The sequence below is a fragment of the Phyllostomus discolor genome, chromosome 8 (genome assembly GCF_004126475.2).
Source record: "Phyllostomus discolor isolate MPI-MPIP mPhyDis1 chromosome 8, mPhyDis1.pri.v3, whole genome shotgun sequence".
Taxonomy (NCBI): Eukaryota; Metazoa; Chordata; class Mammalia; order Chiroptera; family Phyllostomidae; genus Phyllostomus; species Phyllostomus discolor.
Genome location: NC_040910.2, coordinates 2,967,749 through 3,028,696, shown reverse-complemented (window position 1 = coordinate 3,028,696; position 60,948 = coordinate 2,967,749). Strand labels below are relative to the sequence as shown.

The 60,948-nt window shown below is 56.3% G+C and overlaps 2 protein-coding genes and 1 non-coding gene across 3 annotated transcripts; 2 read left to right on the top strand and 1 right to left on the bottom strand.

The window, feature by feature from the left end:
• Positions 1-2,416: 2,416 nt before the first annotated feature.
• On the bottom strand, positions 2,417-6,559 carry BBS12 (Bardet-Biedl syndrome 12). The gene has a single exon (XM_028519095.2). It carries the CDS (start codon positions 5,960-5,962, stop codon positions 3,818-3,820), a length of 2,145 nt encoding a protein of 714 aa, XP_028374896.1. The 5' UTR covers positions 5,963-6,559; the 3' UTR covers positions 2,417-3,817.
• Positions 6,560-10,314: 3,755 nt separating this feature from the next.
• On the top strand, positions 10,315-13,741 carry LOC114504025 (centrin-4-like). Its single transcript, XM_028521659.2, has 5 exons — positions 10,315-10,399; positions 11,610-11,756; positions 12,140-12,268; positions 12,872-13,009; positions 13,208-13,741. The coding sequence occupies exons 1-5, from the start codon at positions 10,397-10,399 to the stop codon at positions 13,295-13,297; spliced, it is 507 nt and encodes a 168-aa protein (XP_028377460.1). The 5' UTR covers positions 10,315-10,396; the 3' UTR covers positions 13,298-13,741.
• A 16,668-nt stretch (positions 13,742-30,409) lies between these two features.
• On the top strand, positions 30,410-30,520 carry LOC114504361. Its single transcript, XR_003685141.1, has one exon. It is a non-coding gene; the product is annotated as a U6 spliceosomal RNA (small nuclear RNA).
• The last annotated feature ends 30,428 nt before the right edge of the window (positions 30,521-60,948 follow it).

Here is a 60,948-nt window from a genome sequence, read left to right as displayed (position 1 = left end):
AGCGCAAGAGTGGAAGCCTGCCACCTACAGGTCAAAGGGAAGAAATCCTTCAGGTTTCCCAGAGTCAAGTTCCGCCCCCGCCTTCTGTGGGAGAGGGGCTCTCCGGAGTCTGGGGGGACGGTACACAGGGACGCAGCCTTCGCCACCCTCACCGTCAGAGCCACGAGTTTCTGCCACATTCCTTCCCCAGCAGGGCCCGGAGCCGCGGCAGCAGGCAGGAATGACAAGGCCGACCGGCATGAGAACCTCGTTAGAGAGGCACGCGAGTGTCTCTCGGCCACCGGGACGTCCCTCCCGTAGGCATTTCCTCTCCCCCGCGGAGAAGCAGCTGAGAGGGCAACGACAGCCCTTGCTGGAGCGGACGCTGGGACGAGCGGGCGACCTTTCGGAAGGAGCTCTTTTCGAGTTCGTGCTGTCCGCTCAGACACAGTCCAGACGGACTGAGTGTTTACATGGGAAGGACGATAAGACCATAAAGTAACGAGACGTCTGTGCCAGCAACTGCAGCGTAATCCTGGGTCGGGAAGCCCTTTCTCAACGTAACACCGAAGGACGGAGACACAGAAATTCCAATGCTAAAGAACATAGAGCAGTATTACTGCCCTTCCTTCCTCACTAATAAGGGAAGGTTTACGAAGAGCAGATTGCATTTTCGCCCAAACTTCAAACAAGCTTCCTAATGTCCAGTGTGGACAATGGCCGTGGAAATGACACTTTCATTTGCAGAAACTTTGGAAGAAGAATCTGGCAGAAATATCTAAGGAAAGCTAAAATGTCCACCCACCTGTTGACTCAATATCCGTGGAAAATGCACCCAAGGGACACAGTGACGAGCAAGAGGAAGACGCAGCCACAGGCGCACTGGCTGCAGCCGGCCGGGGACAGCGCCCGCCCTGGCACGGAACTCGGCGTCTGCCGGGAGACGGGTGCAGTGAACCGCAGCGGGTCCTGCTGCTGGAAGGACGTGACGGCGCTGAGGACGTGCTACTGAGCCCTACTTACGACGCTGGGGCAACGTCTTCACGCACTGCCTGACGGAAGCAGGCTACGGGGCAGCGTGGTCAGTGTGGTCCCCATCACGGACTGCGGAGAACACCTCTGCGTCCACACACACACAGAAGCGTGCCGGGACGCAGTGAGAGATGCGCGTGCGTTTGTGTGCGTGTGCAAAAGCCCCAGGATGGAGGTGTGAACGGGGCGAGAGGAAGAGGCATCCACAGTTAAAGAGAAAAAGGCGTGGCCCTGGCTGGCGTAGCTCAGTGGATTGAGTGCGGGCTGCGAACCAAAGTGTATCTTGTATCTGTTCGTTTCTTGTATCTGTTTTGATCTCTCTGTCTGTGGAACTTTTTAAAAATATGTAGTGTTCAACAAACAAATACTCAGAAAATGTATTGCATCCAAGGGTACTGATGTTAGGAGAGTGTGTGTGTGAAAGAGAGACTTTTATTTTTGCTCCTTTATTATTGTTGCTGGGCATCAAGGGGATATAATAAGAATTGGAATGTCCTGGCTGGTGTAGCTCAGTGGATTGAGCTCGGGCTGCAAACCAAAGTGTTGCAGGTTCGATTCCCAGTCAGGGTACATGCCTGGGTTGCAGGCCATGACCCCCAGCAACCACACATTGATGTTTCTCTCTATCTCCCTCCCTTCCCTCTCTAAAAATAAATAAATAAAATCTTTTGAAAAAAGAGAGAGCGAAAAAAAGGCGAAAAGACTGGGGCCTGGCCGGTTGGAGACACAGAAAGCGTTCAGGAAGGAGAAGGTGCCAGAACATGAAATAAGGTCGGTCGGCGACAGAATCAGATGCAAAGTGAGGGCTTGTCCAGCCCGGTCCGGGGGCCGGGGAGGGAGACCCCCACAGACGCTCCAGGCCAAGGCCCACTGCTCCCCGGATGGGGACCTCCTTGTCCCGGGAGTCGGCCCAGGAGGGGCAGAGCCTCTCATCCAGACAGACACCTTCACTGTCTGAAGGGGCCACAGAGACATACTGCTGAGGCCACGGGTGAGAGCTCATTTTAAGGTGACAGAGACAGTGGGTATTTTAGAATGGCTCGCTGAAAGGCATTTCACAATGTTTGCGGGCATGTCACTCAAGTATAATGTTACTTTGTTTAAAGTCTCAGCGTCACCACCCCCCACCCTATTTCAAAGCCAATAATTACTCGTGTGGGTTTGGGGGGCAGTCCCCGGCTCTGTTTAGTTGGGGGGGTGGGGGCTGGGGTCAGAGTGGCCCAGGGTCTCTCAGGGCTGCATGCCTGGTGGCCACGGAATGGAGGCTGTGTCCCCACAGACACCCGTGAGGACAACGGAGGGTCAGTTGCGTCAGGGGAGTTCACACACACAGACCGAACGCACCGAGTTGCTGCCTGAACCGAGACGCTGACTTTGCGTCTGCCCTCGTGACACAACCACTAGAGGAAACAGGTACTCTCGTGAGCCAAGCCACGGTTCACGGTAAATCTGCATCACACCGGCACTCCTAGTTTCAAAGTGTGAGATTTTACTGGATAATACATGCAAATACCAACTTCACAAAAAATAAACCCTACCACACAAAGTGAGGTGGCTGGCTATCCACAGTAATGTCAGTGGCACACATGACCTGGGCAGTATTTTAACAAAAACTAAGTATTAAAAGCATGCAGGAGAGTAAAAGTGTCCACATCTACTCAAGTAATGGACCGTATTTTATTTTTAAACACTGTTCAACACTCAGTGTTATCACTGTAACTCTGAACACAGACGGTATTCATAACTGGGATGAGGATCTGGGGAAGGTGGTCACGTGATCGCATTTAGGGCAAACATTAAACCGAAATCCTGGTCTTTCACCCCAGCACGAGGATGACTGAGTCACACCCCCCCACACGTTTGAGTCCCCTCAGGGTTCGCCCCGCACGACACCAGAGGCTGCAGCTGCTCAGTGGCACTACCTGTGTGATGCGATCAAGTCCACGTACAGGTGCTCCCAATCAGGTTTCACAACAAGCCCCGAGGCAGGGGCCGGGGCGGGGCCTGCGGGGGCCACAGGCTGAGCGTGGGGAAGAGGGCGTGGGAGGAAGCTCTCTCCACCCCCTGGTGGCGCTGCTGTCCTGGAACTTTCTGGCAATGACACCCAAGATCAGGTGGTCAGTCACAACGCCCGTCATGGGTCCTAGTGCATACCTGGTCTCAGACTACATTCTGGATAATAAAGAGGCCTAGGGGTCCTTGGAACTTTCAGCCGGCTAAGTTCACGACCGTGGGGGACGTGGCAGAGGCCAGCGCTGCGCACTGGCTTCGTCGTGCTGTCCGGGGCGGGCGGCAGCCTTCGTTAATGCGGCGCGAGACCGAGGGCGTGCACCTGGTATGGACCGAACACCCGGGCTGTCCGCCTAGTCCGAGCCGCCCTCCAGCAGCGTACTCCCAGACACCAGGTTTGGCCGCGACCGCATCAGGGCAGGCCCGAGAGTGCACCGTTGGGTGAGGCTGCCGGGCTGGCCCTGGGCACACGGCTCACCTCCTGGGTGAGCAGGAGGACCTGCCCCATCTCCATGGGGGTCTGTGTCCCAGGCTCCTGCTACGCCGCACAACCTGACGGCGAAGTAACACTCCGCCCGGACAGCGCACAGGCTGGGCCCTGCGCACTGTAAATGCGGGGACGTGCCCACGCCCAGGTCCTCCCCTGTGACGCGACCTCGTACAGTCAATGACAGACACCAATTATTTTCTTCTCGGGGACAGCTGGTACGTCAGGCACGATGACTGGGCCACTAGGAAACCTGTGATCAGCAGGACACATCACGAAGATCACTTCCCAAAGGCTCAGACAATGGCGCTACAGAAACAGAAAGCCCTCAGACTCCTGCGGCCGCACCTGCGTGTGGCCACGCCCAGTGACGATCTCGCTGTCCGTCTGCAGCACCAGCAGCACGAGGTCCAGGGCGCGGCGCCACGCCTCCACTTTCGGCGTAACGGTGTCGTACACCCTCGGGCCCCCGTCCGGGTGACTGGAGTGGCCTGGGCTCAAAATCCCCCCACTCAGTCTGCTGTACTCGTTCAAGACGTAAGACGACGGGGAGCCGGAGTCCGCGGCGCTCTGCACGTGGCGCTGAATGAAGGTCTCGGCTTCAAATGCCGACGAGCGACCGGCAGCGTTCCGCGCGAGAGTCGAGAGGTACTGGCGCCACCCGCTCGCCAGGCCGCGAAGCACGGTCGGTCTGAGCAGCGCGGGGCACGCGGCCGGCCTCGGGGCAGCGGCGATCGGCAGCCCTCCGGAACGCACGCGGTCTCCTTCGGTCGCAGGCTGCTCCGCGAGAACCTGGAGGTGGCCGAGACACAGAAACTCCAAGGCGCCGCCTCCGAGGAAGACCGTCTGCTCCTGCAGGGCGTGGTGCAGACGGCGGGCGCAGGCCCAGAACCCGTCTTCCTTGGCTTGCAGCTGCGCAGCCGCCGGGCTGGCGAGCACCGCGGTGACCAAATTCACCCCTTCTGCTTGCAGCACGATCGCCCTGCTGCCGGCCCCGTCGCCAGCACCCCCGGCGGGGCCGCTCCAGAAGGCCACGCAGACCCCACTGCCCACGGCGTCCTCGTTCACCTGCGTGACGTAGGCCACCTGCGCGGCCCCAGAAGCCTCGGCGAAGGCCTGCAGCACCGTGCCGTCCACCCACCCTATCAGCAGCCGCTTACTGCGGGCGCACCTCGCGACGAGCCGCTCCGACACGCTTCCCCGCGCCAGGACCAGGTGCACGCGGAACTGCGCTAACACCTGCAGCACGCGATCCGCCCACAGCTCCTCCGCGCCGTCCTGGCGGAGCGTCTCCGTGCTCTCTGACACCGTTTGGGCACGGGCAGGCTTGTTAAACCCCAGGTGGCGATAGTTCTCCGTGAGGTCCCCCTCGATGAGAACCACCCGCAGGGGCCGGTTCTGCACGTCCTCGGGCACCGGGGTCCCAGCTGCCGACACAGCAGTGACAAAGCCCGCGCAGACGCAGGAAGCAGCTTCCGGTAAACCTGGTAAACAGCAAGTGAAGACTCTAGAAACGTCAAACGTGAGCGGCACCGCCCCGCCGCCCTGGCGCACGCTCGCCTGCCGGCGCTGCAGCCGCAGGGCCGCTTCCGCCAACGTCATGCTGCTGGCGTCTCCGTGGCTCAGACCCGCCGCCAGCTCGGCCAGATCCTTGCAGGTGTGGGCGCGGGGAGTCACCGCGCGTTGCTCTAGACCGCCACCTGGTCTGCCCGTCGTCCCGGGAGCGCCCCCGGCCCGACAGCAGTGCCTGCTGTGGGTCAGCGCGGGCTTTCTGCAGCCGGGGGCTGCGCGCAGGCTGGTTCTCGGAGTGGGAGCGGTTTGTGCCGGGTCGTTATCTGTTCCAGCCGCAGCCTGAGGTCTGAAAAGTGCAGCCGATTTACCGGGTGTCCCAGAAAAACTGGAAGTGGCCGACGCCTGAGGGGCAGTGCCGTGGAGGCCACGCTCCTTCGGCATCAAACCGGCCCCCAAAGGGGACTGTGGGAAGGGGCCCACGCCGACACCCACTGGCCCGGGTCCGGCGGGCATCTGTGTGCTGTCTGTCTGGTCACAGACTGTGTGGAGAGGGACCTGGAGGGCGACCACCTCCTCCAGGCAGGTGGCCAGGCCCTCTGACATCCCCGACACGATGGCCGGCACGGGCACCCCCAGGTGAAGGCACTCCGCGGCCGCGCTGCTCCAGGCCCCGGCGAGAGACAGGAGGGTGCCGGCCCCGGTCCCGTAGGCGTCAGTCTGCGCGCGCACGGCCTCCCTGAGGAGCTGGCCCACCGCGCTGCTCAGATCCAGCCTTTCCAGCAGCCTGGCCGCGGAGCTGACTAACACACTCTCGGGGCCCTCTCCGTCCACCACAAACTTGGGCGACCTCACCGGGCCCAGGAGACTGCTCCCGGCGTGTGCAAAGGAGGCCAGCTGCTGCAGCCCCACGTGCCACCTCCTGCTTACGCCCCGGCGAGCCATCGCCCGCAAACGCAGTGGACACCTGGGACGTTACCCAGGGCGGCTCACGGTTGGGAACGCCGACCAGGAGCAGGGAGGCACACCCCTGCCTCTGCGGGGTTTCTGGATCCTGCAGCTTCCCTTACGCGCGGCCGTGCAGTGGTGGAGGGGCACGTGCCGGCGGGCGAACCCTTCATTCCACGGGGCGGGGGGCTGCTGCGTGATCAGGCAAGCCACAGGCATGGTCTCCAGGAGGCAGCGAGGCCGGAAACGAGTCTTGGAGAGCCATCTGAAAGAGCCGGCATGTTGGAGGAGGCGGCAGGAGAGGCACATACGTGTGAACACTCCCGGGCGCTGGCATCAGACAAGCAATCGGACTTTGGGGGGGTACAGGGCGTGGGAACCGCAGGAGCTAGAGCTCAGGAGGAGGGCAGGGCTTGCGCCGCAGGGCAGTAGGTCCCTGGCGACCCGGCCGCGGCACCCGGCACGTGGGAGGGCTTTCAGGGAGAGGTTAAGAAACAGCTGGACTCAGTGGGTGGGCACGCACCCCGAATCCAGAAGCCCGGGTCTGAGCTCAGCTCTACGGCACAGCCTCTGGCGAGCCTCCTAGCTACTCTGCTGGAGACAGATACCTGGGCCCTCACGGCCTGCACTGCCCAATGTCGTCAGGAGAAGGAATGAGTGCCAGGCTTAGAACAGTGCCTGGTGCAGGGCGTGTGCATCCCAAGCACTCGCTGCGCTGCTGCCGCTGCCCCCTGCATTGGGGCCCATCGGCACTCGGCCAGGGCCAGCGGCGGCAGGGCCAGCAGTGTGGGGGCCAGCAGTGCCGGGACTGAAAAGGTGGCTGTGGCCGTGAAGAACACCCCTAGTCACTGGATGAGAAGGGCACAGGGGGATGGAGGGGAGAGGATGGATTTGGTCAGCAATTAGAGTATCAGAAGGAAAAACAGCAATATTTAAAGGAAGTTCAAGAGCAATTCGACTTTTCCCACATAATTTTCAGAATTCACATCTAAAACTAACAGGAAGAAGTTACAAGAGAAAGACTTTAGCCCAATAAAAAGAACTTTTCAAACAAAGTGTCACTTAGTTGGGAAGCTGTCTCGTGGGTCTGAGCTCTCAGTGAACGCACTAGAGCTAAAACGGCAGATAATCCGAACTTCTCCCTCTAACACACTGTAATTCTCCAAGTAACACTTTCATCACCATCTCCTGAATCCACACTACAGAGGAGCACACGACTCCCCGGGTTTCCCTGCCTTCCAGTGGCACCTCGACTCACCCCAGAAGCTGAGGAGCAAGGGCTGAGGCTCCAGACACACCCGCAACCAGCAGGAGGTGGGAACCCAGCCCCTCCCCGCAAGCAGCTTCCTACGACTGTTGGGGACCGAGGAGAAAAACCAGTACACTCCAGGAAAACATGTAACAGACCCTTTGAACCCACGTTCACATTCTCTTTTGTGGAATAAAAATCACTCCTGATACACGCAGGCATAACCCTAGGCAGCATCCGAGTAGGAAAACAACCCACCAAGCCTTGCAGCTGCCCCCCCAATCGCCCCACCCCCCACCGCCTCTGCGGTCCTCCCCCTCACCCTGCGATGCTGATTCTTGGCTAACCCGGTTTCGCTCCCAGTCATCAGTTACTGCCGTCACCCTCAAAGCCCTGGTCCCTCTTGTAGGTCATCTTACTCACCTTGCAGAGCCAGTGACCTTGAAGAAATCCAGCTCGACTCCAAGCAGACCTGGGAGCAGCTGGAAATAAACACAAAAACACCACGCTGAGTGGGGTCAAATGGTCTCAGTAATTAGCAACATTCTTTCCTTTGTTATCGGTAAAAGGTAACCACCTAAAGCAAACCTGTGCATAGTAAATGAGGACCATCCTCGATGTAATGTGCCCAGAAAAGCAACAGAAGCCTGTCCAGGCAGGGGTTGGGGCCCTCTCTCACCCAGAGAGCAGCCGTGCTGTCCTTTTCTCCACGGGACTTCTGTAGTCCGTGTGCATTTGTTCATTGCAGTCACAGCTGCAGCCGCAGCCACAACACATGGACCCCGTGGGCCGGGGTCCGCATCAGGGTCCAGACACCACTCCCTTTCCAGGCCCAGTGACACTCCGCAGTGTGTGCGCATTGTTCTGTCGACCCATCCATCCCTCCGAGGGCCTTCCGGTTATTGCTTCCACTTGTGTATTAGTGCAACGTGAGCCTTTGAGTGCCAGTGTTTCAGTAGACAATTCCGCTCAATCCCTTGGCTACGCACCAGGAGCGATCTCAGGGTAGGTGCAGGGGGAACTTTCCGAGGCACTGCCCCGCTGTGTCCCGTGGCAGCTGCATCGAGGTCTTCATTCCTTCCCAGGGCGCCAGGGAAGGATCCTGACTCTTCTAGCTCCTGGTCGCTCCCAGAGTGTCGGGCTTCGGGCGGCACAGCTCCGATCTCTGCCTCTCATCCTTGCGGCCTCCTTGAAAGGATGATAGTCACTGGGTTTGGGGCACCCGAATCTGATGTGACCTCAGTTTATGTAATTATGTCTACAAAGACCCTGCTTCCAAAGAAAACCACTTCCTGAGATTCTGAATGGACAGAAATTTGGGGGGGTGGCACCACTCAACCTTGTGTTTACCAGAACTTACCTTCTTTTGTTTGTTTCACTTTAGACATCCTAATGGGTTTAAAGTGATATTTCACTGTGGTTTCGGCTCACATTTCCCTCATGACTAACGCTTTTAAACATCTTTTCTGGTGATTTTTGGCCACTTGTGTATTTCTCTGGAGGAATATCACGGGGATGTGCCTGGTTTCTTCAGGTGTCAGAGTCTGTTTGCGGTTTCCTCTCTGCACTATGTTTCACCTCCAAGGTGTGAGTGGGGAAGTCATACAGAATTGAGAGCAAAAGGAAAGCGCCACAGGCTACTAAAACTTAGTTGGTATTTATCTATGTGAAAAAAGGTTTCCTAACGGAGACAATGAACTATTTTAACTAATAATCTACAAGCAAAAACTGATATCAAATATTCACAAGATCTATTTCAGCATTTGAAGAATCCATCCCAAGTTTCAGTAACTTTCTTAAAAAAGTCTCAGCATTCCTAAATTTAGAAGAGCTCCTAAATTATTACTTTGAAGAGACTGCAAACTTGCTATAATTAACATAAAATAAAAACTCAAACGAGAATCCCCCTCTTCTGAGAAGCTGAGTGGACAAAGGCAAAGTCGGTGAAGGGGGTGGTGAAATGGATCCTCTCAGAGATGAAGAGCACGGCCAGGCCAGCGACGTTTCCCGGCATTGACCCGACGCAGTCTGATGGAGTTCTGCCACGCGCCAGCGCCAGCAGAGTTTTCCGCGGACAGCAGCTTTACTGCCAGCCTTTATGCTGGCAAAAGGTATATACACTAAAAGGTATACGGACATCGGAATCTCGGCCGTTGATCAGTCAGTCGGATTATTAGGCACCTGTGCCCCACTCGAGACTATGGATCTAGACTGTGGATCTAGGCAGGATGTGGTTGGACTGCTGGCCAAATCCTGGGGTTCTGCCAATGGGATGGGTGGGGGTGGGGGTGAGCGTGTGTGTGTGTGTGTGTGTGTGTGTGCAGACGCACTCGTGGGTGGGGCCGAAGTCCTCCTCCGCAGATACACGCAGCAACACGCACACCCTCTGTCCCAGGCAGGGAGGCTTCCAGGGCACCTGAGGCCCACAGTGCCCCCGAGGCCCACAGTACCCCCGCACCACGCCCCCGCACCGCACCAAACCCCCGCGAACCAGGGAGGAGGCAAGCGATCAACAACCCGGCCGCAGGCACCGCGGAGGCCGAGGACGGTCCAGCGGCGCGTCCCCTCCTCCTCTGCCCAACGCGCCGGCGGTGAGCCAAAGCTGGACCATGTGCCCCGGGCCCGGTGGGCCCTCCATTCTCGCCCTTTCCCGGGTCGGATGGTCAGAAAAACAAGGGCTCCCTCCGACCCCACCAAAGACCGAGCAGCCGCTGGAAGCACCTCGTTACTAACCTCGCTCTGTTCTCCAGCCCCTCGGCGGGCTCCACAGCCCGCTTCCCACCGTCAGACAGGGTCTGGGGTCACAGGGACACCCTGGCGCGCGACCGTAATCGCCCCTCGTCCCTGCACACAATTTGCGCAAGTGCGAAAGGGGACGCGCAGGCCGGTGGCTGGCCCTGGTTGCTAGGAAACCAGACCGAAAGTTCCGCTGAATGGTAGTTGGCAAGGCAAGGAGTCATGCTATTGGTCAATAGTGAAGAGTGGGCCGGCCTTAGAGCCTTCTTTTCTGACCACTGGGTAAAGTGACTGTCAATCAGTAGTGGCAAACCTGAGTGGGAGGGGCTGCCTGAGGTCGGCAACGGCGGCCTTAGCAACGGCTTGGGAGCTGAGCAGGTTACTTAGTGCCCGGCTGCGTGGCGGGCGAGGAGGCCGGTGGGCGCCGGTGGGCGCCGGTGGGCGACATGGTGAGTGCGCGGCTGTAACCTCCGGCTGGGGCTGAGGCTTAGGTTCCTCCCCGGAGCAAGGAAGGAATGTTGTTCAGATCGTGCCACGTATTACTCGCCTCCTTTTTACAGTCCTCAAGGGTCATTAGTCACCCCTCCTCCTGTTGCCGAATCAGCGCACGGTGCGCCACGCTAGGGACACAGGAGCGGTGCTCCAGCTCGTTTCCCTTCCTCAGCCCGGCCCGCCGCTCGCACCTCCAGCCTAGGATAGGTTCCCCGTTGGGAACGGAAACCACGCTTCGGCCGGAAAGGGGTTCAACACAAAGACTAAGAGGCTGACACCGCTGGAGGGCCTGAGCCCCTAGGAGGAGCCGACGAGATCTGCACTGCCGGGAAGCTAGGGATCCTGAAGGTTGCTCCACGGTGTGCCGGCCGCCCGGGGACCGAGACCCGGCCGCGGCCGCCGCCACGCCCGTTAGCGCGCGTGACGCTGGCTACCTGGGGCGCGGGAGGCGGAGTCCGGCTGCAGCCTCTGCCGCCGCTGCTTCTCACCCCGAAGCTGGGGACGACGCTGTGCCCAAATGAGGCTGCAGAAGAGGCCCCGGAGCCACTCGGGCCTCGCCTGCCCGTGGAAAATGGCGAAGAGCAGGAGGATGACCCCACCTTCCCTGGGCACGAGAACTGGCCCCACCAGTATTCTTACTCAGGCCCCTGGGAAGAGTTTTTCGCCTATGACATAGGAACGTAGGGCAAGAAGGTGGGAAAGGGTATCATGTTCCCATCAAGCATATCCCACAAAATAAGTTTTATGATGAGACATTTTGGCAAAACGGAAGTGAAGGTGTCCACAATACCACTTTTCAGATTCACCCAGTACGGCCGACTGCGCTCCGACACCCCTTCCAGCATGCCTGCCTTTGCCTCTTCTCCTCTAATGGCACTGACTAGAAGGAAAAACCTAACTGGTAAAAAAAAAAAAAAAAAAAAAAAAGCGCACACACACAAAACCACCACCACAAAAACAGGCTTCCCGTCAAGATATTAACAACCAAAGCCAAACTGTTAGCAGGGAAAGGGGGCATACTGTTGGGGTTCCCTAGATAGTAGAAGAGGGTGTTGGACAACGATTCTCACATACAGTCAGTTCACATCAGTTTCTTCAATTATTCTGGTTCTGGTAACTTTCCTGGTTACATAGCTTGCCTTTCACCCACGCGTGTATTTACTACAGGCATTCAACAACCGCGCAAGTTCAGACCCACGGAAGAAAAGAGCGGCAAAGATTGAACTGACTGAAACTCAGAAACAAGACATTAAAGAGGCCTTTGATCTATTCGATATCGACGGGTCTGGAACCATAGATGTAAAAGAGCTGAAGGTGCAGAAATTACTTCTAATTCTGAGATGTTTTCAAAATCGTAGCATTTATTCGTGGCAATCTCTGAAGTCTTTACCGGTAGCCCTCTGGGAGCTGGGTATCAGGCCCCTTCTGTGCAGACAGCCGCCTCACACTCACCAAACGACATGTTGTTGAGCATTTGATTCTCGTTGTAGAAATGAACTAACTGTCCAAAGCTCAGGGGTGACAGTGATGCATCCCACGGCACAGTAGGGTCAGAAGGTCTGCTGACCCGACTTTCTGGGTTTATAACTTGTCCATGGTAAAAAGGCAGAGAGGGGGGGGGATTAGTAACTCATAGGTAATTTAAAAGCTAGGAATGAGATTGTGGCATCTCATAATTTATATGCTTCCTATTTCAGATTGCAATGCATGCCTTGGGATTTCAACCAAAGAAAGAAGAAGTTAGAAAACTAATAGCTGAAATCGACAAAGAAAGAACTGGCAGCATTAATTTTGAAGATTTTTTTGCCATAATGAGTGTGAAAATGGTATAGTAGGGATTGTGTGTTTCAAGAAATACGAGTAATAGCCTTTGACATTTTTTTGGTCAGAGCAGCCAAAGGTTTCATAGAGGAATTTAGACACGCTGGGTTAGACGGGACCCGCAACATCAAAGATGGTTTTGGGGTAGCGATGAAGGGCGTCCAGCGGGCAGAAGAGGCTCTGTGTTAGGAAACGGGCTGTACGGGTAGAGCGGGGGGTGGGGCCGGCAATTTGAAGCCTGGAATTCCACAGACACTCACTGAGTGCCTGTTTTCGCCAGGCACTCTTCTGGGAAACTGAGTGAGACAACGTCCTTATTCCCGCGGAGCTCACGTTTTTGCAGTGGCGCTCACCTGCTGGGGTCAATAAGAAACACACCCTCCTCACCACCTGCGCCTCTCCGGCCTCAGCGGCCCCGGGTGCGAGTGCACAGGTGCGAGTGCGCCGAGCCGCGTGTGAGCGCACTGGCGCGGCTGTAAAGGCGGAGCAGTGAGCGAGTCAGAGCTCAGCTGCCCGGGGTAGCGCTGCCCCACCCCTCACAGGCCTGCAAGTGCAGCCTCACAGCATAAATGAAGGTCAGTAACACTCCGTCGTTTCTGTTTTCAAAGAGTGAAAAAGATGAGAAGGAAGAACTGCTGAAGTCTTTCAAATTATTCGATGACGATGACACTGGGGGCATAACATTAAACAACATCAAGAGGGTGGCTCAGGAGCTCGGGGAAAACTTAACAGATGACGAACTTCAGGTAAAATTCACTTATTTGTACAACTATAATTTACACGTATCGTTATATACAATCATTTGTATAAGTTACAGTTATAGCCTCAATTGTACTCATAAGCACATTTAAAATAAAATTGTTTCATGAAGTATATACTTGAATATTCATTTATATCCTTATTCATTTTTAATAGATTTTACATATTTCCATTTTGTCCTACAGGAAATGCTGGATGCAGCTGACCGTGATGGGGATGGGGAAATAAACGAGGAAGAGTTCTTGAGAATGATGCAGAAGACCAGTCTTTGTTAATACTGTTGTTTGTGTTCCTTCTGGAAGTTGGCGGGCGTGTATTTGTTGTGCAGTTTCACAATATCTGAATATTCACGGTCAGTGTTCGGTTTCTGGGCCCGAGTGGGTCTCTGGACGTCTAAGCCGCGTGAGAAGTCACGTGCCTCTGCCACTGTGTCGTCACGTCTATGACCACGAGACTCGCTGGAACCACCCCCTCGGACCAGGAGCGCACCCACGCGCAGAATCAGTTCCAGCTGCTGCTTTTAGGGCCCAGCTGCAGAGGCTTGTGGTCCTTCCTGGGTTTCGTGGAACGGGCCCCACGTGCAGAGGAATGTGGCAAACCAGCGCCACTCTCCGTTATTTTCTCCTTCCCTACGGTCAGCTCTTTAAAAACTGAGGGACGTCTGCTTTTTCAGCACGTATTCAGATATGTAAGGCACTAAATAAAACTTTACGGCAACTGCGTTACTTGCTCTCTCCTTCCTCTGCAGCAGTTCCAAGAGCACTCGTGTCCCCGGGCTCCCTGCGAGTTGGCGCTCATGCATTTAGTGTTGGTGTCCCAGGGAGGGGTTCCGCCTGTTATCTCAGCGAGCATTTTACAGCTGGGAAGCTGGGAGCATGAGCTCCCACTACAAAAGAGGGAACAAAAGTTCAGAGAACTTCGGTTTACAAGTTGCTCAGTTACCCATCGATACTAAATCAAACATGGACTCTGAACTTTGTGCGTCTCGATATGCTGCCTCCCTATGGATAGAAACTCCTGGGATGAGTGTATTTTCTAACTCGTCGAGTCCCCTGACCCCTGTAACTTCGCCGTCTCTGTCTTCTGTGACGCAGCCGGTCTGTCGGGAAAGGCAGGCGCCTACACGCAGGCGTTGACCCAGCCCAGGCCGCTTCCCGAGGAGAGCGCCTTCCCAGCTCGTGCTGGAGCGCTGCTGAGAGCCACAGTCCCCGCTGCGGACTCAGCACGCACCCTCTTGTTCTGCTGCAGGGAGCGTGTCCTGTGGCACCCGGCCAGGGCCTCTCCCCTCAGACAGAGGACGGACGGGGTCTGCTGTCCAGCAGGAGGCGGCTCCGGGAGGGACCTGCGGCCCCCACAGCCCACACTCGCTGCAGAGGCCGGTCCCCCACTGCCCTCCCCCGGGAGGGCAAAGCTCTGTCCCCTCCAGTCCCTGACTGTGCTGTGTCTCCTTGGCAGTTCTGACACGGCAGGGGCAGAAGTGCTGTGACTGCTGGTCCCGAAAGTAGGTGGCAGATGCCACTTGTGGGGCACACACTCTTCCTAAACCTGAGTAACGGTCTTTGCAGCGAGAGAGGCTTGTGGGAAACGTTAACTTTAATCGCCCCACCTGAAGAACCAAAGCTGATCAGAAGGTGGGCAGAGGACAAAAGCACTGCTCCCAAGGCGGCCTGCAGGTGGCCGACAGATGAATGAGAAGATGCTCCACAGCACTGTTATCTCGGAGATGCACGTCGGAACCCCGAGGGGGCAGCGCCCCCCACCCGTCAGAAGAGCTGCTGCCGCTGAGACGAGACCAACAAGCGCTGGAGCGACTCTGGACTGTGGGGGAGGAGGGCGGGAGGGCTCACTCCTAGGGCGCGACACTGTGTGTCTCCACTGGGAGCCGCGGGGTGTCCTGCCCTCCCCCACCCCCTACACCTGGAACTCGCGTGCACCCGCGGCAGCACGGACGCGGCCACGTAAGGCAGCTTGGTCAGCGCCTTGTTCTCCCCGGGGGCCGTTTCTGCCGGGTCTCTCGGAGCCTCGCCCAGGACGCCTGTCACTCAGGAGTCAGCCGGTGGTGGGGGGTGGGGGGGAGCAGGAGACTCATGGGATGTGTTTCACTTCATTCGAATCCCTGCTCTCGATCAAGTTTCCTCTCCAGTCCCAGACCCTCGGGCCGCCCTCCCGTTCCAACCTGCTCCTAGCGAGAGGCTGTATTTGGTTTGGAACCCAGGAGGCTGCATTTCAATCTTTCCCTCGCATTAGCTCATTTTATCCCCAGGGTTCCGGTGAAATCGCCACGTCCAGTAACGGGTGCTGCCCCCGTACACGCAGCGGGAGAGCCCTGCCGCGGCCGAGAGCGGCGTCAGCACAGGCCGGTAGCCCGGCAGATCGGAGACGGCCGTGGTGTTTTATGTACGGGCGTCGTCCCCCGCATCGCTGCCCCCTGCGTTCTTGCTGATGGCTCCTTTTAACACAAAAGTGTCGAGTGTAATTTAAATATGCGTTAAATGAATGACCTAGAGAAGTACAAGTCTTAGTAACCTGAGGAATGTTACCCGCTCAAACCAGGGAGTTGGTCCCGCACGATGGAGCGTGGAGACCTCACCACTAGAGGGCGCTGAGGTCTTACCAGTGTGGTGAGGGAGGGTGTGCTTTGATTTCAGCTCATTTTGAGCAACATAAATTAGTGGGAGGATTTTGTAAAAGGTCCAAGTTACAGATGTAATTTATCAGGCACATAACTTGAGAAAAGTTACAGAAATTCAACTAGTCTGGAACCCACTTCCTTGGCAACTAATTACCTGTGTGAATAAAAAGTCAAAAATGTCATTTATCAATAAAACCAATGTAAAATATTGGAAATGTAGGGGAGCCCTAGACTTATCAGCAGGAAGATGCGTGACTTGAAGCCTGAAAAAACCCATTTTTCCCTCCAATCTAGTTTTGAGGATGTTTGGCATTTCCCTCTTATTTTAGAAGGTTTCATATAACAATGACGGGCGGGACTCACTTGCTGCCGACACTGGCTGCCTCCGGAAGAGGCGGGTGTGAGCCGGGGGCGCACGAAGAGGTTTGCTCTCCTGCACCGTAGCTACACGTGGTTTGAGTTGTTACGAACACACCTTTCATAACTTACATAAGAAGAGGTAAAACATTCAATTCAACTGCTTTTAAAAATGTGGTGCAGAAGCTACCGTAAAAACAGGCCAGAAACAGCCCTGGCCGGTGGCTCGGTTGGGTGGAGTGTCATCCCGCTCGCCAAAAGGTTGCGGGTTGGTCCCCCGTCGGGGCATGTGCCTGGGTTGTAGGTTCAGCCCTTGGTTGGGCGCATGCATGAGGCAACCGATTCTTCCCCTCCCATCGATGTTTCTCTCCCTCTCTCTCCCCCTTCCCCTCTCTCTCAACACCAGTGACCATGTCCTTGAATGAGAATTTGTACAAAATTAGAAATTAAGTCCAAGTTCATGCGATACGCCTAAATCCTTATAAATGAGGTGCCCACGTGGTACCAACAAGCCTCCCCCAGGACAACATCGAGCAGAAGGAAGGGCGGTGTTCATCCTGTGCACTGTGGCACCTCTCGTGTTGTATGATGCATGGCGACATAGGCTCCGAGTCTTCAGAAATGAAACTTAATTGGTTTTAGCCCCAAATGTACCAGTTTCGTTGAGAATGGAACACTTTTGGTTCACACTTCTCAAATGACATCTATAGACTCTGTTTGGTGGAAAGTGACACATTCAAAGGGATTAACGATATATAAACAAAGAAGCATCACGGTAAAAAAAATTATGTTCTGGAAGAAGGTGCTTTTAAACGAATTTTAAACTCATGAAAAAATACATAGCTACACTGTACTACATTATTTCTGTTTTTTTATTAGAAGTATAGAAGTCTTTTTTACTTCTCTTGGGAACGTACTGTAGATTAATCAAACATCAGATCATAGAAAAGATCAGAGCTAAAACAGCCTGCACATGTGAGAAGGGACCCCGTGCTGTCCCTCACTGAGCCCCCTGACTGCGCGTCCGGAGCAGCGCCCGACAGCCGAGGGGCCAGAGTGGAGACGGCCCGCCCACCAATCCAGAGGGGCCATCACGGAGGCATCTGGCCAGAGGGCTCAGAGCCCACGGCCGGTGCGTCAAAAGAAGGGAGTATTTTAAGGACCAATCTTATCAAGACAGGATTTGAAATGAATTTTGACCAATCATATGAGCAGGAAGCTGAAGCTTTTTTTTTTGCTGCGGGGGCAGGGGACAAATAGAAATAAGTGTTCTGGTGGTGTGAGCAACCGAAGAGCATACTCTGGGGCGCGCTCCAGAGGGCCTGCAGACCCAGGCGGCCGGAGAAGACCGCACCTGCACGGGAGCAGCCCGTCTTCTCACCTGCAGTGTGTGGGCGCACACCACCTCGCCTCAGCTGTGTGTCTCTGGCACCTGTGCGCCGTGGAATGCGGCTTAAGCTGTCTGTTGTTGTCACTGCTCAAGAGAAGTTCAGTCCTCCTCCTCCAAGTTTTACTGATCTATGTTTCATGAGACGTATGTTGAAAATTTCCACTGAGCGTCTGGAGCGAGTTGCCACTACCTAATTAACGCAGCAAAATTCCTTGCCCCGACCACGCAAAACTGATGGAGCGCACGCGTGAAGCATGCCCGCGAGTGAGGCATGCCCACACATGAGGCACTCCCGCGCGTGTCTGGGCGCATCAGGTGTCTCAGCAATGACACTCGATGTCCTTGGACCCTCCCTGCACCCACTGTCCCCATACTACGTACTGGAACCCTCTCTCCCTCACTTTTCAAAAACCCAAGTGTTTGGATTAACTTGGACACTGAGTACAAAACTGGACGACTTCTCCTGCTGCACATCTACATCGAATGGTACTACAAAATCTGTCTTACGAAGAACAGCAATGCCTAATCAACATCTGTCACACAGCATTAATTTACAGTCAGTAAAACCTCCATTTTAAAGCTTCTGCCACCTTTTCAAGTATTTCAAAAAACGTGCCGATCAGTAGTCTTGTTTTCTTATATCTTCTTTCCCGAAAGTGGAAAATCTGGATTCTCCTAAGTAGGGCCGACGCCGGTGAGTAAGTAAAACGGGCAACACGGCACCCGTGGAGACGACCCGGGGGACAGGAAGGGCCCGATGGGTGTGGACATGCTCTGCGGCCGGTGCACGAGACCTGGGTCACTTCCGGCTTGGACGACGACGTTGGAGACTCTGTCTCCGCAGCACGCAATGAACAGACATCAGAGCACGCTGTGGGAAGAGACAGAAAACTAGTTTCGAACCCTCCAGTCGCTGTCTAACTGGACGGGACCCGCGGGCTGGCTCCCCCGGCCTTCGGCGGGCTCTCTGTCACGGCACCCACAGCACCGCCTGTGCCTGCGCAGCCCTGTCGTGCCCACCACTGGACTCCCAGGCGACACGAAAAACCTCTGTCTGGGCACGACTCGAAGCCCACAGAAAACAAGGCAGCAAGCACCGTGCATTTGCCAGCCGGACCCAGAGGGTGCACACGGCTTCCTGGAGTCAGCACAGATCCCATTTCTCGTTAAGAAATAAACCACTTACAGACACAGCAAAAGCTCCCCTCTGGCCCCGCTACCGTTTTCTCCTCTCTTCTCGGGAGCCGTTGGGGCGCACCATTTCCAGGCACTCGTCTGTGCTTTCACACAGCCGGGCGCACCCCTCGGGTCACGGCCCGCTGTTCCAGGGCCTTCACAGTCTCCGTGATCGCACCCACACCTGTCCTTCCTCAGCCTGGCGTTCTCGCTCCGCACCACAATTCTGAGGCTTTGTTTTATTTTATTTTAATCATTGTTCAAGTACAGTTTTCTCCCTTTTACTCCCAATCCCGCCCACCCCCCAACCCTCCCCACTTCCCTCCCATTACCACCCTCCCCCTAGTTTTTGTCCAGGTGTCCTTTAAGTTTGTTCCCGTGAACCCTTCCCACTGTCCCCTGGGATGGGGTGAAATTCCCTCTTCTCTCCCCTCTGGTCACTGTCAGCCTGTCCTCTGTTTCAGTGTCTTTGGTTATATTTTGCTTGTTTGTTTGTTTTGTTGATTAGGCTCCACTTATACATGAGATCATGTGGTATTTGTCTTTCACCGCCTGGCTTGTTTCACTTAGCATCATGCTCTCCAGCTCCATCCATGCTGTTGCAAAGGGTAGGAGCTCCTTCTTCCTTTCTGCTGCATAGAATTCCATTGTGTGAATGTACCATAGATTTTTGATCCATTCCTTTACTGATGGGCACCTAGGTTGCTTTTTACATTAGCGTGCTAGTGCTGCTTCATTTCAACGGTGCTAGAGAATCCTGGTGTGCGAACAGTTTGTTTCTCTGCAGGAGAAGTCAGCCTGTCCTCGCGTGTTCGCTGTCAGGCGCGGCGGCGCGGTAACAGACACCCGATGCCCCCACGGACGCCTGGGTAAGAGCCTTCCTGGACAGCCACCGTCTCAGCCAGTTGTCGAGACCAAGGGCCAGGGCGGGCTGGTGTCCAGTCTGTCGTCTCCCAGTTCCGGAAGCCAGAGGCCTGAGTGCAGAGGGCCGGCCTCGGCAGGCTCCGGAGCTCCCTCTCCCCAGTTTGCAGACTGTCATCTACCAGCTGGGTCCACGTGGCCGGGAGAGCTCCTCTTCTCTTCTCACCCTGTCACTCAGGGCCTGACCCGTGTGACCTCACTTAACCCTGATCACCTGCTACAGACCGCATCTGCCCATGCAGTCATGGGGGGACTAGGGCTTTTACACATGCATCGGGGCGGGGGGCACCATCCAGCCGGTCCGTAGCAGTCACCTGCTAGTACAATTTCTGAGCTACACGCAGTCTGCATCTTCAGCTTTTTCAGGTTCCTTCCCAACTGATCTCCAAATGGGTTGTAATAACTTACACGCCCACCAGCAAGCACACAGACACTAGAGAGGATGTTTTTAACTAGAAGAATGGAAGGTAGAGGCTGTAACCCTTTCGAATTGCCACTTGGGAGCATGGCAATTTGAATACCGGGAGCAAATACCGTGGTGAAAGGCCGGGAGCGTCTCTCCCACACGGCCGTCTGAACCCTGGCTGCTGCCCGTCGGCTCTTCCGTCTGCAGCCACGTGGGAAAAGCCCTGACCGGCTCCGTCCAGCGGCGCTTCCTCACGGGCCCTCGGTGTGGACCAGAGCCACCCAGCGGGTCCCAGGGGGAGCCAGAGCTCCTGCCCGGAGAAACTGGACCTCCGGATCTCCGTCTCATTTGCTGGGAACAGGTGACACAAATCAAGTGTCACGCCCCCGGCCGTGGAGGGCCTCAGGCTCTGAGAATCTTCTTTGGTGCCCCTTGTGAGAGGCTGGGGGTCTTTGGGGCTTTGACGCTGTGACTGTCTTTTCAAGTAGGGTATTCGGTTTCCTTCAAGATGGTTCGAAGGCCTCCCCCTCATTCGCTCTGTCCCTGCCTCTGCCCTCGAGCAGTGTCCTGTATCCCCTCGGGGTCAGCGCTGGGAGCCCCCCGGCAAGCACCGGGGAGTTCTCCTCGCCCCCCGCCCACGCACTTGTCTGGGAATGGGCAAGAGTCTGGGCAGAGAGAGGGATGGTTTCTGCTGTTTCGGGCACACAGACAGTCTATGAATCAAAAGGGATTTCTCAGGGTGAGGTAAACATCTACTTTCCTTCCCGTATGTGTCACCGTTTTTTTGGAAACTCTTACTTATCAGGCGCGATGGTGCCCAGGGAGGCTCTCCGACAGCTTAATCATGTTCTTTGCCGGACCCCACGGCGGGCCAGGAAAGGAGCGTGTGTGCCGCTGTCATTTCCGTGGCAACCGTCTGGGGGCCAGACACAGGGCCCCGATTCGCTGTGGGACCCGGTGGCAGAAGGCACTGAGTGGCGAGGAAAACCCCTTTTAGTCAGAAATTTTTCTTTAGGAGGTCAAGCCCTTTGAAAATTAATGGAAAAGTACAAACGCCACTCTTCGTCACATGCATATGCATTTTGCTGCGGCGCTGCCCTTAGCTAGGGAATTTTACATCTGTGTGTCACCCGAGACTCTGTTTTCCCTGCGCTGCCTCTGGCTCCCTCTTTCCGCAGCCGTCGGTAGGTCTGTCCCTCCCCTCATTCTTTCCACTGTCGCACGATGCCCCCTCGCCCGGCAGGAACGGGAAACACCTTTCTGAAGGTGAGGCCCACGACCAGTTCTGGACGGGCCCACGCGGTGGGGCTCTCCGAGCGGTGGGCAAGCGGGCCATGTCATGCCCCAGCCCCTGCGCCCTCCGGGGGAGGGAAGGGCCGTCACCCTGGTCCCTGGCGCAGGCCTTTACCACTGTGTCGCCAAGACGGTCCCTCACACACTCATGTGAGGTGGGTTGGCCTCGCCCACCATTCTCTTTGCCGTGGAAAGTCAGGAAGCCGCCCTGCGGCCCCCTTTCTGGGGTGCGGTGGGGGGGCACCCACGACACAGGCACGGTGTGCACCACGCGTGGCAAGATGGGGGTCGAGGCTGCTGCCGCCGTCCCAGCAAGCCCGGACGTTCCTGCCTGTCGGACTATTGGGGTTCCCACGGCCGCCGCCCCAACTCTGGCCCCTGAGGAGCTGTTGCTGGCAGCAGTAGCAGTGGGACTGGGTGGTTGGAACCATTCGGTGTGGACGGTTTCTTCGGTGACAACGCTACAGGCCGGACTCCCTGGCCAGTGGGAGAGGTTTCCCTGGGACTGGAAACCATGACTGCCGGTGGCGTCCCCACGAATTCTGAAAGGAGGGACACTCCACGCATCTCAGGTGTGCGCTGAGGGGAGCATGGCCGGGAGGGGCGCCCTACCCCCAGGAGCTGCCTGGCCGTGGGCTGCGCCCCCACCATCCCCACCTCCTGGTACTCAGGACAGGGAGTGGCTCTCACTGGGGCACTTGTGCAGTGGCCAAAAGCCTGTGCCCGCTTCTGTCATTTAGGAGAGGGGCGTTTTGATCTGTTTTAAAGAGAGCTGAGTCCCGTGTGTCACTGTGGCAGCACAGGCCCCGGGGGGGACAAGGGGCCGGGGTCACATTCTGCCAGATCTCTCCCCCCACCCCAGGCCAGCCCTGCTGCTCAGAATGCTCCACCCCCAACCCCCCAGCTGGGAGCCTCCCGCCCACGGGCCGCAAGCCAGAGCCAGGGCTGAGCAGCCGCACGTGAGGCGGGGGTGTGGCTTCCCTCGGCCTCGAGTGGGCAGGTGTTAATCCCGAGCCTCTCACGAGCGGGTGAGAACCTGGCCCTCCTGAGCGTTGGCAGAGCGTGGTTCTGGAAGGCCCTCGCAGAGCCCGTTCGCAGGGGGCCTCACTGGGTTCCGCAGCTCTGGGCTCAGCCGCCTGTGACCGAAGGGCGAGGGTGCACTTGGGCCTCAACAAGGGCCCGGCCTACAGAAAGACAGGACGCACAGACGGACACTGGTCTTCCAGCACCGACTACCTGAAAACAGGGTTGGAAAAGTCTCCGAGTTTAAAGGTTTTATTAAATTGTTGGAGTTAAAGTAGGTTACTCCCAGTCATAGGCCTTACGGGCTATAAACTCTGTAGGGAAAATAAATGACATTTTGCAGGAGCTTTTCTTTTAGCACAGGAAGCTTGTATGAGACGGGGCCGTGGAGGGAAATGACCGTCAGAATGGATTTAAAGAGAAAAGTCAGGCTTCAGGCAGACAGGCCTCCCGTCTGTACCCAGCAGTTTGATTGGCTTTAATGAGACACAACTAGGGAGGTTCTAGCCCCCGGGAGAGCAGCGCCGGCTGGCCGTGAGGCTGCGGAAGGGTGACGGGCCGCGCTCATGTCCGTTTCCTGGCAGTGCGTGCCTGCGGCTCAAGAATGGCTGGGGAAACCAGCCATTCTTGCGGAAGGGGAGTCCGGTGCCAAGGGAGGGTCTCCCCTCGGAGGCAGGGCAGGGCCTCCTGCTGGGAGCCCAGGATCCCCGCAGGCACTGGGGCTGGGGACGCGGCTCTCAGGAGGCCCGCGCTGCCAGGCCTCGGCTTCCTGACCAGCAGGGATCACCAGCCAGACCAGCGGGGTCGCACCCTGGCTTAGTGACCCGCACAGGCAGTTTCAGTGCCCTGGTGAGACGGTTTGAGCCCCTCTGGGGTGGAGAACCCGTCTCTGCCCGGTGGGGTTGCCTGATACCTTTGCAGGTATGAGACACAGGTCCCGGGTGTCTGGGAAGAGGGGACAGAGAGAGAGGGAGAGAGTGGACCCCGAGTCCACGAACCCTCACAGCCATGCGGGGAGAAGGCAGGGCTGAGACACAGGGGCGTGTCCTCCCTGCTGGTCGGGAAGGGAGGCCCCATAGGCACACAGCAGGCTTCCACCCACCGGAGAGGACAAAGGGGCCCGTGCGCGGAGGCGGCGCCCCGGACAGCGGGAGGTGAAGTGTCCCCCGGTGCTCCGTGGCCTTGCTGGTGGCTGGGCTGAGGCGCCTTTGCTGGGGTGGGGTGCCCTCGGTTTCACACGAGTGGCCCGCCGATGCTGCGGACCGCACCGCGCCGCCACACACGGAGCACGCTCAGGGGCTTCGAGAAGGGGCCGCACGTGCGCTCCCGCCACGGTGCAGGTCTCCTGGCGGTCCTGGCGCCCCGGGCGCTGACTGGGAGGCCCTACCCCCAGTTCTGTGGAGTGAGGGGCACACGCACTGTCTCCTTGGACCACGCCGGCAAGGGCCTGTATTCCAGCAAGTCACGCAAATCAGAATTAACTCAATCACTCGGTGAGCTAGCCAATGCAAACAAAGAGGAAATTCTTCTTCAAGTAATAGTATTTTTTTCCTGTTTAAGTTCCACCACATTTCTTCACTGTACGAAAAAGAGTGTATCGGTTGGCTTTTAGTCCATTATAAACCCCATCCCCAAACTCAGTGGCTCAAAACAAACACGACACGGCTCACGTGACTTCAAGGTCCCCGGAGGCCCAGGCTCACGGTGGCACCTTGTCACTTCCGTTTCCTTCTAGTGTCCGAGGCGGGTCCCGGGGCCAAACCCACAGCCGAGGGGCAAGGAGTGCATTCTCGCCCTCAGCGGGAACAACGGCTAGGTCTACAGCGAAAGGCAGGGACACGGGGAGGGACACAGAGCTGGAGCTCCTTGCACCATCGACCACGATGACCCATGTCCAGTGAAATCCCGAGAGATGCTGCTACTCGAAGATTCAGAGGACTGGGGGAGTGTGCGGGGGGCAGGGGTAGGGGTCAGGGAGAGGGGGGCCCGAGCTTCTGGGTGATGTGTCTGTGAGGGTGCTGCCCCTGGGCCTGGGGGTTCTAAAGCACTGGGCATGCTGGTCCTGCAGGGCGAGCGCAGGCCTCTTGGTCTGTCTCCGGGCTGAGGCCCAGCCGGCCAGGAGCTTTCCCACGAAGTCACATTGATGCGGGGGTGGGGGGGGGGGGAAGATGCCCAGCAGAGGCAGAGCCACGGGAGGGGTAGGTGACCGGAGGACACGGGGATCGAGGTGGCCCAGTTCTCGGGGGGCGTCTTGAGAAGGGCCTCGAGGGGCCAGAGACATGGCCGTGGCCCCCCCTCATCGACCTACACAGAGGACAGAGTGCGGGGGCAGCTGGTTTGGTGGCTGCGCCCAACTTTTGTTCAGAAGCGGTATAGATATAAAAGTTGTATTTTCCGAAAACTCCCCTGCTGGTTAGTTGTGCTGAATGGCGCCCCCGACCTTTTGTCCTAGCTTGTCTCACAATAACTTGGCCAGTTCTTGCAAATTTTCAGCCTATTTTGGCTGTCAAAACAGTCTAATCATGGCATCTAAGATTCAGTCCTGTTCCCAAACTTGAGGCAAAGCTCATTTTCCTCTTCCAGCTCAGGCCGGAGCTGCGTCTGAGCCCGCCCCCCGCCTGTGTGTCGCGTGGCGGGGCAGAGGTGCAGGCCCCCCTGGGCTGCCCACAAACACACTTCTGCTCCAGGCCTACGTGCTGAGCAGGGGCCTCCCACACCCTTTGCAATGGGGGGGGGGGAGTGGGTGGGGAAGGGGAGGCTTACTCCAGGCAGCTCCCAGAGGCACTGGCTGTCCCTGGCTGGTCTGACCAACTATTCTCGGGACCCCCGGTTGGAGGCATTTACCTGCAATGTGTGGGCTGCTTGGCCAGTGCCCTGCCTTCAAACACACCCACATGCACCCCCTGCTTGCACTGTCCTAGACTACAGTTGTGGCCCCGGTCCTCGCCTTCCCGCAAACTGTGAAGTCAGCAGGCAAGTACTGGGTCCCTTCTTCTGATGGGAATGGGCAGACGGTGACTGGCAGACGGCAGGCAGGGTGGTCGCGGGAGCTCCCCATGCTCCCCCCTCTGCATGCCCGCCTCTCTCCGAGCCTCTTGCACCTATTAGGGCCCAATGGTGGCATGCCCCACTGTGGGACAGAAATGTCGGCCTCCTGCTCCTGCAGGCACCCCAGTCTTCAGAAAAGTTCTTTTCCCCCCTCCCTTTCCACTCACTGTGCCCCTTTCCCTCTCCGTGCTCCGGGGGAGGAGACACAGGGTTGGCAGCTGTCTGGGATGGGCGGGAGGGGCTGGCCCCCTAGCAAAGCTCTGGCAGATCGGGGCTGGCTCCAGATGCCAGCTGCTCTCTGACCTTAAAATGTGGATGGATTTTTGGCTTTAGTCTGGGGCCCTGACTGCAGTTCAGGAACACCAGGAGAAGCCTTACTCTGTGTCACAGGTGACAAACCCAAGGCCCGAGGGCCGAATCCAGCCCTCCACCTTGTTCTATCCGGCCCAACACCTTGTTTCTACCTGGTGGCAGCGCCGAGCTCCTTGCCCCTAGTTGAGGAGTTGTTACATGTATACAGTCCGAACGTTACATTCGGCCCTTTGAAGGCAACCGTGAGGCTGATGCAGCCCCCGGTGACAATGAGTCTGACACCCTGCTGTACGTCCCAGTAGACTTGGAGTCGGGCAAAACTTGCTTCAAAACTGAGCTCTGCTCCTTACCGCTGAGTCTCAGTTTCCTCACCTAGAAGCTCCTTCTCGGTGCTATTGCGGTGACAGGATGAACGAGGGTCACGTGGCTCCCACGCACAGGTGACCGGCTGCACTGGTTACCCTTTCTCGTCCCTCCATCCCCCAGGCCCACCCTCTGCCCCGTCCTTGCAGCCGCCTCTGTGCACGCGAGTATCTGGGGACAGAGGTAGATATGGCGTCCGAAGCCCAGGCCTCTGACGCCAGTGGCCCTCGACCCCACGCAGTGCTGGTGGTGCAGAAAAAGAGCTTGGGGGACAGGCATCCTCCCCGCTCAGCAGCCAGCGTCCTGAGTCCCCGTCTGACTCACCAGGCCGTCCTCACCGAGGGTGTCAGGTAGGGACGCTCGGCTTCCTGCACACATCTGTGTAGGTGTGCTGTTACCAGAAACCCTCCCGAGCGCTCCCCGGCGCGCTACCGAAATGACTGGGATGAAAGAAAAGAAAGAATGAAACAAAGAAATGCAATTGTTTTTATGTTTTACCATCAAGAATATCGTTCTAGTTAAAATGAGACCATCCAAATGAGCACAAACAAATTTACATAAAAGAAGTTTTGACGCTGATTTCTAAACTGACTGGGGTTTTACCTGATAAAATCTACAAAGCAGAATATTTATCCTCAAAACACATCAGCTGCACATAATCATTACTCATGCTTTCGCACCCTCAAGTATGGCAGATTTTTAAAACACTGAAGAGGTTGAGAGCTTTTTAGGGTACCTGGGCTCATGCTTAGAGACAGAAAAGCGAGGTCAACCGCTCGCCCAACAGCCGCCTGGTGAGCCGCTGAGCCACAGAGGCTTCTCTGCTGCTTCCCAGCTGGGGGCGCAGCCGAACAGAGGAGAAGCGAAGTGAACACACACACAGAGTCACCCTCCAGCAGCTCCCCACCCTCCGCCCCACCTCCAGCGGCCGCCGCCAGCTGCCCCGGCTGAGGACACCCCAGCACCACGGCCACCATGTCCCCGACCACAAGGCAGTCTTAGAAAGATCCGCTGTGTGTGCCCGGCAGGGGAGTCTACAAGAGTTAGAGGAACCTTGAATCGCTGTCTCTCCAAGCCTCGCCATCTACAAGACCCACACACACAACAGCGCCCTGACCCGTCACATTCACAGGTTACCAGCAGCTTCTGTAAGTCGCCTCCGGCAGAGACGGTGAGCAGCTGCCCTGGCGCCGCCCGTGGCCGGGCCCTGCTCCCGCGCGCAAGCACACGCGCGCACAGGCGGAGCAGAGAGGCCGGCGGAGTGGGTGTCGGACTCCATGCGGGCTCGGATGGACGCAGACGCCCCCAGCAGCTCTGACGCCCAGCTGAAAGGGTCCCAGGAGCTCTGTGTGCGCGAGGACATGACGGCCAGCCGTCTCAGTGACAGGGCGGCGACATGGAAGCCTCGGGAGTCACTAGTCCAAGTCTCTCATTTCACCAACAAGGAAACGTGGGCCTTCCCTGTGTCAGGAAAAACTGGAAACACTTCTAAACAGGAAGGAAAATAGCGCTGGGTCCCCGTCTAGCCCAGCCTTCCACGTTGCCTAGGCCTACAGGGGTTCACGGCCAATCTTTAAGCTACTTGATGACTTAGTGAGTCTTAGAAAACTTACAGTAATGCAAATATTTCTTGTCCCTGAAAGGCCGATGAATATTTTCACATGGAACTGAATGGATTAAGCACTGTGGATACTGATAACTTTTGCATCCACTTGCAGATTCATTTCAGCATGCTTAATGGCCCGTGTGTGTGTGCGCGCCTGTGAGCCAGTAGTGTCGTCTGACTGGCTCCCCGCTAGTGAGTGCACGGAACAGAATCGCCACCGCCAGCTCAACGCCCCATTTAGCACATGGAGGGGCAGGCCGGATGGATGCCAGGGCTGTACTTTAGGGGTCCGGATATGAAGGGGGAGGGGGTGGGCCGAACTGTCTTCTGTCCCCAGGTGATTGTGGGAGAAGAAAGGAGACAGAGGCGGCGAAAGGCGAGGGTCGGACGCGGGTCCCAGCGCCGGTCCCAGAACAGTGAGTGAGTAGAGATCTGTGGCTTCCCTGGCGCGGCCCGGTGCTCCTGAACCCGGCTGTGGGTGGGAGCCCCGTGCACACTCGGGTGAAAACCACGGTCCTAGAGGCACTAAACACTTTGAGACTGCTAGAGAGAGGGAGGAGGGATGAATTAAATGGGGCAAGAAGAAAACACCCTACAACTCTGATCTAGTTCCAGTTCAACAGGAAATGACCCACGGAAAACTCCACCCTGTGTCTCTGGTGTGATGGCCTCAACTGCGGGTCCAGTCTGGGCAGGATGCCCCCCGGGTTTCATTCCCGGAAACTGCCGGAGGGTGCTCCCACGTGGCTGTCCCAGCGCGGTCAAGGCCTCGCCCTCGATGCCCGTTCCAACAAGGGCCGCCCACTCCCCCCAGCAGCCCCGCCTCCAGCAGAGCAGAATGGAAGTCAGGATGGAGCCTTCTCCCATAGGGACCTGTTCATTTTTACAGTTAACAAAGAAAAACTGATAGTCTCTGAGATGTGTCGGTTGGCTTGGTGATTCAGAACTTAAACCTAAAACACGAGTCACTAGCACTAAGAGAGGAGTTGCCCCCAAGCTCCCCCACCCTGCAGAGGCCAAACTTTTCCACAACAGAAAAGAATGTACCCTTGAAAAGTGCAAGGAGGCAACCTGGGAGCAGGGAGCAGGCCACCACCAGGCGCCCGGGGCCAGATGAACTTGAACTCTACGGCACACTGACTGCCCCTCTGGTCTTAAAGGCCCGAAGAGCTTCAGTGTAACCGAATGAATGAGACCACAGAAGACTTGAACTCTGTAGACCAGTCGACACTGGCAGCTCCCAAGTTCTCGGGCACTGGGTTCGGCGTCCACCGTGGGGTCAGCGAACTCCTTTACATTACGTCTGTTGTGACCGCAGCAACCGGCTCTGCTGCTCGGTACGGGCTCCAGACCGCGAGGGTAAGAAGCCCCACGGCCTTTATGGGAGTGTCAGTGCCCTAGGGTGGCCAATGACCAAGTGCCACAAACGGGTGGCTTCAAACAAAACGGAATCGCTGTCTCACAGATCCGGAGGCGGGAAGTCTGGAAGCGAGGTATCAGCCAGAAAGGCGTCCCGGCCTCCACCCGGCGGCTGGGGGCGACCTTTGCCGCTGCAGCTGCAGGACTGCCTGCACGTTCTGCCATCGTTCTCCCGCGGCAGCCCCTCTCCGTGCTGGTGGCCACGTGCTGGTGAGGACAGCAGTCCCATCGCGCCAGGGCTCCACCCCGTTCCAGCATGGATGCATGCTAGCGGATGGCGTCAGCAGCAACTCCACTTCCAAATGGAAGTACAGGTGGAGGGCTCTGTCCCTTGACTGGCAGGAGAGGCGAGAGGCCTGGGCTGGCCGCCCTCGGGCAGAAGGGCGGGGGCCAACTCGGAGCCGACCAGGAAGGACAAACCTGGGTGAAGCTGGGGGAGGTCCCGATGAGGGAGGGGCACACAGCGGGGACATGAAGTGCAGTAGGGGACATGGAGCGGCCAAAGAACTCACATGCGTGACCCACGGACACGGACAGTCAGCGGGGAGGGGGGGCTGCCTGAGGGAGTGGGGGGCGCTGAGTGGAGGGGGGCAAAGGGGGAAGATCAGGACAACTGTGATAGCATAATGAATAAAATAAACTTTTTAAAAAAGGGGGCCGACAAATAGAGCAAGAAAAACTAAGAGATATCACCTTGATTTTTTTTTAACACTAGACAGAAACAACAAAAGTCCTTAGAACAGAACATCCTTCGGGCAATCAGGGAAACTAAACTCACACAAAAGTGGGCCTCAGGGAAGCGTCAAGGCCAAGGCCACACAAAGGCACCGTGTGCTCTCAATAACAAGTCCCGTTTGAGAATTTTTCACATCTTGTGAGGATGAATTATTTCTGCCACTTTCAACTTTCATGAGAAGAAAAAAATCTAAATCCTGACAAATTACGAACAATTTTAATGTAATAATGTAGAGAAAAAATAAAATAAAATATTTGTTAAAATATTTAAAACATTTACTTTCACCAATCAACTTTTAATTGGAGACTACGAAAATTATTATAATACTCTAAATTTTTCATAATTTTTCGAACCTTTTCTTGATTCCTAGCTCTGTTTCCCATTTGGTTTTGGCCTTGACTTCAGCCAAACACAGACTTGAACTCTCGGCCCTTCAGCACTTGGGAAACATACACGCCGGGGCCCCTCAGCCACGTGAGAGCCATGGTGCGAGTGACGGGCAGCGAGCGCGGGTTCTCAGGGAGCTGCTTCCTCCGGAAAGAGAGGGGGAGGGGGCCAGTCTGCACACCCTCAACCCCTCTGTCCGGACTGGTCACCCTGATTATGTCTTTATCAGTGACCCACTGCTGTGTAAAAACCGCCTGAAAACTCAGTGGCTTAAAACAATAGGTTTATCTGTTCGTAATACTGTGGGCTGTGTTCAGAGTGTTACGTATGTTCAGTGACACATACCCTGAAACTGGAAAAATACAGGGAAGACTGGCAGGACCCATGCACAAGGAGGACATGCAAGTCCGTGAAGTGCTCCACATTTTTGAAGGGGTCAGTTCATCCAGAAGATACAGCAACTGTAAATACAGACGCACCCAACACTGGAGCACCTGAATACACTAAGCACTAGTAACAGCTCTGAAGGGAGAAACGGACAACAACAATACGATAATGTCATGGGGCTTCAATACCCCACTCCCACAATGGATAGATCCTCCAGACAGAAAACCAGCAAGGCATGTTGGAGCTGCACCCGGCAGACGTTTCTAGAACACCCGACCCACCAGCAGTAGAACACCCTTTCTTCTTCTCAAATGCGCGTAGAACATGCTCCGGGATAGATCGCATGATAGGCCGCCAAGCAAGTCGTAGAAATTTTAAGAAGATCGAAATCATACCAACTATCTTTTCCAACCACAGTGACATAACGAGAATCAACAGCAAGGGGAAAGTTGGAGAATTTACGCGCCCGGGGAGACTGAACAACACACCCCTGAACAATTCATGGATCGAAAAATACATAAAGAGAAATTTAAAAACCCCAAAACAAATAAAGAGGGAAACAGAGCACTCCGAAATCTAAAGGATGTTCCAAAAACAGTTCTGAGGGGGAAGTTTATAGCAATAAATGCAAATGTTATGAAAATAGAAAGATTTCAAATAAACAACTTAATTTTATACCTCAAGGAACTAGAAAAACAAACGAAGCCCAAAAATTACCAGAAGGAAGGAAATAACAAAGATTAGAGTGGAAATAAATGAAATGTAGATCAGAAAAACAATAATAAAGATCAATGAAACTAAAAGCTGTTTTTTCTTAAAAAAAAAAAAAGAGAGAAGACTCAAGTTCATAAAATCAGAGAGGAAAAAGAAGACATTTTAACCGATATTACGGAAGTTTATAGGATCATAAGAGACCGCTGTGAGCAAATACGGACCCACAAATTGGACAAGCTAGATGAAATCCACGAATTCCTGGAGACGTACCGCCTGCCATGTCTGAATCAGGAAGAAACAGGAAACCCTCACACACCAATAACAGGCCACAAAAGTGAACTGGGAATAAAAAACCTTCCAACACAGAGGAGCCCAGGAGCAGACGGCTGTAATGGTGATTCTACCGAACATTTCAGGAAGCGTTGGCACCAATCCTTCTCAAACTTTTCCAAAAATTAAAGAAGAGGGAACACTTTCAATCTCCTTCATTTTAGGAGACTGTGTTACCAGGATAACAAAGCCAGATAAGGATTACAGAAAAAAAATAAAACTATAGAACAGTATTCTTGATGAATATAAATGCAAAAAATCCCCAACAAAATATTAACGAACTGAATGCAACACTTGTGCAAAGGATCCTACACCATGACCCAGTGGGATTTAAGCCTGGGTGCAAGGGTGGGTCAAGATACACAAGTCAATAAATGTGATACATCACATTAATAGAATAAAAGATAAAAATCATATGATTGTCTCAAAAGACAAAGTAAAATCATTTGACAAATACAAGATTCCTTCATGAAAACAACCCTCAGCAAATCGGACACGGAGGAAACACACCCCAGCATAACAAAGGTCATGTATGCTGAAACCACAGCTCACCCCATGCTCACTGGAGAAAAATCAAAAGCTTTTTCTCTAAAATCAGGAATAGCACCGGGGTGTCCGCTGTCACCATTCACATTCAAAATGGAATTAGGAGTCCTGGCTAGAGTAATAAGCCAGGCGTAAAATAAAAGGCATCCAAAATGGAAAGGAAAAAGAAAACCTGTCATTGTTTGCAGGTGTTACAATCTTATATGCAGAAAATTCAACCAAGAAACTGCTGGAGCTGATCAGGACTCCGGTCAAGCTGTAGGCATGGCATCGACACACAGCAGTTGGCGGTGCTCCTGTGCACTGACGACGAAATGTCTGAAGAAGATGATGCCGTTCACAACAGCATCAACAACAATGAAACACTTAGGAATGGATTTCACCATAAAAGGGAAGAGTCTGTACAGTGAACACTACAGGGCTTTGGTAACGGGAACTGAAGACGACGCAAATGGAAAGAGATCTGGTGTTCCTGGAGAAGGAGAATGAACGTGGTTAGTATGTCCGGACAAGGCGGTCCCTACCGAAATCTCATGGTGTGTTCACAGAAATAGGAAGGGCAGTCCCGAAACCTGCATGGAACTACAGTAGACCCTGAAGAGGCAAAACGACCCGACAAAGAAGAGCAAAGCCAGAGACGCGACGCTCCCTGCTTTCACACTGTCCTACAGAGCTGTAGTCTTTACAGCAGGATGGCCTCGGCATGAAGACCAGAAGCACAGACCGATGGGCCAGACTAGAGCGCCCAGAAATAAACCCACGCACACACTGCCAACTAGTATTTGACAAAGGAGCTAAGCAACTCAGCGGGGAGAGGAGGTCTCTTCAACAAATGGTGCTGGGAAAACTGGGTGACCGCGTGCAGGAAAGTGAAATTGGGCTCTGTCTTCCATCCTTCACAAAAGGTAACTTGAAATGGGTGAAAGGCTGGAACATAAGAGCTGAGACTGTGAAACTCCTGGAAGAAAACGGGGAAGGAGCCCCTTGACTGTGGTGCTGGTGGCGATTTTTCGGGCGTGGCACCAAAAGCTCGAGCGAAAAAGCAAAAATGAACAAGCAGGACCGCATCAAACTAGCCGTGTTCTGCATGGCAAAAGAACCAACGAAATGAAGAGGCAGCCCGTGGGATGGGAAAAATGTTTGCGAACCACGTATCAGACAAGGGCTTCATACCCAAAACGTATAAAGAACACTTACAACGACAACAAAGATTAAAAATGGGCAGAGGCAATAACTCACTAGTTATTTCTCCAGCGACGATACCAAATGGCCAAAGGTATACAAAAGACGCCCAGTTCACTAAGTGCCAGGGAAATGCAGATAAAAACCACAGGCAGACCCCACCTGATGCCGTCGGGATGGCTGTTATCAAGGAGGCAGGCGGTGACAGTGCTGGCGAGGATGTGGGGAACAGGGGACCCTTGTGCACACTTGGTGGGGATGTGACCTGGTTTCGGCCCTGACAGAAAACAGTGTGGAGGTCCCTCGGAACACTGAAAATACAACCACCCTGCGATCCAGCCACCACATTTCTGGGTCCGTGTGAGATGAACACAGAACATGGAGAAGACAGCCGTACTCCCGTGTTCATGGCAGGGTTTTCACAGTAGCTGGGATACAGAAGCAACCTAGGTGTCTGTCCAGGGGAGAGCGGGCAAAGACGTGGTGGCACACGTGTGTGTGTGTGTGTGAGAACACACCATGGACTGTTGCTGAGCCCCGAGAAAGGGACATCCCGCCTCTGCCACAGCGTGGATGGGCTCGAGGCCACCACGCTCGGTGACGTGAGCTGGGCACGGAAAGACAGATAACGCACGGTGCCACCTGTGTGTGGAGTCTCAAGACGCCAGACTCACAGGAACGGAGAGCAGGCCGGTGGTCACACGGGCCCGGGGGCGGGGGGCCGGGGAGATGTGGTCGCACAAACTGCACCGAGAAGACGGGAGAGCGCGGCAGGCCTGGTGCTCAGCGTCGTGATCGGTGCAACCAACGGCTCTGCGGGGCACACCTCAGAACGGCTACAGGCTCCGTATTAGCTGTCCCCCAGGAAAATGAAATGACGATTTCGTGATGTGAGAGAAGCGCCCGCTTCAGCTCTGGCGGTAGTCATATTGAAATAGATAAAAGTGTCAAATCAACACACTGTGCACCTTAACCTCACACAGCGTTGTATGCAGATTACTCATACGTCTCACTAAAAAGATGCCGTGGGTCATCGGTTTGCCCGGGTGCGGTGGGGGCCCTTCCACTGGCCTTGTCTGGTCGCCAGCAGCCCGAAGGTCCGAGGGGTGCTCGCTGGCATCACCGGTGGCCGGTCTCGGCTGCCCCCGGCCCTGCTCTTGTGTCTGTTCGCGCTGTGACAAAGTCTACCTGGGCCTCTCTGCGCAGGGGCTGCAAGCAAGGGCTGGGGGGGGGGGTGCGAGGCCACTCGGGGCCGAGAGGGTCAGCAGCCGTGGCCATCCACCCCAGGCACCGTGTCCGTCCTCAGGGGAAAGCACAGGGAAAGGGCCTCCCGGACTGCAGGGCTGGAGGCACAAACCCTCGGCTGGGGCAGAAGTGGCTCAGTCCCGGGGCCCAGGGTCTGGGAGGGAGGGGTCGCTGTGACGGCTTTAATGCTCCCCAGATGAGTACGGGGGGCGGACAGGGTCCAGTGGCAGGAGGGACGGGGCGGGAGTGAGGGGGAAGGGTTCCCACGCACCCCCCCCAGATGCTGTTGGACAGACGAGTCCCACCAACCCGTGAGCAGCAGTTTCACGCATTGCCAGAAAAGTAGCACTAACTGGAACAACATTCTCTGCTTAGAACTTCATCTTTAAATCTTCCAAAGTATAATCAGTAAATACGTTGAGCAGTGGTTCTAGATGTTTAGATTCTACTTTGCTGTTAAGCTTTGGTATTGTTGTAGAAAGTTCAGTGAAAGAGAGTTTAAGTGTATTTTTCTCTTGGTGTGGAAAGTAAGTCGCTGACTGTGCTGGGCAGGGAGCCCCGCATCTGCACGCCCCGGGCTCCTGTTCGACCCCAGCGGGCCCAGGGGAGCTGAGGACTCGGGTCCCCTCCAGGCCTTCACCAAGTGGAGGCTTCCACAGTTAGACGGTGTGGCGGAGGGCACGACCCCAAGGGGTCGGGGGTGGGGGCGTAGCCCTAACCATGATTCATTCTGCCTCTGCCACCGCAGGGCCGGCCAGCTCCTCACTGCTGAGCAAGGCCCCTGACCCATCGCGGCCCCGTGGACTTGGCTGATGAGTAAGAGGAAAAGGGCGCCTGCGTCACGGGCAGAGGCTGAGGCGGGGACTCGGGACAGCTGTGGCCGGCCGCCGGGGAGTTTGCTCGGCAGCCGCTCCGAGCCCTCTGCTCTGGGCGCCGCCGGCACTCATGGAGCGAGACTGGGTCCGGAGTGGGGAAGGTCCGTCTCCAGCGGCCAGGCGTTGGTCTCGCCGGCGCTTGGGTGTCAGGGCTCGGCTGCTGTGTGGTCTGGTCATGGGACCGGGGCTGGGGCCGTGTCCCTCTGGGTGTTCTCATCTTCTCGTTCTGAATCAGGGCGCCCTGCAGGTGGAAAATCAGAGCCCTGCAGGGGAAGTGGGAAGGTGGCTGCTTTGCACCCGCTGCCCTCCCTCGGCTGGGGCCTTCCTGGTGCGGGGTGCGGCGCTGACAGCAGGGAACCGCTGGGAGAGAGAAGAGGTGCCCGGAGGAGGTGCTGGCATCTGGGGGACTGTCTACATGCAGGGATGTGCGACAAAGACCGGTCCCACCTACAGGCCCTCTTCCTTTCCTGCGGCGGTAACCACGGGCAACAAATCTCTCTCTCCTTCCCTCTCTTCCCCCGTCCCTCCCTTCCACCCCTTTTGCTTCCTCACGGCTACGCACTTGTGAAATCAGCGTCATTCCTCCCAGGGTCCCTTCCCACCCCCTTGCAGTGTAAGGAACCTGAGACAAAGAGAGGCCAGCTCACATGCCCCAGGTCACGCGCTGCCAGGTGGTAAAGCCAGGGTTTGAACCCACAGTCTCCCTCCAGACACACAACACCGTGTGGCATTTGTGCCACGATGTCGAAGCAGCTGTGGAGCTGGGCCTCCCTGACCCAGGGTCCTCTGCCGAGTCCCGAGGTGCCTTCTTGCCGACCCTGCACGCAGGCTGCGTCAGCGTGTGAACGGAAGTCTCAGTGTCTCTGAACAGGAGCGACACCTGAGAGTCACCTGGAGGTCCCTGAGCCTAGGACCCTTTGGGAGTTTTATGTATTCCAATTTTTAAAATAACTTTTTTACCCCCCCGGTAATTCAACATGATTATTTTAGGTGCCCGCCTTTGTCACTTCTTCCCAAAGCATTCTATTAGCCGCCTTAGAAACTATCCCCCCATCGTGCCGCTCACAGTCCCGTTTCGGCAGGTCACACGGCGTTCCATGAAGTCGCATCCCTCCAGTCACACACACAGATGGCGCAGGCGGGCTCCGCACGAGGTCGCTGAGCGCAGCGAGCCCAGAACTCAGACCGGGAGGCGCTGCAGGCGGGGGACCGTCTCCCGGGTTCAGGCCAGGACGCGTGGGCGAGCACGCTCTGCAGAGCGAAGGGGCGGCCCGGGTCATCGGCAGAGCTGACCGGTTGGACATCTACCAGGGGAGCTTCTGCCCGTCAGATTCCGCAGTCTGGCAGCTGCAGCCCCTGGCCGTGACCCCGACTCGCCTTCCGCACGCCCCCTCCTCCGTCCTCCTGCCTGTGTCTTACGGACCATCCGGGAAGACCGCGTGCAGTCCCCCGCTGCACAGGTGTCCGCACCGCCCTGTGCTACGGGACGCTTGGTCCACACCCTCCCGACTGGGCCCAAGCTGTCCTGCGCACACCCTCTCCGTGTCATAACACAACTTGGCGCGCCCAACAAAGCGTTTCTTGGGCAAGAAAAGGACGGCTCTTGGATAAAAGCCCCATGGCGCGCTTGCAGGGCTAGGCTAGTTCAGCACACTGAACCAGCGTGCACGGAGGTGCACGTGACGTTTGTAACGTCCAGGGGAGCCGAGTGTGTGGAGCCGTCCACCTGTGCACGCTCTTCTTTCTGCCCAGGAAGCAACGACGCCTTCACTTACACACTGACGTCTGCATTTCCACAGGATCGTCATACTGCACCCCCTTCCCGGTCATCTGCAGCGCTCGGGGCTGGCCGGATCCTTCTCACCCGGCCACACTGCCCGCCAGCAACCCCCTTCTCTCGCATGTGCTCCCACTGATGACCTTCCCACCCTCCAGATCCCCCTCCAGAGAGGAGGCCGACCAGCCAAAGAGACTGCGCACACAACGGAGACCCACATGCCCTCGTGCGTTCTTGGCAACAAAATTCAAAACACATGTGAAACAGAACCAGAGAAAGAAAGGAATTTGCTCAAGTATTTGGGTCACTGTTTCACTTCAGCAGAGTTCTGAATTTGGTCCATGGCTTTTCTTAATCTAAAAGGCACAAGAGATACCTACTTTTTCATCGATACAGGAAAGTAAGCTTGTGTAGCTTCAGGACTAAGTCATTCCTGATGCAGAATTCACATGCCGTGGAACTGCAGGTTACCACCTTTCGTAAGTCAGCGGGCACAGAAGAGAAGCAAAGAGAGGCCCCAGAGTCGGGGCCTGCAGGGCGTCTCGGCCCCCTTAGGAGTGCCCGGACGCCTTCCCATTTCATGGCCAGGCTCTCGGCTGCCACCTGCCGTGGGGTCGGAGCCTGCTGGTGGCTCTCTCGGGCCCGCACTGCTGGGCACGTCGGAGACGGACTGTTGGCCATCGCGGAAACGACTTCTCATCGGGGGGACTGAGTCTGCCCCACCACTGAGCTTGTCGAGGCACTTAACATCTCTGGTTTTGCATTTCCTCACTTACAAAATGGATATAATAATTGGAAAAATGTAACTGAAAATTACCCATCATAGCACCTGACATGTATTAGATTACAATAAAAGATTTTATTATTACTGGTTTTCTGAAAACAAAAACAACCAAAAAAACCCCAACAACAACCCAGAACAGACAGACAAAACTACACTAGCAAGACCTCTTCCTCCCGCTGGCTTCTGTCCCTCTGACGTGGAGACACACCGGCCCCACGGCCCCGGGATGCCTGGGGTGCCTGACAGCTGGGCACCGGCCTTTCCTGCCCGCCTGGCCACGCCAGCTCCTCGCTGTTTGCCGTGTGGGTGACACTGCAGGAGCTGGCTCTCCTGAGACTGCACCTCCACTCTGTTGAAAGGGCAGGGTCCCCAGTGCAGCACCTGGCAGTTTTGAGGGGCCTGGAGTCTCCCTCGGCACGCACTGCTTGCTCGTCGGTCCCTCTGCGCCTCCCCCTCCTCCCTCTCCTCCACTCTGCGCTGCCGCCTCGGCTCTGTCCCGGGGCGGCCGCTGCTCAAGGAGCGGAGCCCGGTCCTCTCTTTACACAGTCTCCGCTCTCACCGAGCAATTCCATCCACAAATACCTTTCTTTTTACAGAGTGACTTTATCCACAAATACCTTTCTTTTTACAGAGTGAGTCCATCCACAGATACCTTTCTTTTCACAGAGTGACTTTATCCACAAATACCTTTCTTTTCACAGAGTGACTTTATCCACAAATACCTTTCTTTTTAATCCTCAACCGAGGACATGCGTATTGATTTTGGTGGGGGGTGAATGGGAGCGGGGGGAGAGAGAGAGAAAGGGAGAACCAGCGATGCGAGTGAACATGGATCAGTTGCCTCATACGCACCCTGCCCGGGGACTGAACCCACAACCTGGGTGTGCGTCCTGACCGGGAACCAAACCCGTAAACTCTTGGTTTACTGAAGGCACTCCAGCCATCTGAGCCTCACTGGCCAAGGCAATCAACAGGTGTCTTTACGGAGATGCCTCCCACATCTTCCTTTTCGGCGCGAAGCCCTGCCGGCTCTTCCTCTGCCGCGTGACCCCTCCCCCACCCGTCGCTGCTCCCTGGGTCACTGGGACTCTGTCAATGCCGGCTCTCCCTGGCCCCGGCCACTCTGCGCCCAAGGCACTGCTCTGGGGAGCGCTGCCCTCGCCGAGCCCCTCCAATAACCCCCACCTCAAGAACACGCACGCTCCTGGCATCTGCGGGGCCACGGACGCCTGCTGGTGTCGTGGGGCCAGAGCACTACCAGTGGGTTTATTCTGCCCGTTTAGACTTATCTACAACGCGTTATTAAGACGGATATGCACTGAAGTAAAAACAGTCTACTCGTGATTCCTAAAAGCCCATGGTGTTTTCAGGCCCCAGCCTCTATTCCCTGTCTTCCCCTGCTTCTTCCCTGACTTAAAAAACAAAACAAACAAACAAACAGTCCACGGTTTCTTTCTGGCATATCCACTTCCCTTGACGTCAGTCCACCTGTTTGCCGAGGCCCTGCGCCCGACACCAGGAGGACGGCCCGGGGCCCCAGCTCGGTCAGGCAGTGCACCGACTCCTCTGTGGCCACAGCAACTGCTTCCAGGAGGGGCGGAGGGTCGCGTCTATCCCGTGAGAATGAATCCCAGGGGCTGGGGAGATGGTCCCGGAGGAGGAGTCAGGGCGAGACTGACGAGGCTCCGCGGCCCTTCAGGTGGGAGCCGGGGAGCGGTGCGGCTTAGGACTGTGGGGAGGCGGGGGTCTGCTTTCCCCGCGTCCGACCCAAGGGGGCTCCTGCCGCACCTCCGACGGAATGGGGGGCCGAGTGAGGAACGAGTCAGCACTAGGAGTGTAAAGGCGGCAGCAGAGGACGGCTCCTGTAGCAGACAGATTGGCCGTAAGACTCCGTGGCAACCCCACGGGTGTGCCCGGTCCACTGTCCGTTGGGCCTGCGGGGGCGGAGCTGTCAAGTCCTCAGAGCTCGGAGGAAAGAATTTTACCAGATCTGTCAGCCAGGAAACTTGCGATTGGTTTTTAGCACCACCGTTCGAGTCGAGGCAACGATTTCCTCTCTAAGTCCCCGTAAATGTAGGAAGCCGGGTTTGGGTCCATAAAACCTGAGAAGGCCCGGCCCGGCCAGGGAGAGGGGAGAGCGTGGCTGACACAGTGGGTGGGGGCGACTCTGCTTCTTCCGATGAGGCTGACAGCGGGACGCGGGCGACGGTCTCCCCACCGGGAGCATCTGGCCTTCGGGGTGGTTAACTGCATGCATCAATTTGGCTAAGTCACGGTACCCAGAAATTTAGCCACACACTGTTCTAGGTGTTTCTGTGAAAGTATTTTTAGAGGACAGTGACAGGTGAGTCATCAGACACTGAGAAAAGCAGGTTCCTGGCACTTCGTAACACAGGGGGGGGGGTCCCCCACCCCAGCAGTCGAAGGCTTTCAGGGAAAGCTCGGCCCGAAGAAGAGGCCGAAGAAGAGGGAACGCTGGGCGCCTGTCACCTTCGGGCTCGAGCCACGACACTGGCTCTGCCGTGCCTCTGCCTCCGTCCTCTGTCTGCCCTGCGGCTGGGGACTTGCCGGCCTCCACAACCGTGCACGCCGAGGCCTCACAATAAACCCCTCTCTTTCTTTAAACACGTATGTGTCCTGCTGTTTCCAGTCATCTAGGGAATTCTGATCAACACCCAGTCGACACAAGCCTGGAGACTTCCCTGAAGAGTGAGTTCATGGTGTCTCGTCCCTGGCGCACGGGCGGGCGGGCCGTTCGAGTACCTCCGCCCCCCTTGGAGAAAGGCTGTGGGCACTGTCGATAGCCAAGGGGAAAGGACGGGTGAAGCCAAACGTCAGATTCATTCTGACGGTTATTAATTTTGTAGTACAATGTGTGGTTCCTTTGTATGAGCTAATTTTAATGCTCTCCAAAAATAAAAAATATAATAAAAGAAGGAGGCAGCAGAGGAGAAGGAAGGGGAAGAGGAGAACGGGCAGAAGGAGAAAAAGAATGAGAAGGTTAAGAAAAGGAAATGAAATTATTAAAATGAACACGAGGTCTTTTTTAAACGTCTAAAATAAGAAAAAGCATCCGTCCAGGATGAATCAATAAGTTGGCTAAGCCCTTTTCTAGTAAAATGATATTTAGTTGTAAGAAAAGCAACCACAAAGGTTTTTTTTTTTCTCGCTCTCTCTTTTTTTTAAAAAAAAATTATTTATGATTCGTACATTGTCTATTTCAAGGTCTCGTTTGAACTTTCTACACTGAATCATGCCCACAGCTCATTTTCTCAGTAACGGCAGTGAATCACTCTGCCAGGGTGTACTGAGTGTTCCTTAGCGTTCCACGCCTGACGGGCTGGCCCGGCGTGGCCGTGCACAGACACCACTGCGCATCATGAGAGGACCGCCACTCTCCACAGAACTGAGCACTCGAGTGAGGTACAAGAGGACACTGTCTGATTACGGACATTCCCGAAAACATACCAGGTGTTGTCACAGTCAGGAAGTGGAATCGCACAGAATAAAAAGTCCTGAACTGGAAAGCAGAACACCTCGGCCCTCGGCCCAGCTGTCACCACTGGGGTCCCTGTGGACAGACCCAGCCGACGCCTCTGAGCCTCGGGCACGGCCTCACCCATAGCATGGGAACGCTACTCTGAGCACCGAGAGAGACAGATTATCGGCTGTAACTGGTGTGGTCCAGGGTGGGATTCGTGCACACCAGCGATTTCCAGCCTTTGTCATCTCAGGGCGCCCATAAACTCATCACTGAAATTCTGCGGCACATAAAAAAGTACATTTTTTGCCAATCTGACAAAAAATAGGTATAATTTTGATTCATTCGCAGTGGACAGCTGTTGTTGTATTGGCTGTGGTCACTTTGTTTTTTTTTGACGAGCTACGAGGTCCGTGCCCCTGACTGAACAGTCCGGTGTTGCATGCTTTACAAATCCTTGCCGTCCACCGGGGGAACATCCCTGGTACACGCAGACACCGCTGGGGAGAGGTGGAACCAAGGGCGTCCTGGGCGGGGCCAGTGCACGCGGAGGCGGCGCGGGAGTCGGGAGGCCTTCCAGGGCCTCCCCAGGCTCGAGCTAAGAACAGGCGGCACGAAGAGCGAAGGGCCCCTCTGGGCCAGTGGGAAGGGCTGGGACTGGGCCAGCGCAGCTTTCCCTGCACCCCGGGCTGGGGGCGGGGCGTGGGAAGTGTGCCATACGACGTGTGGGCCCAGAACCAGTCACCACTGGACGAGGCCACGTGGCCTGGGGTCCGTGTTCTTGTGGATGGCAGGTGACAGAGGGATGCCTTCGGGGGAGGGGCCCCTGGCTGGCAGAACCAGAACATCCAGGAGGCTTGCTTCAGAGGGAGCCCCGATATTCCAGGAATGCTGTCTCGGAAGGGGCGATCCTTGATATCAAGGAAACCATGTGTCAGTAAGACTCGCATGTCCCTGCACTGCAGAGAGGATCGCGTAGCAAAGGACTTCGCACTGAGTGCTTGGGGACCGTGGGTCTTCAGATGACAGCTGTCACTATGCTTACTGCCACCACTGTCATCGTGGAGTTGGAGAACGCGTGGGGAAATTAAAGCGTCTGGCAGAGAAGGCCCCTGAGGCTTATTTCCGAATTATTCATGAAACTATTTACAGCACTTGGTTTTCTCTGGAGGAGCAGAGATCCTGCGCCTTCTTGGAGCTCGCATTAAGTGAACTACACCTGTGGGCAGGGCGGGGCAGCCTGAGGAGGGAGGCTCCCAGAGCAGCGAGGTGGGGGTCGGAACTAAGGACCCCTCTCCCGGCCGCATCACCCAGCAGTCCACGTGCACCCTGTGTGTGAGCCCAAGGATGGACATGGGTGCCTGCCATCAGCCCAGGAGCGTGTCAGTGAGTATGCGCTCACCCATGCGTGTAAGATATCACAGGAAGGGGTCTCAGAATCCCGGCGCAATCCAGGCAGTGAGCGCAGCACGTTACCCATCTGACCTTGCTCAATACTCCTAACAGTCTCCTAAGGCCGAGCCCTTCCTCCCGTGCGATGCAGGAGATGGGCAGAAAGCTCAGTGAGATCCCCAGCCGGCGGACCCCTGCCCACGTCCCTGGGACACTGGCACGGAGTCCCAGGCAGAGCTGGGGTGCACGCCTGGCTGCCTGCAGTGGTTCCCCGGGGCCTTGTCTGCGGGATGGGGTGGCCTGCTGCGCTGAGCGAGGCTGGCCACGCTGGAGGGCTCGTCATCTGACAGTCTGCACTGCCTCTGGCCACACACTGCCCGTGCCACTACACAGCAGACACACAGGCAACTGGGAGCACCACGACGTCACCGGGAGTACCAGGTGTCACAGGCCTGAAGGCGGAATTCCTGGCGCCCCTGCGGAACTCCCCTGAGATCTGGGCTCCCCTCCCGCCGCTCCCCCTCGCTCCACATGCAGGCGCCCACCAACGTCAAGCCCATCTCCTCTGCTTTAAATCGCACATGCTTCTCCATTTAAATAACGTCTCTAAGCTTAATAGGATGTCAAAATACTAACTGTGGCACTGACTCCCCCAACTCTGTAAGCCATAAAAACGCAACTAAGCAGAAAAGAGGATTCTTGTTAAAGTGACAAGATTTACATGCCTTTTGAAACTAAAGAAGAAAGTTCAATTGGGATCTTCGTATCATTCTCACTAATTCTTGTTTCAACACTACAGAATTAGTGGGAAAGAAAGTGTTCTTTACGCATTCTGTCACTTCAAATACGTTCACCTTTAATTAGAAATATTTCCAGTTAATCAAAATTAGGTCACACCAAACTTTCCAAAATATCACACTTCAAATTTGGGCTGATTTTTGACATCTCCATAACACCGGTAGACAGAAGGAAGAATACTCCTTATCGTGAATTTCAGCAGCCTTTATTCAGAATAAAACTCCCACCTTCACCACAGCTCCCAGCGCTTCCTCTGCGCGCTCATCAAAGGGGGCCTTTTTGAGAGAAGCGTTCAAGGAATGTATGAGTGGGTTCCAGGCAGTCACCCACTCCCTCCTCTGATGGTTAGGAGCCTTGGCTTTTCACAAGCAAAAACATCACATTTTTCTGAGCGTCACGAAACCTGAATTTCGAACGGGAGGGCTCGGAGCCGCAGGGCCGATGGCAGAGGTGGGGCGCGAGAAGCCGGGTGACGCCCCCCACCGCCGCGGCGACTTACCCGCAAGGTGCTCCCCCGCGAGGTGCTCTCCGCCGGTGCGGATGCTAAGGGGCCGCCTGCACAACTTTCCGCTTGCGTGGAATTCCATCTGTTTAATCAAATCGAAACAAATTGTAGTGTCAAGGTCCTTGTACCTTGAAAGATTTCCTTCCCATTATCTCGTTAACCCATTGCATCATTCAGAAGAATAAATACCCCAGCTCGGCACACAGGAAATGTAGAAAAAAAAAAAGAAATACAGAATTATTAAGATATATACATGTAGGCAGCACACACGCGTGCACAAAAGACAGGGTCTCGTAACAGAGAAGTCAATAATTCATTAAGCACATGCAATAATGTTTGCCTAGTGTATTTGAAGTTGTAAGACTGCTAATTAAAATCTGGACTCTTCCTGTCATTTTTCAAAGACGGGAACAAGTCAGAGATCACCCCGAATGTGTGCTGGCACCGTGCGGCAGCGCTCTGAACCCCCTCACAGCACACTCCACGTGCAGGGAAAGGGGAGCCTCCCCGTCTCCCCGTGGCTGCCTCGCCCTCCTGATGAGCCCCGTCTCGCCGGAGGAGGGGACGCTCAGACACACTGGCGTGAACGTGATTTCAAGTCCCCTGTGGCTCTCAGTTCCAATCTAGTGAAATGCAGCATGATACCATCAAGTGGGAGTGATTTCAATGGTTTCTTCTGGGTGATTGATTCAGTCCTTCGTGAATGCTCAGACTTTCAGAATTCTTTCTTCCCTTTCGGGTAGCAGCTGGGTGTGTGAGGGGCCCTCCTACGTTCTTTGGGGCCTCCCTGACCACGCACTGGCTGGTGTTATCTGAGATCGGGTGCTCTGCTTCTGAAGTCCGAGGCTGCTGGGACTGGCCTGTGTTCTGCCAGCACGGTCTGAGATCAGGGTTTTCTCCTGGGAGCTTGGCCCCTGACGGCTGGCTGCAGCCTGGCTTCAGAGCTCACTCTGCTCTCACCAGGGCATCTGTGCCCCGCTGGACAGCCAGCACCAGCGCTTCCTCCCTCGGCCCTGCCTCTGCCCACGGAAACTTCTGAAGGCTCCGTGGGGACTGAGGGCCAAGGGCAGCTCTCGAGGGCTAGCTCGGACTTGTCGGCCAGTGTCTTCCACTGGCACAGCCTCCCGAGCAGACCTGTCCCCGTGGGGACTTCAGCGGGGGCAGCGGCCAGGGCTCCCCTCCCCCGCCCGCCCTCCCCCACCCGTGCGTTCTTCGCAAGTGCTTTTCTCACTCCTCCAGCTTTCTAACCCCAACCCGCTGCCAAACCTCAAGATCGAGTCACCAGGTCGGGTCCTTCCCATGTCAGCAGGACAACGCGAGTTTTACAAAATCGTTGTGTTTTTCAATAAAACCAGGCATTATTCAGACTCAGCTCCCCGCCCAATATCCTACTTGGGTTTTTAGAAGGCGCACAGTGACTCTCGCCCTCTGAACTCCTGCCCCAGAAAGTTCCAGCACAGCAGCCCCACCCACCTGGACCCCAGGTGTCTCTGCAGGTACCAAGCAGGGAAGCCCAGGGCCCTTCCCCGCAGGACGCAGCCGAGGGCAGCGTGCCAGAGGGGCTGCGGTCTCCCGGAGGGGTCCCACTGTGTCCTGACAGGGTCCGCCTTCCCGCCCAAGACACCCGGGGTCCCAGACTCGCCCCGGCCTTTCAGGGCGAAGGGAGGAAAGGCGTTGGACGATTGGACACCCGGGAGAGTTGTTGATTTCACTTTATTCTAAAGGACCGCCTTCTCGTTCCTGCTTGGGTACCCTAAAATCCCTGAAGTCCCTCTCCATGTTAAGAAAAATGAGTTAGGGTTCTTTTAATCAGGAAGACATGAAAGAAACTTAACACTCCTCTCTGCATTTGGGAGAGGACCTCAGACTTTATCACTGAAATCAGATTTTGAATTCATTCTTTTGAATTCAATATGAGGTTTTTGGTAAGTACCTAAGACTCTGCACATAATTTCTTTGATAAAAAAAATTTTTTAAAAGCCCTGTCAAAACAAAAGTGTAATTTGATTGTGTATACAACCCTTGAACTCAGGAATTTTTAAAGGAGTTCCTTGAACTTCCTAGAATCATACGTAATTTTTTTGTATCTGCATTTTTGTGGAAGAAAAATACTAGCTTTCATCTACTCATCAAACTGGGGATTTTTTTAAATTCTCACCCAAAGACATTTTTTTAAATTCCTTTTTAGAGAGAGAGGAAGGGAGAGAGAAGAACATTGCTATGAGAGAGAAGCATCGACTGGCCGACCCCAGTAAAGGCCTGGCCTGGGGATCGTGAGTGCCTGGACCGGGAGCCGAACCTGCAACCTTTCCGTTCCAGGGCGACGCCCCAGCCAACAGATCTGACGCTGGCCCGGGCTCGGACTGGGGTTCCAATTCCCAGACAGGTTTGGGATTTTTGTTGTGCTTTAATTGGTTACTGGAGAGAAGTAGACAGAAGTAAGTATTTGGAAAGGTCCTTGTTCTGAGTAGATTACCAGTCTGCTAAAGGAAAATAACTGTGCAAATATGGAAGTTCTCCTTCACAGGAGGGGTACGGGAAATGCGCAGGCTCTTGCCGTCCCTGCCCCTTGCTGCCCCCTGGGCAGGGGCCACGCTCCTCCGCACGGCACGGGGTGTCATCAACAACCGCGCCTCGCCCAGCCCGACCCTTTGCCCTCACCCTGCGTGTCAGCCACATCCGAGCCTCACTTCCCTCTGGCCCTTGCACGCACAGCCCAGCCTCTCTGCTGACAAGCCCTCCGTGTGGCGAATTCCTGCCCGCTCTCCACTGTCTCCTCCCTGCGCGGAGTCAGGCCCCATCCCCGCAGTGCGCTCACGGCGTTGCAGTGCTTCCTCCCACGTCCTTACCCACTGGCACCCGGGCGTGACCCGGCGCCGAGATGCTACCGTCATCCTGTCTCCCCAGGACTGAGCACGTCCTGGAGCACAGGAGACACTCGGCACACGTTGGTCAAATTAATAGTAAAACGAGAATTCAAGAGAGTCAGCGAAGGACTGTGGCAGGCGGCAGTGGAAGGTGGCTCAGTGTTTGGACACAGAGACTTGAATTCACTATATTCTCATGAAACTCTCTAGAACGATCCCACCTCATCCCAGCCAAGGTCTTCACCCACAGTGGGGCACAGGGGCGAGTGACAGCAGCTCAGGCCTCGGGGCAGAGGGCACCCCTGATACCCGATGCCTCCCGCCCACCCTCTGCTCCCTTGGCCGGCACCATCCCGCTCCTCTCGTCTCTCTGCTTCCTGCTCCCACCACCTTCCCGGTCACCAGGCCACAGCCCACCCCTCTTTTCGGAAAAGGGCCCGTGAAGAGCACCAGGCCCCGGGGTGACACCAGTCCAGGGGACAGCCCCAGGCACTCTTTGACGACCTGGCTCTCAGGACCTGCGTGGAGATGCTGACAGTTTGCAAAGTGCTGTCACTGCGTCACATGTGTCTTCTCATTCGATCTTCATTTGGGGTAGTTTCCTCAGGTTAGTAGATGTAGGGAAAGAAACGCAGCAGCTTAGATCATTGAAGGTGAGGAGCCCGGCAGGGCCGAGCCTGGAGCAGGGGCTTCTGACTCCACGTGCCCTTGGAGCTCAACATGGGAGGCAGGGGGCGGGGGTGGGGGTTGACAGCTGAGGGCATCCTCGGCATAAGCAAATGTTAGTAAAAATGTTTCTGTTGTTCTAAAAGTAGTAAGTACACAGTGAAAGAAAGACCATACAATGAAACACAAATGTATCCTTCCCTGCTCCACCCCCAAAAACCCATCCCTACTCTTCCAGGGTAACCACCATGGAAGTTCCCGTTTTCTTCCAGAAGTGTCCTCCTGTGTGTGTGTGTGTGTGCGTGCGTGCACGTGTGCACATACTAAGGGAGACCCCCCCCAAGTGGAACATACAAAAACTTGTGTATTTACTCTTATATGTTTAAACTCCATTCTGTTCAAAGTGCTCTCCATCTGATGCAATACACCCATTGAGACGGTTTTCCACGGCTCAAGACAGTTTCTGAACTCGTCGATTTTGATGCCTTTTAGTGCCTCTGCCTTTCTTTGTTTCACCTCAGCAAAACATTGCCTTTTGAGGACTTTTTTTCATCCGGGAAACAAACATAAAAAAGTTGCTTGGTGCGAGATCAGGTGAATAGGCGGGTCGGGCATGGGGGTCCTGCTATTTTTCATCAAAAACTGCCGAACCCTCAGCACAGTGTGGGCAGGTGGGCGCGTAAGTCACCCATCATGAAACGGGCAAATGTGTTGAAAGTCTTCAAAAAAAATTCACTGAAGCCGAATGCAGCCTCTCACCACAATGCCAGCTGGTGCACTGATACAGGTGTGTCCCTAGAACACTCACCAAGTGGGAGGAGCCTTTACTACAAGGGACCCGCCTTCCAGAAGATAATTCTGGTTTGGGGGGATACCCCCTCATGTGTTACACAGAAATATTACATATGTGTGCACAACCAGAAACGTACAATACATGGATACACATTTACCTACAAATTATAAGACCATTAAAATACAGAAATGTGACCATCTAAAATCATACTTATGCCTGCATGTGTATATATGCATACATAAAATAATTCTATATGACACCATCCCTGTGTGTGTTGTTTGTACATGTGAGTGCACGTGTGTGTATGCTCACATGTATATGTAATCCACATGTAGGCAACCGCGGACCAGCACCAGATGTCAGGTGCTGAGTAGCTGCTGACGTCGCTGCTGACGGAGGCTGGCGCTGTTGCCTCTGACGGCCCGCTGGCCTCCCTGAAGTCAGGCCGGCAGCAGTCAGTCACGTTGCTGGGAGAGGAGACAGCTCCCAGCAGTGCCAGGTCCAGGCCATTTGGGCAGCGTCTTCTTCCTTACACTAGTTTGGTTTGTGGGTCCCCTTATCCGGTGACCCTCACAAGTCGCTCTGTTGTGACAGCAACTGACTGTGACCATTCGGACTCCAGGACCTGTTGCTGGGTCCTGTGAAACACCCCATCCAGGGCTCCGTGGGCTGTCTGGGCGGAGGCCGGCTGCCTGCGGACGCCCCCCCCCCCCCCCCCCCCCGCCCCGGCCTCCTGCCAGCGGAGGGGCGGTGCCGACACGTCTGGATCGTCTCTGCGGCTCACCCCCCGTCCGGGAGCCCCCGCGAGCACAACGGAAGCTGTCGCCGGGGAGAACGGAGCACCGCGCCTGCGAAGTCTCCCCGCACCCTGGGGGGAGTCAGACGGCCCTTCTCACGGAGTCGCTGTCAAGGGTGTTCTCCGCCCTGGACACCTTCCAGAAGCAGACCACTCGTTTCAGACCTCCCGGTTCCCTTTTCTATCCTCACACGGCTTGCACACGGGCACGCCAGAGCACACCCCGGGTGTGCCAGCCGCCAGGCTTCTGTCGGGGGCCGGCGTGCTGTCTCGTGTTCTGGAGCTCCCACTCGCGATGCCTGGCCTGCGTCCACCGGGGGAGAGCGGGCTAAGCAGCCGTGACAGTGGTGTCGCGGTCAGGGGCAGCTCCCAGAGAAGGACCGACCCCTTACCCTGTGTGGGGGGAGAGCGGAAGCAACAGAGACACAGGTTTTGACCCGGTTTAGGGAAGAACTTCCTAATCCAAAGTCTTCAAAACATGGAACAGCCCCCCTGAAAGGCAACGCATTGTCTGGTGCTGGAAAAGTGAGGACTGTCCTGGACGGAAGGACGTCTTAGGCCATTTCCGAGCTCACTGACTTCTCCTAAGAGCATGCGTCTGTGGCCAGCGGGTGTCCACGGCGCCCGTCCAACCAAACTCCCTGCAGCAGGGGGCACGGGCAGAGGTCCTCACGAACTCCGGGGGCCTACGGGGTGCTTGAAGTGTGGTGGTATGGCAGAGAACTGTACTTTTAAAAACTTACTGATTTTTAATATTTCAGTCACAGCTGACATGCAGTATTATTCTGTGTTGGTTTCAGAGGTGCAGCAAGCAGTTAAGAAATCGTGTCCTTCACAGAGTGCCCCCGCTGCTTCAGCACCCACCTGGCCTCCTGCCCAGTTAGTTCCAGTTAGTCGGGATTTAAAAGCCACAGAAGCCTCAGGGCTGCCCTTGGGGCTCCGCTCTCAGATCCTGTCCTGAGTTCCCAGCCCTCCTCCTCGCGGCCTGGCACACGATCACCCATCACTCGCTGTCCTGGCCACTGCCTGCAAAACTGCCCTGTTGAGCTCCCGGTCTTGTGTTGGAGGAATTACCGTACCTCCTAAGAAAGACGCAGAACCCTCTTAAAAACACGGACTGTGGAATAAAGTCAGAGCGGACAGCAAATGCAGTATCGCCAGGCCGGAAAGCGCACACAGACCATCGACCGCGCGGCCACAGCACAAACACTGGTGGTCCGAAGAGGCAGGAAGGTGTGCCCCCGTGGTGGGGGCGGCCGCAGCGCTGCACGAGCTCAGGCCCCACCAGGCTGTGCCCCAAGGAGGATCCTTCCTGCCCGCGCACACTCGGGGCTGCTGGGTTCCTTTCCCATACGGTTCTTCAGAGAGAGATTTAGCATGAGGTTATAAAGTAACCTCAGGCTGCGTGTCGCTTCACCAGCAAGAGGAAGTTGTTTGACTTAGAAGTTATCATGTCAGATCAGGAAGAGGCCTTGGAGATTATATAATCTAACTCGTGTCTGTCGTGCAGAGACGCAGACTGAAGCCCAGAGAAGGCAGGTGCTGGCTACGGCCCTGTGGTTATTTAACAGTGGAAGATTTCACTTGTGTAAAACCAACAGTTAACACGTAGTGAATAACAGACAGCTCCCCATCTAAAATGTAAACGTTTTCTTAAAAACAAAAACAAAGCAGCGCTTCCCAAGAGTCATCAGCTCTGAAGGAGTGCCCAGGGCTTCGGGGACAGCTTGTCAGGGGACGGGGGACGGTTCCGTCCTCTCCTGGGTCTGGAGAGAGGGGCGGAGCCTTTCGTGGGAGCCCGGCCGTAGCTCCTCGTGCTCCCCTTTGCTAGGACCTCACCTCCCCAGATGGGGTCCGGGACCGGCTCCGGCCACCCCCTGCAGACGGGGCTCTCTGTGGCCGGCCCCGGAAGACACTCTTCCCCCTCGCTGTTCACTGAGCAGCCTTGAACGTCCCCCAGAGGAGGGCGAAACCTAAACAAACAAGTTCTATTTTCAATGTGTCTTCCTGAAAACCATCCTTCACCCACATGAAACCAGCTCGCAAGCTTCAAATGCTGGCGGCTTCTAGGTACTTTCTGAGTTTGCTCTGACTCATGTCTTACACACATATTTATGCTCAACTTAAAAATAAAATAAAATTTTATAGACGGATTTCAAAAAGAATGAGCAAAGAGGTGAGGGCTCCCTTTCGACGTAGAACAATCTGCTTCTCCCCACATCCTCATCGTTTCTCCATTACCACATAGAGCTCTTTCTCTTTCCTTGAAATGGGCACAGAGTTCAGATAACTCGCCCATCTGGAAGCTTATTTATGGAGCACTCAGACTTCAGAAGGTAGCAGTTTAATAAAAAGACACTGTCACGTCCAGTGCTGTGATCGAATCAGGCTTCTTTGCACAATGACTAGCAGATCTTCATGATGTCACCCAGCCATACAAAAACTACAGCTGGCTTCCCACGGGGCCCTCTTGCATCGACGTGACCCCTCACCCCGGCAGCCCGCCACTCATGTTTCCCTCCCTTCCCCGTCGGTCCACACCTTCCATCCGGCCCAGCCCCCGGCCCAGCCATCTCCCCACCGTGCTCTGCCCCCCAAGGTCCTGCCCCTGATCCTCCTGGCCATCCTTGCTGGCCGTTCTGTGCCTCACTCCCTCCATTCAGGGCTGTTACCTCCTCCGGGAACTGGCAGGAAGCTACTTCTCTTTTGGAAATCTTCCTCAAAGCCCATGTAACACCAGTTGTGTCACATGTCTCCTCTGAGAGTCACTGCAAGCTGTGCTCAGTGTCGCTCCTCTAAGAAAGGCTGAAAGCCTTTAGACCCGGGGAGGCGGAGGTGGGGCGGACCACACACACAGCAGCTCGCTCCCCCCGCCACCCTCCGGACCAGGGCTGGGGTCCGTGTGGCTGGGTGATGTGCCCAAGACACACAGGCTGGAAGCCACACCTCCAAGACCACTGCTCACCTCCCTGCACCACACTGCCTTTTAGATTCGTATCTGGGTCAGGGTGAACACTGGAAAAATAGAAAGTGTTCTGTGATACATGAGGGAAACCCAGAACTTCATTAGCGGCATGCTAGTGTCTCTGTTACCAAAAACGACGGCTGTGGCAGGGACCGCGGCCCTGGCCCCAGTCCCCGCAGCAGTGGCGTGCAGCCACGAGACTGAGCGCTGGCCAGCAGAGCGGGGTGGACGCTGGAGGCCAGGCTTGAAGGTGGTGGACTCCAGAGTTGGACGAAGACTTCGCCTAAGTCACCACGTGGAAGACAGCTGCCGGTGACTCAGAGCACCCCTCTGAACTGTGATGTGCGAGGGAGCCGTGATGCTCACAGGAGGCCGTGCTGAGCTACTGAGCTTCGGGCCAGCATTCAGGTGAGCCAACACGCATGTGCTGCTGAGTCCTTACAGTGTCCCTGTGAGCCAGGTACCATCTCGTTTTACAAACGGAACACCAGGAATGAAAGTAGCCACACTTCTCACACGAGGCACAACAAGGACTTGAACCCAAAGGTCCACCCAGGTCCTTCGTGCCAGTGAGGAAGACTCAACTCAAGGACGTGCGAGGCTCACGAACCGGTTTCTGCACCTGCGTGGCAATGCAGCAACAGCCCACCACCGACAGAGGGCAGCAGAGGCTGCCGAGTGGCTGTCACGTCTTCAAACTGACGAACAGACGGGTGGAGCGCTATCATTGAATGAAATATAAGCTGTATGTGTGCAGGGAGAGGTTATGAATGCTCTGCTGCCTTTTCTCTTGCGAAGGGTAATTTTTTCCTTCTTGAGAATTATCACGGCAAACTATCCAAACTCCTGGGCTTCTCCCCGGAAAAGAAGGAAGTTGGCCTAGAATCCGATAATCAATACCTTCCTCTCAGACTGTGACCGTCCATTGTACACATGTGAACACACACAAACTCAGCGTTGACCTTGTGAAGAAAAGTTACACTTGCAGGTCACACTGGGCTGTCCCTGCCCCACAGGAGAGAGGCTGGGCAGCAACTTACCTGTGACTACTCTCAACAACGGGTAAACAAGGCTCAGACTAAGGCCGAATTTAAACTGTTCCCTCCCTCCGTCCCTCCTTCCTTCCCTCCCTCCCTTCCTTTCTTCTCTCCTTCTTTCTTTCCTTCCTTCTTTCCTTCTTCCCTTCCCCCTCCTTCCCTTTCCTTCCCTTCCTTTTTTCTTTTCTTCTCTATATTTAACTTTTTTTCCAGTGAACACATGCAATTGTAGAATTAAAATAATACTGAGAGAAAAGAACAAGACACACAGACATGCACAGCCACGTGAGCGGAGTGAAGGACATGTCCTAAAGAATGAGGCGGTAGAGGGGAATGGCTGACAGAGTGGGCTGTGGGTCACGGTGGCCCTGGGTTCAAAGCCCTGCTCCACCACCCACTTACAGTGGCCTTCTGGGGCCTCGGCTTCCCATCCCTACGCCAGAGGTTGGGTGGCACATCCACACCATAGGGCGCTGTGGGGACTGAACACCGTACGAGCCAGAGGGTCTGAGGATGGGGTGGTGAAGATGTGCAGCGTGACGCAGTACATGACATTACATCAAAACGGTTTCAGGTGACAATAAGATCTGAATGAGTAATTATATGCTAATTATGTTCTCCCACTTACCACATTAACCCAAGTTTTTTTTCCTCAGTTTTTGCAGTTTGACCTCCCAAGATCATCATCCCTTCCCTCAAACAGAGGTCACGCCTTTTTATTCTCCAGCGTGCCTGGCTCACGGGCACGGAAAGGGTGGAAGTCAGTCGGCGCTCTTCGCCCTAACGTGAAGCACTCAACGTCACAGTGTCACGGAGCGGTTTCTGCGGCGCCGCGGCCGGCCGGGAAGGAGAGGAAAGCAGCTCTGTCCAGCGGGACGCCTGCCGCACCATCACAGAACCACCGAAGCGCAGACCAGAGAGGGTCCCGAACATGGTGGCAGCCACGCGCCGCCCGAGAGCACCACCGGACGGTGCTGCTGGGGAACGCCTCAGAGAAGGGACAGCCGGGGTCAGGGCCAGACACGGCCTCTATCGATACTAACTCACTCAAATGATGGAGCGCCACCATGTGACCCATTAATGGCCACCGTTACTAAGCAGTTAGTATGTGCAAGACATGATGCTGAGACCTTTGCATGCATGACTTATCGAGTTCCCAGTCCCTGAAAGGCAGGTGTTATTAACTATTATAGTACTCACTCCTAATAATTGTGATTATTATGATTATGATACATTAATAATTATGATTACCTTGCTTTTTAGAAGTAAGAAAACAGCCTCGGAGAGGTGGAATAACTTGCCTGAGATTTCCTAGCTTGGCAGGGCTGGGATTCGAACTCAGCATTTATCTGTCTCCGTGCTTCGGCCCCAAGCTCTACCACTTTCCCCTCACCAGGCCTCTCAGGCCCCAGTGCAGGGGCCACGGGAACCGGCGAAGGCACGGACACTCACTGCCTCCCGAGCCTTTCAGCCTGGTGTGGGAAGCACAGGGGGAGAAGCGCACATGACTGTGCTCGGTTAAAGAAGGATGGCAGCCATGGTGGAAAGAGACACGGGCTGGGCCGGAGCTGGTGGAGCCAAGGAAGGGGCCAGCCCGTGTCTGGGGGCATAATCAAGACGGGGTGTGGGAGGTGAAGAGTGGAAACAGGAAATGGAAAAGCCAGGAAGAAGGACACTCAGTATTCAGGGGCAATTTGGCTTCGGGGAGAAGATAAAAGGGAGGTGTGGCTATCAGCCCCTAAGATGACCCCCCTACCATGACCCCCCTACCGTGACCCTCCCCTCCTGGTACTCGGGGCTCCGTGGGCCCCTGCCACCTGTGAGACCAGCAGGACGTGCTGGCAGGCTGGCGTGCGGCTCCCAGGGCTAGGTCACAGAAGACAGCTCCCCGAGTGTGCTCACTGCAGGGAAGCCTGCACCACGTGGCGGGGCCACGGAAGAGGCCCGCAGGGAGGGGCCCCTGGGAGGAGCCTGCGAGACAGAGTCCGTGCCGACTGATTTTCGCCACTAAGACTTGGGGTGACTTCGCTAAGTAGCAGTAGACAGCGAACAGAGGGGGCATCAGGCTACTTTGTGATTTTCAGCTTGGGGGATGGCGGGGCCGATCACCCGTCTCTCTGCCCTTCACTGCCTCACCCACACGAGCGAGCCCCTTTGTGAGCAATCCCGTGCGGACATCCACTCGGAGAAACGACGGCCTGGCCCCCAAAAAGCACGCACACCTACTTAACCCTTTACGGGAGTCTCTTCTGGCTGTGTTGTCGGGGCTCCATTCAAACACGTGGCCAATTCCCTTTACACAGCCTCACTCCCCGCCTGTCCTCAGGGTCGCCTGGACACCAGACTAGCTCCAGAGCTCCTGTGCAAGACCCTTTCAGGGCGCCGCCCTGTGACTAGAGCCAAGTGGGCTGCGGTGGCTCTTGTCTCAGATCAGTCTTCTCAGGAAGACCTACGGGAACCCCCGCCCCACAGGGGAGCCTGGGAACCCCCGAAGCAGAGAACTGTCTAGAAGAGGGAGAAGCAGGGAAGAGAGAGCGAGTGTGCCCACGCTGCAACCCCCAGCAGGCCGACAAAACACCCTGCGCCTTCTCTCTGTGCGTCTGCTCACCAAGGAAGCCCCTCGGGGGCAGCCAGGCGCCCACCCGTCTGTCCGCTGACCACCAGCCTGGGGGAGGCTGGAGAGTGGTTCCGTACCTCCGCCACCTCCCGTGCACAACGGTAACAGCTGCCAGCAGGCTGTGGGAGGAGGAAATGAGTGAACGCCCAGAGCACGACGCAAACCGCTGACCGCACGGGAAGCAGTGAGTAGCTGCCGCAGTCTAACAACGACGTACCTGAATTACGGAAACTCGGCGTCCGCCCTTCAGCGTTCCTCCAAGGGATCGCAGCTGCCGGCGACGCACTCCCGAGCGTCCCCGCTAAACAACGCTCTCCGGCCTCTCTTGGTGTTTTCCGCAAGCTGCTTCTACCCTGGTCAGGGCAAGGCGGCTGCGCCCGGCGCGGCGGGTGCCGTTGCCTCCGGACACGAAAACTGCCAGCCTTTGAATTCTGGCGTGCAGCGCGCTGTGTGTGACAGGCAACTCCCACCACACGTGACCCTCCCTGTCTCCCTGCACGGCTGTTTCCGACTGGGAACCCACGCAAGTCCGTTCCCACAACTGCGGGACCGCGCAGCCCAGTGCGGCATTCGCCCAACTCCACAACTCGTTTCCAGCGCCTACCACGTGCCACAGTTCTGGGCACTCGCTGCACCGATGAACAAAAGGCGGAGGGCACCCGGCCCTCGTGGAACTTCTGGCGGGAGGATGCAGAAGACAAACAATAAACACAGCACATCAGTAAACCGTGTCGCCATAAGAAGTGATCATTACAATGGAAGCGAGGAGAACGGAGCAAGGGGGACGAGGCGCGAGCTGGCCGGCGGGGTGTGCTCTATGACGAGGCCGTCAGGGTGGCCTCCAGGAGAGGGCGGGTTTGGCGCAAAGGCAACATGTGAGGAGGCTGCTCACACGTCCCACGCAAAGGGACCAGCTCGTGCCCAGGCCCTGGGCGGGAGCGTGGCAGCAGACGCAGGCGGGGTAGCAAAGAGGATGGAGGGTCATTGGTCTCCAGGGGCGCACCGTGGAGGCCCCTGTGCCCTTGCAAAGGCTGGAGCTCTCGCCCTGAGAGGAAGCCACGCAGACCCCTGGGGAACTGGAGAAGAGGTGACGCAATCGGACACATTTTTGAAGAACTCCGGCGGCTGCTGAGCACTGTCACTGCAGGAGGGGGTGGTGGCAGGGCGGTGCTGAGAAGTGGTCAGATGACAGGAACATTTCACCTTTCTCAGGAGCAGTCCTAGTCCGTCCACGTGCCACTAAAATGCCGTGAAACGTCTTCTGCGGCTGACGGGCATGGGTGTGCTCGTTTGCTCGCTGGTTTTGTAGCTTTTCCCTGGGTTAGAAACAAGCGACTATTGGTCCTCAGCTAGCAACCAGCTGACCAAACAACTTCCCGATTCTCTAGGAACACAGGTGTCGCACCTGTTTAGAAAAGGCGCATATTCTCTGGGGTCATCTCCTGTCCCTTCAGGGAAAAACTGCCGGCAGACGTGCACACAGCACCGTGAGCGACACCGCAGACCTCCAGCTCCGGGGCCATCAGAAGCGGAGCTTCCTGGCAGGTCCTCTGGGCTCCGCTCCGCCCTCCACGGTGGCCGCAGGGCTGCCCAGGAGCCGGAGGAGGAATCTAAGGAGGCCCTGGTGACAGGCCTTCAAAATGGGCCCCGAAGAACCAACCGCACTTCCCCAGTTCCATCAGCTGTTTCTCCTCAGCGCTCTTCTCTACCGGACACCGGGAGGGAACCAGAGGGCGGTGAAGGCCCCTCCCACGGCAGCCCCGCCTCCCAAAACGCGCGACCACGCCCGTCGGTCGCCAGTCTCCTCAGGGCCAGGGCGCCACCCTGCTCCGCACACCTTCCCCACGGGCAGGACGGCTGGGGCTGGAGCAGCCCGACGTGCGGGTAGACTGTAGAAGGGCCTGCTAATCCAGGTCTAGAACAGACACTCTGGCCTTTGCCTCTCGGAGGACAGTGGGGACAGACCAGTCCGTCTCCGGGAGACTCTCTTCTCAGAGCGGAGAGTCGAGTGGACGAATCCGAGGCTGGAGGGGAGTCCGGGCCGGGAGTGAGAGCTTCCCTCGATGCCTGGGCTCCCTGGACCAACCTCGAGCTCCTTCCATCACTGTGAAAGCCTCGGGGGGAGGGCGGCCTTTCCCGAGCTTCGGAGAAGGGTCGAGCTGTCTCTGGATGCCCTTCACGTCCATCCGTCCGGTTCATCGTCCACGAGAGAGGCCTGGACACCTCCCCTCTCCTCCTGGTGCTCGTGGCATCGTCGGCATTCCCTCTCGGAAGCAAACCTGCCGTGCACATGACGGGCCGAGGATTTCGTTGTAGGAACTGGACCTCGCACGGGTGTGGGGGGAGCCGAGGAGGAAAGGCCTGAAGAAACTGGAGGAAAGTTACTAACCAGCTGCTGCCGTGGACATCTGGGGAAGGCTGGGGCTCTGCACAGCAGCCGCCTGGGGGACCCCGGCAGAGCAGCGGGGGGTGGGCTGGCTGGCACTCTTGGCAGGGCCAGCAGGCGGGAGGGCCCACTTGGGGGTAATGCGGGGAACCCAGCCTCACAAGGGCGAGCGCACACCTGCCTCTCGCCCCATCTGACCCCGATGGCCGGCAGGAGAGGCTGGTCCCTGGAGCCCGAGAGCCGTGGGTGCCCAGCCCAGCACGTGGGTGTCAAGAGGAGGCGAAGGCAAGGACCAGAGGAGGGGTGGGCTGGCCACTGCCCAGGTGACCAGCAGGCCAGTGATGACACAAGGGAGGCTCTTCCACTGCCACCTCCAAGTCACAGCCAAATGCCGCATGGGGTGGCCCCCGGCCAGGACCACACAGAGAAGGAAGTTTTGGAAGTGGGACCGGAGCTGTCAGAACACAGAACCAACATACACTCCGTCTGTGGCGATCCATTCCCGTCCTCACAGGTCTCCTGGCGATGGGTCTCCCCTTACTTCTCCGGGACCACCGCTCCGTGCAGAACCCGCCCCCCAGCCGAGCAGAGCTACAGAGCACGTGAGGAGTCCCTGGGCCCTGGATGAAGGCACCGGGGAAAGCCATCTGCTGGGACAAGCACTGCCGCCTACCTCACTCCTGGGGACAACCAGAAATCGCTGGAACACCTGGAGTCTGTCTGGCTTCATCGCTGCTGGCCGCTGCCCTGTCCCCAGCTGCCAGGTGTGCTCTCATGCTGGGCGTGTGTCCTCCTCGGTACCCTGGACTGCACGCGGGCCAGAGAGGACCGGGACAGCGGGCATTTCCTGTGCTGCGTCCACAGTCCACAGATGCACATTCTTGCCCTCACAGCAATGTTTCCATTAATACCTCCCTTTGACAGAAAAGGGAAATTCAAGGTCATAGCAGTAGTGAATCACCCACAGCACACTGGCGGCAAGCGCTGAGCTCGCACTCCGCCGGGGACGTCGGGGTGCAGGGCGACGCTCCTTGCGTTGTGCCAAAGAGCCGGGCCGGCCCGGTGCCTGGGCTGCCCTGCCTTTGGGGTTTTCGCAGTCACCGGCGTGGCATATTTGGAGGGGCTGGGGCTCCTGTCGGCTGGGCAGATTCCCTGTGCGGTAGCTGTGGGGAGGGAGCCCTGCACGAATGCCTGGTGAGCCGGACATGTGCCGCCAGCAAGCGGGGAGGCAGGCGCCGATGGCAGGCAGCAGGGCTGCAGCCAGTGGGGGCCGTGGCCAGCTGAGGTGAGTCCCTCTGGCGGGAGCACCTGCCAGGAATGCAGACCGTGCTGGCTTCTGACTTCCAGTGTCCACTCTGTCGGCCTGCTAAAGACAATGTGGCCCGGACAGTAGTTTTAAGATGCTGAGACCCCAAGCAGAGGCAGCCCGGGGCTGCCGGGATCCACAGGGGCCCCCGCAGGCTCTGCGGAAAGCTGGCCCGAGTACAAGGGAGAGGCAGGAGGGCTGCAGGTCGGCCCGGCTGCTCTGGACTCCTGGAGGCCTGCAGACCAACAGGCTGTGCTGGTGAGAATCAGGCAACGCTGAGAACCAAGACACTGGAGCAGAAAGGGGCCACAGTGAGCAACCTTGGGGACGACTGTGAGGACGTGAGTCAGTGGGTGACGGGGTGGAGGGCGATACAGAGGGCTGACAGCGGGAGGAGAGCGGGTGACGGCAGGAAGGGAGAGGAGCGGCCCTGCACCCAGGCCCTGCCGTCCGCCCTGATGACTCCCCCGGCCCACGCAGGGCCTGTGGGCGTTCGTGCTCACGCAGCTGCAGATGGGCAGCTGCTGGCCGATGCCCGTGCGCTTGGGAACACTCGTGGCACTACTCTCTCAGAATCTGCCTTTCCCCCGAAGTAGTAAAGTGTCCCTGTCACCGAGCTGCTCACAGGCATGCTGGCTGGTAGGGGTGGCTGGGAGCCCACCGGCACAGATGGCACAGATGCAGGGGGGCTGCAATTACAGCACAGGTGTCCAAGCTGCTCCTGCCTCTCCAGCAAAGGGCCGGTGAGGGGACACTGGCGAGCATTTGACACGAGGGGAGTACGTCCACACTCCGGGGACGAGCGTGTGGATACGGTGGGTGCAGCCTGGGGGAGGGCGTCGGCCCAGGGCTCTCCCCGCTGTGACCCCATTCTCACCCACCTTGTTTCTTCAGGAGGCCAGAGGAGGCTGGGTGCACATTCTGAAACTTCTTATTTTCCACTTTGCAAGAGAAAATCGTGCTCCGGGAGGTGATGGTGGGGGTGCAGTAATGGCACCATGAAAGGCAGCTGCCGAGTGAGCCCGTGCAGGTCGCACTCCCACGCACGCAGGGCCGGCGGCTGTGGCCGGCAAGCACTGCCCGTGGGCAGGGAGGGAGGCCAGAGACCGCCCAGGAAGTGCAGGGCGGTGCCGGCCTCACGGAGTCCCCTTCATGGAGGTTTCGTAGCCCTGCTGATGTTTGAGCAGACACACCATCGTTTTACTTAATCTGCTCTTGTTCTTCCCAGATTTTAACAAACTCCCTTTTTCCTAACTCCCATCTCCATTTCTGATAAAAAGGATTTTTTAAAAAATCAATGAAGATGGAGCTTTCTCATCAGGAAAGTAGGAGGCTCAGTCTTAACCCTCTGGAGTCAGGAATGTTTTCAGGTAATGAAAGCCGTGGACCAGCAGGAGCCAGCCCAGGC

Bases quoted from the DNA above. Each gene is read 5' to 3' on its own strand.
- BBS12 (XM_028519095.2), bottom strand. From the start codon at position 5,962: ATGGCTCGCCGGGGCGTAAGCAGGAGGTGGCACGTGGGGCTGCAGCAG.
- LOC114504025 (XM_028521659.2), top strand. The intron at 12,269-12,871 runs GTATAGTAGGGA...CTGTTTTCAAAG, and splicing joins CCATAATGAGTGTGAAAATG to AGTGAAAAAGATGAGAAGGA. The intron at 13,010-13,207 runs GTAAAATTCACT...TTTGTCCTACAG, and splicing joins TAACAGATGACGAACTTCAG to GAAATGCTGGATGCAGCTGA.